Source organism: Zingiber officinale, chromosome 4A (genome assembly GCF_018446385.1).
Source record: "Zingiber officinale cultivar Zhangliang chromosome 4A, Zo_v1.1, whole genome shotgun sequence".
Lineage (NCBI taxonomy): Eukaryota > Viridiplantae > Streptophyta > Magnoliopsida > Zingiberales > Zingiberaceae > Zingiber > Zingiber officinale.
The window spans coordinates 9,027,792-9,099,880 of NC_055992.1; the positions used below are offsets into that span (position 1 = coordinate 9,027,792).

The 72,089-nt window shown below is 40.7% G+C and overlaps 2 protein-coding genes across 4 annotated transcripts; one reads left to right on the forward strand and one right to left on the reverse strand.

Moving 5' to 3' along the window:
- Positions 1–26,867: 26,867 nt before the first annotated feature.
- LOC121969495 (glutamate receptor 3.4-like) lies at positions 26,868–31,081 on the forward strand. Of its 2 annotated transcripts, none has more exons than XM_042519634.1 (7): positions 26,868–27,168; positions 27,347–27,632; positions 27,707–29,052; positions 29,161–29,438; positions 29,563–29,594; positions 29,684–30,090; positions 30,189–31,081. In XM_042519634.1, exons 1-7 carry the CDS (start codon positions 27,073–27,075, stop codon positions 30,648–30,650), a joined length of 2,907 nt encoding a protein of 968 aa, XP_042375568.1. In that variant the 5' UTR covers positions 26,868–27,072; the 3' UTR covers positions 30,651–31,081. The 2 variants fall into 2 exon arrangements, with proteins under 2 accessions (XP_042375568.1, XP_042375569.1); XM_042519635.1 differs by having other exon boundaries at positions 26,869–27,203.
- Positions 30,811–33,731, reverse strand: LOC121969496 (protein HEAT-STRESS-ASSOCIATED 32-like). 2 transcript variants are annotated; one of them, XM_042519636.1, is made up of 6 exons: positions 33,295–33,731; positions 32,444–32,500; positions 32,130–32,321; positions 31,840–32,050; positions 31,187–31,410; positions 30,811–31,102 (listed from the first exon to the last, which is right to left on the reverse strand). In XM_042519636.1, the coding sequence occupies exons 1-6, from the start codon at positions 33,637–33,639 to the stop codon at positions 30,992–30,994; spliced, it is 1,140 nt and encodes a 379-aa protein (XP_042375570.1). In that variant the 5' UTR covers positions 33,640–33,731; the 3' UTR covers positions 30,811–30,991. The 2 variants fall into 2 exon arrangements, with proteins under 2 accessions (XP_042375570.1, XP_042375571.1); XM_042519637.1 differs by lacking the exon at positions 32,444–32,500 and having other exon boundaries at positions 33,295–33,654.
- Between the last annotated feature and the right edge of the window lie 38,358 nt (positions 33,732–72,089).

The window sequence follows — 72,089 nt, forward strand, 5'->3', positions numbered from 1 at the left end:
TTATCTTTTAATAAGAATAGAAATTTGGTTTTAAGAAATTGTCTTTATGTACCTAGTTTTAGAAAGAATTTAATTTCAGTTTCTAAGCTGTTTTTGGATGGATATTGTGTTTCCTTTAGTAGCGATGTGGTTATTAAGAGAAATAAAGTGATTATCTGTTCTGGTGCATTGGTTGGCAATTTATATACTTTAAATCCAATTTCTCCCACAAAGCAAAATATGGAAATTAATAACACATCTTCTAACTCAAATAAGAGAAAAGAACCTTCGGAAATGAACCAAGTATATCTTTGGCATCTAAGGCTTGGTCATATTAACTTAAGTAGGATTCAAAAGCTTATAGCCAATGGACTCTTGGGTTCATTAGAGTTGGAAAATTTTCCAACCTGTGAATCTTGCTTGGAAGGTAAAATGACCAAGAGGCCTTTTAAGGCCAAGGGGTATAGAGCCAAAGAAGTGTTAGAATTGATTCATTCTGATTTGTGTGGTCCTATGTCTATCCAGGCGAGAGGTGGTTTTGAATATTTTGTCTCTTTTATAAATGATTATTCAATATATGGATACATTTACCTAATGCGCCATAAGTCCGAGTGCTTTGATAAGTTCAAAGAGTACAAGGCTGATGTGGAGAAACGACTAGGTAAAAGTATCAAGACACTACGGTCTGATCGTGGTGGCGAATACCTCTTAGGAGAGTTTAGGAATTACTTATCAGAGGTCGGGATTCAATCCCAACTGTCCGCACCTGGTACACCCCAACAGAATGGTGTGGCAAAACGAAGGAATAAGACTCTTATGGAGATGGTTAGATCGATGATGAGTTATTCAGAATTAACAAATTCATTTTGGGGATACGCTCTGGAAACGACAGTGTACATTCTGAACTTAGTACCTTCTAAATCAGTTTCTTCTACTCCCACAGAATTGTGGAATGGGCGAAAATCCAGTCTAAGACATATTCAGATTTGGGGTAGTCCAGCACATGTGCTGAAACCAGATGATGATAAGTTAGAATCTCGTACAGAAGTTCGCGTGTTTGTGGGTTATCCCAGAGGAACGAAAGGTGGTTTATTTTATAGTCCTAAAGATCAGAAGGTCATTGTTAGCACCAATGCCCAGTTTTTAGAAGAAGACTATATAATGGATCACAAGCCCAGTAGCAAAGTTATTCTAGAAGAACTTAGAGAGGACACGTCTACTTTAGTACCAACAGTACAAGATGAAGTACCACAAGAGACTGCAACACGTGTCACACATGATACACAACCACAGACGGTGCCTCGTCGTAGTGGGAGAGTGGTGAGGGAACCTGAAAGATTCATGTTTTTGGGAGAGTCTTCGGACTTGATCCCGGGTAAACATGAACCTGATCCCTGTACATATGACGAAGCACTCAAAGATATAGATGCAGTATCTTGGCAAAAAGCAATGAATTCTGAAATAGAGTCTATGTACTCTAATAAGGTCTGGGAGCTTGTAGAACCACCCGATGGTGTAAAAGCCGTTGGATGCAAGTGGATCTACAAAAGGAAAAGAGAGACAGACGGGAAGGTAGAAACCTTCAAAGCTAGGCTTGTTGCGAAAGGGTACACTCAGAAAGAGGGAATCGATTATGAGGAGACCTTTTCACCGGTAGCCATGCTTAAGTCTATCCGGATACTCTTATCTATTGCTGCTCATATGGATTATGAGATTTGGCAAATGAATGTCAAGACAGCTTTCCTTAATGGAAGTCTTGAAGAGAACATCCATATGAAGCAACCAGAAGGGTTCATTGAAAAAGGTAAAGAGCATCTAGTGTGCAAGCTCAATCAGTCCATTTATGGACTAAAGCAAGCTTCAAGGTCTTGGAACATCCGGTTTAATGAAGTAATCCAGTCATATGGATTTATTCAGTGTCTGGATGAGTCTTGTGTATACAAGAAGTGTAACGGAAACGTGGTGGTATTTCTTGTACTATACGTAGATGATATTTTGTTAATTGGCAACAATGTCAAGGTATTATAGGACGTAAGGGTATGGTTGTCCAAACAATTTGATATGAAGGATTTAGGAGATTGTGCACACATTCTTGGGATCAAAGTTATAAGGGATCGCAAGAAAAGAATGTTGTGTCTGTCCCAAGCTTCATATATAGATACAATCCTTGCTCGTTTTAGCATGCAGGATTCCAAGAAAGGTTTCTTACCTTTTAGGCATGGAGTAGCTCTATCTAAAGAGATGTCTCCGAAGACATCAAAGGAGATAGAGGACATGAAAGTAGTTCCTTATGCTTCGGCTGTAGGAAGCCTTATGTATGCAATGCTATGTACGAGACCTGATATATGTTTTGCCGTGGGCATGGTTAGCAGATATCAGAGTAACCCTGGACAAGGACATTGGACTGCGGTAAAGCATATATTAAAGTACCTGAGAAGGACTAGAGATTATATGCTAGTTTACCAAGCAGACGATTTGCTCCCTGTGGGTTACATGGATTCAAATTTCCAATCAGATAGGGACAACAGTAAGTCTACATCAGGCTATGTGTTTACTTTAGGAGGTGGAGTCATTGCATGGAGGAGTGTTAAGCAGAAATGCGTTTCGGACTCAACCATGGAAGCTGAGTATGTAGCAGCCTCTGAGGCAGCTAAAGAAGCAGTATGGCTCAGGAACTTTCTAATGGACTTAGATGTGATTCCTGGTTTGCCCAAAACATCACAATTTATTGTGATAATAGCGGTGCTATTGCAAACTCGAAGGAACCACGAGCCCATAAGGCAAGTAAACATATAGAGCGCAAGTACCACCTGATACTAGATATTGTGAAGCAAGGAGAAGTTGTCATCGCCAAGATTACATCAGCAGATAACCTGGTAGATCCTTTCACTAAGGCCCTTCCGGCAAAAGCTTTCGATCGGCATTTGGAGGGAATGGGAATCAGATGTATGGCAGAAGATATGGCAGCTTAGTCATTAGTATAAGTGGGAGATTGTTAGAGTGTATACTGAAAGCCTAAGTTTTTGTAAACATTTATTTTGAATAAAGAATCACATTTTGTCAAATTATCTACATTTGTTCAATTAATTTATATTGTAGATAACATAGTATGTGGTGTCACATACAGAAGATGATGTTATCAGTACCTTATAAATTATAAATAGTAGTTCACGACCAAAATGGAAAGGAACAAACCATTGGAAGGTCGTAGTGTAATTAGGAATTAGTTTATATATAATTACACTAGTACACTTAGAGTTTATTAAGTAGGACCATTAGAGGTTGTTTCTTTTATACTGACTTTATAAAGGAACAAAGACCTCAGTTATTATGGAAGTGTGTGCTCTTAATCCTAATATAATAACAAGCACATATATTTGATATTTATTTCTTTAATTTATCAATGGGTGAGATTTAGTTCGATAAATCAATAAGCCCGATAAGTTGGGAAATGATATCACTTATAGTGTGTGTTGTTGATTATAGAAGGAAACTGTGTCCTAGTAATCTAGGTTGATAATGTCCCCAAGAAGAGCTTATAAGGATTGTCATGTTAAACCTTGCAGGTGGACTCAGTCCGACATGACGATAAGGTTGAGTGGTACTATTCTTGGACTAAGATATTAATTAAATGAGTTGTCAGTAACTCACTTAATTAGTGGACATTCGATATCTTAAACACAGGGAGACTAACACACTCATAATAAGAAGGAGCCCAAAAATGTAATTTGGGATTGGTGCGGTAGTTCAATAATAGTTCTCTAGTGGAATGAATTATTATTGATAAAATTAAGTTGTGTGTTCGGGGCAAACACGGGATGCTTAATTTTATCGGGAGACCAAAACCAATTCCTCTTCTCGGTCCCTATCGTAACCTCTTATTTATAGAGTATTATACCCACCTATACCCACCTTCATACCCATGGTGTAGGGGCCGGCCAAGCTAGCTTGTGGATCAAGCTAGGGCCGGCCAAACCATTAGTTCATGGGTGGCCGGCCCTAGCTTGAACCCAAGCTTAGGTGGCCGACCCTATTTAATTAAAAAAGAATTTTAATTTTAAATTTTTCTTATGTGAAAGATATAATTTATTGGAGAGATTAAAAATTAAAATATCTCTTTTATAAGGTTCTACAAATGATTAAAGAAAGAGATTAAATCTCTTTCCTTCTTTGTATATTGGAAAAATATTTTATTTTTTCTTTATAAATTATTCTCATGTTGAAAAATTAAAATTATAGAAATTTCTTTTTATCAACCATGAAGGGATTTTAAAGGGAAATTTTATTTTTTAAAATTTCCAAAGACAGATAAGGAATTTTTAATTGTTGATTAAAAATTGTCTTGTTTGCTCTCCATGAGGTGGCCGACCATGACATGAAGGATTAGGAAATTTTGTTTAATTTTTCTTAATTAATTCATGTCAAGGAAAGTTAAGGAAATTTTATTGTAATTAAATTTCCTTATTTGCCAAAGCTAAGGATTATAAAAGAGGGGGTTTTGGGAGTCTTCAAGGTGAACAACCTCTATTATTTTCTCCCTCTTTTCTTCCTTGGTGTGGCCGGCCACTTCCCTTTCTCTTCTCTCCATCCTTTGTGGCCGAAACTTTCTTCCCTCTTGGAGATCAAGTGGTGGCCGGATTCTAGCTTGGAGAAGAAGGAGAGAAAGCTTGCATCCCTTGGAGCATTGGTGGTGTTTTCTCTTCATCCTTGGAGGTGCTCTTGTTGTGGTCGAACTTTGCAAGGAGGAGAAGAAGGTGCTTTGGTGGTTTCTCATCTCGTAAGATCGTTGCCCACACAACGTCCAAGGTTAGAAGAGGAATACGGTAGAAGACCTAGAGGTTTTTGCTTGCAAAAGAAAAGGTATACTAATATTTTATTTCCACATCATACTAGTTTTATCTTCATGTAAATAATACCAAATACAAGAGGCATGCGATTCTAGTATTTCGAATTTGTTTTCGATGTTGTGTTCTTTGTTTTTCTTTTCCTTGTGATTTGATTGTTTTTTTCGGTTGACCTAAAGTTATTTAAGGAAATTAAATATTAGCTTTCCTTAAAAGGCTTTGTCTAGGCGGTGGTGGTTGTTTCCATATCCAAGAAGGTCATGTGCCTCGTCATGCAGTCTTGGAAGGCAATTTTGGAAATTAATGTTTAATGGAATTAATAACCTAGGTGATTTGGATCGAACGTGTTAAGTTCCGCAGGAGATCCAAGTCTAAACCTAAAAGAACAAATAGATTAAACTTTGGATCAAACGTGTTAAGTTCCGTAGGCGATCCAAGTTTAATTTAAAAGAACATATGGTAGCTAGGAAAAGGTTCAGACCTTTGTACAAAATTTTTGTACAGTGGAACCATTAGGTTTTCCGAGTAGCAACCAACAATTACTACTATTTTACTGAATTGGTCTAACTTTATTTTGGAGGATATACTTATTTTTGCTGCCCAGGACTAACTCTTTTTTGTAGGGAAGAAGGTTGGAAAAAGAGGAGTCTGAGCACCCAAACCAACTTGCCCAGGTGGGTGTCGCGGACACCCATACGATTTGGACGCCCGGAGTCTGTCCAAGCACCTAGACCCGAAAACTTATCGAGAAGCTGAGGTGGAGCGAGTCGACTGGCCGAACCACGTCGACTGGCCGAACCACGTCGACTGGCATGGTCTAGGCGTCCGGAGGGGTTCCAAGCGCCTGGAATGGGCCTATATAAGGGCCTTTGACTAGTCGCTTCAGAACATCAACTATTACGTCTTTTATATTCAAGTGCTACTCCGAAAAGGCTCCGACGACATTGAAAGGCTGCTCTGAAGTTCGAGGAATGAGAGACTTCATTTTTCTTTTCTTTTTGTTAGTGACTTTGTTATTTTTAGTTCCTGTACTTAACTTTTGTAATACTTTTATGAACTAATAATGATTTCCCAATGAAAGTACTTGACGAGTGTAGGACTTAGAGTAGGAGTCGTTGAAGACTCCAAACCAAGTAAAATTACTTGTCTTAGTATGTGATTTTCATTCTTCTTCCGCTGCGTAATTCTCTCTCGATTTTTGAAAAACGCTATTCCCCCCCCCCCCCCCCCCCCCCTAACGTATTTATGGTCTTACAAGTGGTATTAAAGTAGGTACCCCTCTGAATTGGTGCAACCACCAATTAGGCAAGGGGATGACTTTTAACCTTTTTTTTACATTTCTCTTTCAATTTTTGAGTTTTCTCAATAAAATCTAAACAAACCAATTAGAATTGCAATTTCTTATTTATGGTCTCATCCATCTATAATGAAACAATGGGGTAGGTTTTGTAAAACTAATGGAATGAGACCTAAAAAATTTCCACGTGATGTACTAACATGTTGGAATTCAACATACCAATTATTACAAGATTCATTTCAATGTAAAGAATTATTATGTTCATTTTTTGCACAAAATATTAATACTAATATATATTTATTTTCACAACAATGAAATATTTGTAGTAGTATTTGTGAAATTTTAAAAGTATTTAATGATTCAACTGAACAACTTTCCGGTGTTTATTATCCCACTGCTCAATTAGTTTTAGAAATTTTTTCTAATATAGTATTAGTTTTAAATGAACATATTAATAATAAATCTTTATCTCCTTGCATCTTAGCTATGAAAATTAAATGGGAAAAATATTTTTATTTTATTCCTGAAATTTATTTAATTGCATTTGCTTTCGATCCTAAATTTAAATTAGAAGTTTTACAAGAAATGTTAACTTTATATTACGACGCTTTAATTCTAATTAAAGATTCTTCTTCTCCCTGATCCAGTTAATATTATATATAATGTTAGAATTTATTTATATGATATTTATAATCAATATTATGCAAAATATGAAACACAAATTAATATTTGTGAAATACAATAAACTACTAGTAGTAATTTAAAACTTACAAAATCATAACTTTTATTAAAATAACGGACAAAACGTCCATGAGGATCCTCAAGTTCCACACAGGAACTTGAGAATTATTTTATGACTTCTTTTGATTTTAATGAAGCAGATAGCGAAAATTTCGATATCTTAAAGTGGTGGTCACAGAAGGCTCAAAGCTTTCCCATCCTCTCCATGATCGCCAAAAAAATTTTAGTTTGTCCAGTGTCAACTGTTGTTATGGAGTATACGTCCAGTACCGGCGAAAACATATTAGATGAACGATGATCAACTTTATCTCTCGACTTATTGGAAGTCCAAATATTACTGGACGATTAGATCAGAGCGGAGAAAAGAATCCAAGGAATGCAACTTTCAGATGACAAAGTTAAAGATTTTGATACTGAAAGAACGAATACGACAGGAACGAGAAATGGAAGTGAGTGAAAATGTAAAAGAATAAAAATGTAAAAGAACTACGTAGGCTTTGATTCCCCTAAGGGGATACGTAGACAACTTAAATAAGTACAATCCCTTTTTTCCAATAAATTTTAATTTGTAATTTGTAATTTGTATTTTGTATTTTGTATTTTGTATTTTGTAATTTGTAATTTTTAATTTTTAATGTTTAATTTATAATTTATAATTTTTTAACATAATAATCTTGAACCATGGTGAACCGTGATGAACTGTGAACCGACGGTTTCGAACCGTGAATCGGCGATTCCGAACCATGAACCATAACCGTCTTGGGCAGTTAAGGTTAAGGGTCAACCTGTCTGGAACTGTCGAACCGACAATTCTGAACCATCGAACCAGTGATTCCAAACCGTGGTCAGATCTACTTTAGATGCTTATATCAGTGCATCAACATAAGTCTGAACGAAAAATACAACAATACATTAATAAAGTAAAGCAGTCCATTTTTATAGCAAAGTCCAATTGGACACTAATACTTAACTTGACTAACCAGATGAACACTGCTATCTTCTGGTAGTCAGTCAGTAACTAAAGGTTAGACATTTAAAGACCAATTTTAGATGAGTACTTTTAAACTAATTTTGTTTTTATTAAATTGTTCCTTAATTAATTTTTTCAACAATTAATTTTAACATAAATTAATTTTTAACTTAAATTAATTCTACTTATTACTTAAATTAATCTTTCAACATTTAATTTTTAAAACTACTCAATTTCTTTTAACTTAATTATTAAACAATCTAATTAATCAAATCACTTATTAAAAAATTTAATCTTTACTAAAAATTAATTCTTAACTTAAATCTATTTCTTAATTTAATCAATTTAAAATTAATTTATTTTTTTCAGTTAACCTCTTAACTAAAATTAATTTCTTAACTTACAATTAATTTCTAATTTTTAACATAAACTAATTTGTCTAACTTAATTTTTTAAAAATAACTTATTTAATTAACTTAAATTTTTTTAACTTAATATCTTTCTTAACTAAAATAAACTTGTAACTTAAATCAATCTTTCAACAATCATTTTTTTTTGTAAATTAATTTTTGAACAATTAAAATTAATTTATCTCTTAATTAAACTTAAATTAATGTTTTAACAACTTAATTAATTTTTAAATAATCTAATTTTTAACTTAATTAATATTTTACTTAAATTAATCTCTCACCAATTCAATTAAATGTTTAACTTAAAAAAACACTGCATAAACTATGGGGGTGGGCGCCCTTGGTATAAGGCACCAAGCCCCCGGAAGAGGGAATCGGGTGTCCCGCCCTGCTGCCTAGTCCAAGCACCTGGACATAGCTCCAAGTGCCCAAACTGGCCTATATAAGGGGGCTAGCGGCCACCCCCTTTCCTTGCACCTCTCCCCTTTCTCTTTTGCAAAGGCTCCTCACCAGCCTTTATAGCAAAAGCAAAAAAAAGGGAAAAAGAAAAAAAATCGGTTCTTAAGCCACCACTACGGATCAACCGAGGTCATCAATTCTTTTATAAATATTCACAATGCTTCGATAATATTTAAATCCTGAATTTTATTTTGTTTCTTTGGTTTCCTTTGTCATTTCATTTTTAGGATGTTTTTGTTAATTAAGAAACGATCACATCCTGGTGTTGGACCCTCGATTGCTAGTACGAACCCTAGGTTTTCCATTGATGAACTTAGGATTAGATTTTCATCCACTATATATGTTCCTTTACTTTATAGTTATCTAGATAGGAATTTTTTTATGCGATCATGCATTTCCGTTGTAGAGGTTATTGATTATTATACCTTACAACATTTGGTTTATTGCTCTAGTTCAGTTAACATAGGTCTGTGTGTTGAACTGTATAACAACCTAGTTAGAGTTGATGATCTTACCTACACCACTAGAGTCACCGGTGTGGATGTTACATTATCCCCTACTATCATCCGAGACATTTTAGGATTATGACCATCTTCATGCCCCTTCCAGTGCTACCCCTCTCGGGATTCACCATTTGGCGATTCCTACTCGCATATCACGCTCGATATGATCTATTCATATTTTTTTCGTGGTTAGCATGTACCGACTGAGACCCTGTTTCGATCAGTCACCTTTAGAGTCTAGGATTATGCCCTTTATAGGGTCTTAGTCACATGCATTTTGCCTCTGACCACTCGTGATGTAAAATACCGAAAAAGGACAGATATTAATAAGGGAATTTTTCGGGATTTTTGGAAATTTTTCGAGAATTTTTCGGAGCTCGTACGGATGAGTTAACTAGATAGAAATGGGGCCTGGAAAAGCCTTTTTAGACTACCCTGTTTTAATGAGGAAAAGTTTTATTTTCTTTTTCTTTTTCTTTATTTTCTCTCTTCTGTCGCCGTGCCCCAATTCCCCCTCGCGCCTGCTCTTTTCCTCCCCCGCCGAATCCATGCGCCAAGCCGAGTTTTCTTCTCCCGATCATCTGCCCTAACTGCCGCAGAATTCCTCATCTCTTCTCCCTTCTTCCTTACTCCTCTGCCCATTACCCTCGCTGTGGAGACTGCCATGGCCGACGCTCTTCTTTCCTTTGTGCTGCCACCAAAAATCAACAACCGATGCCACTTCCGCTGCCCTCTCCGGCCACTCCTTCCGTGTGCCCTAGATCCACCGCCGGCCACAGGAACCCCGGAGCCGATCGCTCCTCTTCTCGCCAACACTCAAGTTGTCGTGTGCCCTAGCCTCTCCACCGTCGCATACTTTCCTTTCCTCTCTTCCCCTCTGCCCTAGCCTCCAGGCCGTGCCCTAGTTCCTGGTGCCGCCCCTCTTCAGAGCCGCCGGCCATAGAGCTCCGACGCCAACAGCAGGTGCATCCGGCAAAGGGGTTGAAGGTGAAGGCTTAAGGTTTGGGTTTTCAAATTTGGTACTCTGATTCTTGTCTTGCCGTGAGCAGCACTTGGGTTGGGTGGAAGGTTATGCTAACTACGGATTATGGTTTCTAATTATAGATTCATTGCGACGGTGGTAGTGGCTGCCCTTATTCCGACAGGAATCACCTGTTGTGGACCAACAGAAGAGACTTTGGTGTTGAGGTAAGGAATAGGGTTTTGATTTTAGTTATAGATCATGGTGTAATCTAGATTATATGATTACGTTGTTGTGAGGGATTATAATTGTTGCAAGTTCTAATTTGTATGAATTTGTTATGAAATGATCGAGGAGTTGATGATCCAATTAAGGTTTAAAATTGAATTTGGATTTAGGTTAGTTTTTCGGGAATATGATTTATCTAATTAATTAATATGTAATTAGCTAAATCTGTATATCGTGTTGTTACAGGACTGTGATTCGAGACGGGCGTCTCGACATCGGATTGGTTCGATTCGATCTATATCGGAGGCGGGTACCTCTTGACTTATCTTTTATGATATTGTCATTGGATATGCATAGTATTTTATAACTACAAGCAATGAACATGTTTGCCTTTGGTATGTCACTGTTTGATATCCATAGCATGTTAGATTTGTCGCCTGTGAAGTATCCATACTTATATCTCGTGATTTGTTACCATGAGTATCTTGTTGCCATGAGTATTTTATTACCATGAGTATCTTAGTTTCTAGAGTGACATACCATGCTTTACCGAGGTTAGGACTAGGCCCTGGATGTTTGTTTCTGGCATGTGTATCCAAATTATCTGATACTTAGGTTTTTATGCCACGCCTGGATTGTGTATTTCTATTAGTATATCATATATGATTCGTGTACCTAGACCTTGTGGCTTTGATCTGTGCATATTGTTGGTACATATACTATGAAAGGGGGATAGGTTTAGGATCTGGGTTGTTATACCATAGAGGACCTGTATACCCTACATCCGTGGATTTGACCTACTGAATCTGTGGTACCCATATTATGTATATATGGATTTTTCTATGCTGATCAGGATATTCCATACTTATTATGTTCAGGACATAGGTTTTTGATATTCTATCTGACCTATGTACTTTAGATCTTCGTATTTGACCATCGATATTATGATACTCATTTTATGTATATGGATATGGTTATGCTGATCAGTTTATTGCTATACTTAGTGTCATGCATCATGATTGCATGCTGCGTGATTGTCGGCTCCACTATGGTTGAGCACATCGCCAGTTACATGTACTGCACACACCACCACTCATGGGTTAGTGGTATATCAGACAGGTGTGTGGCGGTTCTGCTGTTTGGCTCCGTTGGTCTGAGGACTCTGGTAGCCGGGCAGTTCCGCCTGTTTGGCTCATGATGTAGCAGTAGTAGCCAGATGGTGGACTCTTTGGCTCCATTGGTCGGTGACTCAGTGGTAGTCAGAGATTTCCTCCCGCCATCAGGAGATGAGAGCATTGAGCTCCCCATTTATGATTTGGGGTCGAGGACGAGTACTCCGACAACATCCCGTCCACTCGGTCACTCATCGGGAGCCGACAGAGTGCACTGTTGTCACAGCCCTACCCACTCGGTCTCACCATTTGTGTGTGAGATGATAGACTGGTGACCAGGACGCATCATTAGCACCATATGCATTGATGCATTTATATTCTTGTGATTGTGTTTGCTGCATTTGGTTGCTGCATTTTGGTTGGATGCATACCTTTGACCTGCATACAAGATTATTGATACTTTCGGTTTGACGACCCTTTTGTCTGGATAGGAGTTCCTGGTGAGTACAGCTTCCTCAGTTACCTTTCAGTTTGGCATATTCCCTATATATGATTAGGAAGCTGTATTCCATGTTTATTGCTGTTAGATATATCTTACTAGGCATATCTATTGGTATTCGCTGAGTTGTTGAACTCACCCCCGTGGACACTATTTTTTTCAGGTAGCAGGTTGTTTATGGAGTCGCTTGGAGTATCCTGATTGTCGGTCCCCACATCACATTAGAAGACCAGTCTTCGCATTTTGTTTATGTTTATCGTGGTATATGGTATGTGTGTATTTGACTTTGTGTTCCGATTTTGTTTCCGGAGTATTGTGTTGTTGAGTGGTGTAAGCCTAGCCGGCTAGCAGACATGTATTTTGGATTTCTATCGTTTTTCTGCTGTGTTTTATATTTTGTTCCAGCCGAGTGGGCTGATGATATATATATATATATATATATATATATATATATAACTGCATGGTTGTGTGTATATTCCAGCCGCCTGTGGCTGATGTATATTATGCCTGTAGAAATGCTTCAGATTGTCACCCGTACAGGGGAGGTGCTGCCGAAATTTCTTCGGACAGAGACTCCTCTGGAGCGTGACACGTGACATAGTGATGATGCATCCTTTTCATTTATTTCTCCTTTATGCATTATGTCATAGATTAGACATAAATATTAATTTACACATATTTCATACCATCATCTACTCATCAAGTATTACCACTAGTCAGCAGGTTCATATGCCCTATTGTCACATTTTAACCACCTACATATCCTTATTGGGCATTGATGTCACCAAGGGTGATGTCAAAGCCCTAAATGAGTTTGATATAGTAGGTGATAGGAACTTCTCCTTAGCTGGTGTACATATAGATGATAAGGGTGTCCTATCGTGGGGAGAGAGGCTCAGCACCAGACTGACCCAACAACCCAGCCTCCACCTGATCTGGCAGCCCAGCCCTAGCCTGATCCTACGGCCCAAGATCAGCTTGATCTAGTTCTAGGAGAGGAGACAGAGATAGATGAGTACATCTGTGATCTTTTTGGGTTGCTCATGCCTCCAGTCTCTTGTATGTTAGACGACAGAGTTACCAGACTTAAGGGATCCATGACAAGTCTCTGACAGGAGGTCTCTGGCCTTTGACAGGACGTCTCTGACCCCTCTTCCTTGTCTTCTCAGTAGATCAGCTTCTAGTTTATCTGACTGATGTTATTTAGTGTTCACTTTAGATATTTTTTTTTATCATATTTGGTTAACTATTTCAGTAGTTCTGCTCACTGTGGTTACTAGATGTTTCAATTATTTTATCTAATTATACTTACAATTTCACCTACTTTTCCTTTAATTGTTCAATAAAGATATCAGATTCAAGAGAAAGATCGAATTTCAAAACAATTGTCAAAAACTCTAAAATGTTTATTTGAAAAAAATTTCTTAAAATTTTTTTAGGAAATTTTCCTTAAAATTTTTCTGTATAAGTTTTTTTTTTTTTTGAAAATCTTACTTAGAAATGTTTTGAAAAACTGTACTAGAAAATCATTGGAAAACCTTTACTAAGAATAACATTCCTTTGTAAATATTTACTTATAAACTTTTTTTTTTGAAATTACTTTACAAATATTTACTTAGAAATTTACTCAGAAATTTTTTAAAAAACTTTCTTAGAATTTTTTAAAAAAACTTTCTTAGAAGTTTTTAAAAAAGTCTACCTAGGAATTTTTTTAAGTTTACTTAATTTTTTTTTTTTAAAAAAAGGTTTACTTAAAAATTCTTGAAAAACTTTACTTAAGAATTCATGAAAAAATTTACTCAAAAATATTTGACAAAAATTTTCTTAGAAATGTTTGAAAAATTTCCTTAGAAATTTTTAAAGTTTTCTCGGAACTTTACTTATAATTTTTTTACTCAAATGTTTTCAGTTCACTTAGAAATTTTTGAAAATATTAACTTAGAACGTTTTTTCAAACCTCTCCCTAAGTCTGAAATATTAAAGGTATTTACTTTTAGCTATTTTCTACAATCCTTACCCTAGTTTTTTTTTATTAATGCCAAGGAGGAAGGTAAGGGTTAATGTAGAAAAACAAATGTAGAAAAATAACAACCAAATTTGATCATGTAAAATAAATGCAAAACAAACTAAGATCATTTGTTTGTTTTTTTACATATTATCTCAATATTATTTTTTTTCTAACTTTAACCCAGGTTGTCATTGCATCAAAAAGGGGAAGATTGTTGGTACAATTTGCACGAATGATCTAAATCAGATTTTGTTGAATGACAAGTGATTTAAAGTTAGAGTGTTTTGTGGTCCAATTACTTTACCAAGTGTGTAGGAGTTGACTGGTCTGAAGGACCGACACCAGGCTGAAATTCAGCTAAGTCTGTGAGACCCGATAGCTAGTGGGAAGTCCAGATAAGTCCGCGGAACCTGATATCTAGAGAGAAGTTCATTTGGGTCTGTGGTACCTGATAATTGACCGAAGTCTAGTTGGGTATGCGAACCTGACAACTGGCGGGAAGACCTGGTGGGTAAAAGACAAGTCAAGCGACAACAGATAAGCAATTAGAGGAGAGATCCAGTGAGGATGCATTCCCGATTGAGGGAATTATAGGTGTCGATCCAACTTAGTTCCATTTGGAAAATCTAAGTTGAGACCTTGACTAGACCCCGGTCTTGAGGAGACAAGATCTAATTACTACTATTTTATTGAATTGGGCTAACTTTATTTTATAGGATACACTTATTTTTGCTGCCCAGAACTAACTCTTTTTTGCTGGGAAGAAGACTGGAAAAAGAGGAGTTCGGGCACCCAGAGCTGGTCCGGGCACTAGGACCAGCTCACTCGGGCGGGTGTCGTAGGCACCCTGGCGGTCGGGGCGCCCGAGTTGATCTAGACACCTGGACCTAAAAACTCATCCAGAAGCTGAGGTGGAGCACGTCGACGAGCCGAGCCATGTCGACTAGCGTGGTCCAGGTGCTCGGAAGAGTTCCAAGTGCCTAAAATGGGCCTATATAAGAGCCTTCAACCAGCAACTTCAGAACATCAACTATTACATCTTTCATATTCAAGTGTTGCTCCGAAAAGGCTCCAAAGACACCGAAAGGCTACTCCGAAGTTCGAGGAATGAGAGACTTCATTTTTCCTTTTTGTTTATCGATAACTTTGTTATTTTCAATTCTTGTACTCAACTTTTTTAATACTTTTATGAACCGATAGTGATTGCCCAACGAAAGTACTCGACGAGTGCAGGCCTTGGAATAGGAGTCGTCAAAGGCTCTGAACCAAGTAAAACTACTTGTGTTAGCGTGTGATTTTCTTTCTTCTTCCCCTGCGTAATTTGCTCTCAATTTTTGAAAAAATATTATTCACCCCCCCTAGCGTATTTATGGTCCTACATTTTGTACTCCTTTTTCCCTACAAAAAATGTTAGTTCAATAACCTACAAGACAATGTTAGCACAGTAATAATAAGGAGTAGTAATTAGACCCTGTCTCCCTTAGACCAGGATCTAGTCAGGGTCTCAACCGAAATGGGCCTAAATTGAACCGACGCCTATTGTCCATTTGAACGGGGACACGTCTTCACTTAGTAACTCTCCTCCAGTAACTTACCTCTACTTATCAGGTGTATAGATACCTTCCAAAAGCACACATCCGGACTTCGAGAATCAAACATCCCAACCTACCGAAATCACACATTTGATCTTCTCCAATCGAGAATCGCACATCCCGACCTACTAAAATCACACATTCAGTCTTCTCCAATTGGGAATTGCACATCCCGACCCTTGCTAGAATCCCACATCTTGACTTCAACTTATCGGGAATCCAACATCCTGACTTACCGCAATCACATATCCGGTCTTCAACCAATTAGGAATCGAACATCCTAACTGAGGTTAGTCAACCCTACACACTCGGTAACAAGATTAGATCACAGCACGTCTAACTTTAATATATTTATCATTCATCAAAACTCATGTTTGACCATTGGTGCCAACTGCACTAATAATTAGTGTGTTTTCAATTGTCTTAGATTAACAACCACCTAAGTTATTGCTAGATTAGGTGCCCTGCAAAGCCAACTGTTGGCTAGGGCTTTATTGACTCTTGTAAATAAACAACCTTTATTTTAATATAATTTAATTCAGTTTGGCATTACTTTATCTTTATACCCATGTTATATGTATAGATAAAGTCCTTGAATACACTATAGTGAGATGTAGTGGTACATATGATGGTCATCATGAAATACATCAATATTCACTGTATATTCTAAATTTGTTCCTAGTCAATTGGGTCACCTAATAAATAAGGATAAAAAGCTGCTTGAGCTAAAGACTAGCATCTGTGATGTAGTGTACCATGTTTCATTGGTAAGGACATAAAGATGTTCAAATATACAGATGGGTGATCATATGATGAATTCATCAAACATTCCTCACATAGACTTTCCAAGTGGTTATCATTTATCGAGTGGATAAGTCTTTGGTTGTGGTTGTACACTAGTAGTCCTTATGACCCAGGATAACACTGAGACTCTATATGCTGGGGCTGCACTTTAATTCATTTACCGACTCTAATAGGGTCATCAGGTGGTGAGATTGGGTGTAGTAACGAAACATATAGGAGTCAGTGTACTGTAGTCGAGGGTTCATCGCACACCTATAGGTGTGGATATCCTATGTAATATATTGTTTTATAGTGAATGAAGTCTCTGATCAGAACTGTAAGATGTACTTTAGGAAAGGAGTTTCCTAATTACACATGCGATATCACTATAAGATATATCACATGGTTGTAGAATCAATATACAATCTTCGATGTACCAATGGTTGTAGATTCAACCAGGATATATGAGAAGAAGGGACCAGACTATACGTTAACCATGATCAACTGGTTCTTGCAAGCACTATTCAATGATACCTAGGGAATCATGGGGCGGTGCTGCTAGACGCTCTTACCATGATTCGTTGGGTGTTAATCAGAATTAGTTATGGCGTTCTATAATTAAGAAGTTAATCATAGGATGTGGCTATTAAGGGTATGTCGGAATAAAGGACAAGTATAGTCCTAAATCATTGGCTAGCTATATCCCTGAACCATTGAGGGTCACACAAGTATTGGTTTCCCTATTTCCTGTTGAGAAAGTCAAATTCAAGGAGTTGAATTTAGCGAATAAAGTTTGATGTGATCAAACAATGTATTGACAAATAAAGTTTGATATGATCAAATTTTAGATTGATTTCCAATCAATGAAAACAAGGAAAGTGGAAGAGCTCCACGTAAACTCTATAAATTATATTTATATTATTATAATAGTGAGCAAATGTATTTGTTGTGTTAATGATATTGGATCATTGATATGATTATAATGGACTTATATTATTGAGTTTTAGAAATATTCTAAAAACTCAATAGGTAAAGATGAAAGAGAGATTGGACTTTGAAAGCTAAAGCATAAGAGGAAATACAATCACATTAATTTTGTGACATGAAAACATAAAATTAAAATGAAAAAAAAATGGAAAAAGGGGATGTTGGTTCAACGTGCGTGTAATGCAAAAACAAAAGAGAAAAATTTTTATTTTCCTTTTTCCTTCACGGCTACACCTCTCCACGTTCTCCATTTTTTCCACTCTCTCCACTCCTCCACTAAGCCATGTATTTTATTCCTTTAAGACGTGAAGTTCTTAATTCCTTCTTGAGTCTTGCCAAAATTCGGATAGCAAGTGATTCTTCTTCTCTTCCTTGAAAAATTTTCGGTGGCTTCTTTCATGGTGTGAGGTGCTTGTGTACGGCTTCAATTTTTGGAGAGGAATTCAGAAGCCACAAAATTTCTTGAGTTTTGAAGAATTTGGACAGCAAGTTCTTCATCTTCTCCTTGGAGAAATTCGGCAAACCTTTCAAAGAAAGAAGATAGAGATCTTCTCCCCCTCTTCCATTGAAAAGTTCCATCTCCTTGTTATTGCTTCTCCTCTTTGAGAAGTATCGTAGCCACCCACCTTCTTGCAAAATTTTAAAAGGTGTAGCCCCTTGTTGAGGGCTATTAGACAATCTCTTGTAAAGGAATAATTGGGTTGTTCCTTCCTCATCTTCGAGGAAGTCATTTTGATTGTCTCGACGAAAAACGACACTTGATCTCTAGTGCAATCAAGTGTTGGAAAGAGGACTCCGATCGTGAACCGGATTAGACGAAGGAAGTACAAGCTCGTGACAACAACGAGGAGTTATTTCGCTACAACCGGAATTGTTGGAGTCTTCCCAAACACAGGCTATTTGGAAAGTATGTTTTTGCTTATACTATGATTCATATGTATGTTAATGCATGTTAATAGTTTTATTTATGTTATGTTTAAATAATCTAATATGTTTATTTTAGATGGTTTAGCATGTATAAATAAAATGATTAACTTAGCATTAAATGAATCAATCATATGATAGTATATCTTTGTTATGCTTTTAAAATCTTATACGGTTAGATTGTAATGCATGCTTAGATAAAGATCATACTTATGTTTGTTTTTAAAATTATACGAACACTCCTTTGATTTATTTGTCAAATCACAAATAAAATTTTAAATTTCCGTTGTGCATGCATAGGAGTGTAGAAACACGATCACCGAATTTCGAATTCGGTTCCAACAATTGTAACCAAGTAAAATCTCTGGCTTCTTACTATTTTTTATGTTAATTGTTTTTAATTAATCAGTGTGTCCTTGCTAGCAAGTTAGCAAGAGAAATTCTAATTTTAATTGCAGGTCATCTATTCAACCCTCTAATCGGTCCACCTAATTCAACAAGTACAATAGCCAAATTGAGTTCTAAACTAACAAAAGTGAGAAATTTATCTTTCTTTACACGTCAGTTGGCATACGTGGGTTAGTTTTTCTTCTTGCAGAGGAACATAATGTAGGTACAACAAGAAAAAGTCCAAGTGTGATCTTTGCAATAGTGAAAGTCCCAGAGTGAGGAGCTCTTGGAAAAGGATGAAGTCTAGCAGGTGAGGAGTCTCTTGGCAATGGAAGATCCGATAACAAAGAACAAGATCGAAGGAAGCTCTTAAAGGCAAGGCGTGAAGGATGGGGAAGCATCTGAGGTATGCAAGACTGATGGAGGAGGCTAGAAGGCAAGGTCAAGGTTGTACGGGCTAGGACAAGTGCATGAGAGATTGCACTCAGGATAAAATCCTAAGTTTAGGGTTTAACTAGTATACTAGCAACTGGACCAGTCAACTAGGGCAGGACACAAAATATTTCTGTGTCTGACAGCTGTGACAACCAGTCTACTAGTAATGTAGCTAGCTGAATGACATTGTAGCCAGCAGACTGACACTGTAGCTAGCAGACTGACACTGTAACTAGCTGACTAACACTGTAGCCAGTCGACTAGTATTGTAATCAGTCAACTGGTACACTGTAGCAGTCGACTGATAAAGAGTCATTGCTAGAATCATGAATTCTGTAGAGTGTCGTTGGCCAGCACCAGTCGACTGGTGCAAGAACCAGCCGACTGGTAATGGTAAAATCAGCTTGCTAATTTCTCTAAACTCTATATAATGGAGCTTGGGGTGGCTGACCTTGGTGACGAAAATTAGACTTGGTTAAAGCATAATTAGAGTCTCCAATCCTTCATAGCAAATTCAAGGTCTTGATCAAGTTTGTGGCAATGTTTCTCCACCGACAAGGAGGATTATGCTAACTAGAGTTTTCGGGGTTAAATCCACCGACGGATAGGGATCATTCACCATATGGACAGCCGTGGAGTAGAAGCTTTATCTCCGAACTACATAAATCGGCATGTATTGTGGTTTGTTCTTCTTGTTGTTATAGTCTTTAGGATTAAGCTTTTGTTATACTTGTTGTTTTGTATTTCTACTGCGCTAACAAGTGTAGGAAGCGATCGAAATGGGTGATAAACTATTCACCCCGTCTAGCTGGGCATTAAGGTCCCAACAATTGGTAACAGAGCAAAGAGCACTCTTGAAGGACTAATCGTCGAAAGGAGCAAGCACTAGAAGAAGAAGATGGAGTCAGAAGGACCACTAGGATGGGATACCCGAATCCCACCTCTATACGATCAAGATGATTTTGAGTATTGAAGGAAGCGGTTGGTTACGTGGTTCCAAATGGATTGGAACCACTGGACCACGTTGGAAGTTCCTTTTGAAGTTCCAATGGACAAGAAGGGGAAGCATCTCCGACATCGGTATTGGATCAAAGAGCAAAGAGAGCAATCGAAGATGGATAAGGAGGTAATTAGAAATATGTTGAATTTATTACCTCCTAATATTGTGTTACGGATAGGTGAGTACAAGTGTGCTCATGAGCAATGGAGCAAAGTGATTGCTCTTCATGAAAACCTTACACAAGAACGAGAGGTGGAGGAGCCCAAGGAGAAGGGTTCATTGGTCCAAGAGGAGGAGAAGGATCAATCGGATGTGGAGATGAGCTCAACATCCAAAGAGGAGGAAGAAGTGGAATCATGCACATCTTCAAGTGAGGAAGAAGAGTCCAAGACAAGTGGGGAAGAAGTCTTGGAAGTCCAACCCTCAACCTCAACTACTGAGAAGAGTGGGAAATCACACATCAAGTGCTTTGAATATGGTGAAATGGGACACTACAAGAGTAGGTGTCAATTGCTCAAGAAAGTAAATGAGGTAAACCTTAAACCTGGTAAAGTTCTTTTGAAGATTAACATGGTTGTAGGGATAGTGCCAAGGAGAAGAGGCACATTCAATGTTTCACATGTGGTGAATAGGAACACTATCACACAAAGTGCCCAAGGAAAGGCGAGCTCAAGGAGATGGAGCGATTGAAGCAATGGAGGAGGATGAAGTCATGTGGATGCTCATGTCAAGGGGGAGCTCCAATGGTAGGTAGAAAGGTACACCCTAACTTGAACTTTAATTTGGATATTAATTCAAATTCTAAGGATATGCATGCCAGAAATAATGTAGATTATTTACCAATGCATAACTATGAATTTAGATATAACGATAGAAATATGGTTAACATAGTTGATAACCCTAGGAAATCAAATATTAAGGTCAGACCGAACCTAAAACAATCTACTTTACCTAAGGAGAGAAAGTAGTTGAAAATCAAGGCATTAATCGCAAGAAAGGGAGATATATACTTAGAAAGATGGGTAGGTCTAGGAATATCTATGGTGTACAAGTAGACTCTAGGGTTAGAAACCTAGAATTGGAAAATCAAGCTTTGAGGGAGAAGCTTGATAGGGTAGAAAAAGTTCTAGATAAATTCATTAATGGATCTAAAGGACTTGATAGGTTGTTGGGTAGTCAAAGACTCAATGGTGATAGATCCGGTTAGGATGCCAATTTTCATCAAACAAGGATAAGGGGAAGTTACCCATGGAGTACTTTGGCAGGTATGTCATAGTAGAGTTCCCTTAGGCCAAAAGAATGTCACATGTAATGATTGCAAGTGCAAATGGCAAGGGAGAATCCTCCAAGGCTAGAGAAAAGTTATATGCTAGGGTGACATATGATTATAGAAAGGAGAGGTTAAGAAATGGCAGGGGAAAGTCATTTAAGGATAAGAAAAAATTAACCAAGAACAAGGTGTCTAAAGTTAAGAAGGTCGGATTTGTAGGCCAAGTGTCACCCGAGGTACACCGATGTGGCCTAACCATAATAGATGAGTCATCTAGGGAGGTGGCCAAGGTTAAGAGCTCTAGGGGAGTTTAAAGAATCAATTTTGGACTCATAGCTAATGAATCTTGGACTCTAGATGAGTCATAAAATGTGCTAAAGTGGTTTGGAGATGGACTTGAGTCTCAAACCTAGGGAATTAGCACATGTAAGATGTGTTTCATGCATAAAAATATGGCATTGGGTTCATATTGCATGAAAATTTATTTTGAATGTATTGATATCATATAAAATAATACTAAGAATGTATTATGGTTTAGTATAGGCAAATACATTAAGAGGAAGCTAAAACTAGGACATTAGGCCAAGGTTCAATTGAATTATTTAGATAGTTTTATATTTTATATCAATTTTAGGATCTGTGATAAATATATATTTTTTAATATTTTTTTTCCAAGTAGACAAGGGTAAAACATACCTCTTCACAAAATTTGGAAATTTTTGGAGGTCTGTGAAATTTCTAGTGTATTTCTGAAGTTGGGTCGGAAATACTATTTTTGGCTGAAAACATGTGTCAGTCGATTGGCTCAGTTACTAGTCGGCTGGTAACAATATTCATTGAGCACAGAATGATTTTGTGAGATTATTTTGACGAGGGCAATCGACTGGTGTCTAGGGCAGTCGGCTAGTACAAGTCTGAAATTATTTTTTAGCATTGGGTTTGATCGGGGCAACTTGTATAGGTATATGAGATCCTTGGGGGATAAATACACGAGTTTAGAGTTAGTTTAGATGATCAAATTTCAATATTCCCCAGGTCAAGGTTAACCGAGTTGATTGAGCTTGAATTGAGTCAAGCTCGAGTCTTAATGTTGTGGTTTCGATGTTTGACAATATATGAAGATTGCAGGTGCAATTGTTCATGTGTGAAGGAGAGTCAAGTAGGTCAAGATTCACTGGATACTTGACTGGAAATCCTGGTGAGTGAAGTCAGGTGAAAGTCCTAGTGAGTGAAGCTAGGCAGAAGAGAAATCCTGGTGAGTGAAGGCAGGTGAAAGACCTAGTGAGTGAAGCTAGGCAGAAGAGAAATCTTGGTGAGTGAAGCCAGGTGAAATACCTAGTGAATGAAGCTAGGCAGAAGAGAAATCCTGGTAAGTGAAGCCAGGTGAAAGACCTAGTGAGTGAAGCTAGGCAGAAGGGAAGTCCTGGTGAGTGAAGCCAGGCAGACATGAAGACTTAGTGAGTGAAGCTAGGCAGAACGGAAGTCCTGGTGAGTGAAGTCAGGCAGACATAAAATCCTAGTGAGTGAAGCTAGGCAGAAGGGAAGCCCAAGTATGTCAAAGGGATTGACCGGATACTTGGCACAAGGAAAATCCAGATGGATCAAGAATGATCAGACATCTGGTGTTGGGAAGTCCAAGTAGGTCAAGGGGATTGACCGGATACTTGGCACAAGGAAAATCCAGATGGATCAAGGATGATCGGACATCTGGTGTTGGGAAGCCCAAGTAGGTCAAAGGGATTGACCGGATACTTGGTACGGGAAATTCAGGTGGATCAAGGTTGATCGGACACCTGGTGAGCGACACTTGGTGAGCGAGTTCTAACAGGTCAAGGGTGACCGGATGTTAGGCATAATGTACCAACAGGTCATAGGTGACCGGATGTTGGTTTAAGGGGTTATGAACTTGATTTTGGGCAAAATCAAGGAGCTGGATCGATCAGCCGATCGATTGGCTCATGCCCAATCGATCGGCCGATCATTTGGGTGAGTCCCAGCGACAAGCTTCCTCCCAATCAATCAGTGGATCGATTGGGGAGAAGTGTCGCGCGAACATAACAGCTCTGGATCGATCGGTCGATCGATCCAGAGCCCCCAATCGATCAGTGGATCGATTGGGAGGTGCGATTTCGCACGATAAGCCCTGGATCGATTAGCCGATCGATCCAGGCAATTCTTGAGAGCACAGAGGCGCTCTGGATCGATCGGTGGATCGATCGAAAGCCTCCCCGATCGACTGGGAGTAATCCAATCGATCGGGATCCGACCGTTGACATCGTATTTAGCTGTTGGCGAGCTGTTCTCTCGGTAGCACTTACGCCATTTATCTCAGATCTTCACCAGCGACTCCACAACATCTCTCCGAAGTTTAGATCGCCAGTTCTTGAAGGTTCTTGGAAGTTTTCCAAGTCAAGAGGTGGATCAAAAGCAAGAAAGAGAAGCTAGGGTTAGGGTTTTCAGTTGTCAAACCTGTAAGAATTCTTGTATTTGTTTTCCCCTTGTCTTCTTCTTGTACTGAGAGTATTGTAGGGCTTTTCCGCCTTCGGTAGTTACCGAAAAGGAGTGTTTTATTAGTGGAGGGTGCGTGAGTGTGTGGATCCTTGGATTAGTCACCTCTTGTGAGGTGGATACCAAGTAAATCCTTGAGTTAGTATTGTTGTGTGTGTGTTTCTTTGTATTCCGCTGCATATCCGTGAAGAAACAAGCAATGCCGAGCAAACGATTGTGAAGAACTATTCACCCCCCCCCTCCTCTAGCTACATAATCAGTCCCAACAATTGTTACAGCTCTTTTTGATATGTGGCAAAAGGAAAAAAGTTTTGATTTAAGTAGGAAACCTAATACCTTTGTGGGAAATCCTAGCTCGAGGGGGAGCTTAAGTGAAGAGAGAGCCTAGGTTTGGGTTTCATTGCTTATGCATGAGTGATTGCATTTTTTTTGCATGTTTATTTCATTATATATTTCCCTAACTTAAACAGGTTGTCAAACATCAAAAAGGGAGATATTTTTAGAGTAATCTGTGTAACCCTAGGTTTTGATATTTAGGCAAAGGTTTAAGTTAGGTTATTGTTGTATTTGATATGCGCTTGTGAGTGTGCATGATGCATGTACAACAAGGAAAAGTCCAAGTGTGATCTTGGCAATGGTGGAAGTCTGGGAGTGAGGAGCTCTTGGCAAAGGATGAAGTCTCGGAGGTGAGGAGTCTCTTGATAATGGAAGACCTGACAACAAAGGGCAAGGCCGAAGGAAACTCTGATGGACAAAAAGAATTCGGATATCTCTATAATGGTATGATATTATCCACTTTGGGAATAAACCCTCATGGTTTTGCTCTTGGACTCTCCCCAAAAGGTCTCATTCCAATGAAGATATTTTTTTTCTAATAAACTCATGATCTTTCCCATATATTTTTAATGTGGGAATATATTTGTAACTTTGCAACCCCAACAATCCTTCCCCCCCCCCCCCCCCCCCAAACAAAGGATCACAGGGTCCCTCTCAATCATTAGGTCACTCTTAACCTGCTTAGGACCTCCTCTCGAGCATCGGGTCACCTTTACTTGCTCAGGGTCTCCCCTACTTTGTTCAAGATTTTGCCCACATGGTTCAATCTTGGATCATGGCTATGGCTCATGCTTCTTCCGACAGTTAGTCCGATGAAGAGTGACCTTGCTCTGGTACCAATTGAATGACCAAAAGAATTCAGATATCTCCATAATGGTATGATATTATCTACTTTGGAATAAGCCCTCATAGTTTTGCTCTTAGCCTCTACCCAAAAGGCCTCATGCCAATTGAGATTTTTGTTCTAATAAACTTATGATCTTTCCCATGTATTTTCAATATGGGAATATTTTTACAACCTTACAATTGAAGGCAAGGTGTGAAAGATGAGGAAACATCAGAGGGATGCAAGGCTGATGAAAGAGGCTAGAAGGCAAGGTCGAGGTTGTGCGAGTGAGGACGAGTGTATGAGAGATTGTACTCAAGGTAAAATCTTAGGTTTAAGGTTTTACCAATCGACTGACAACTAGACCAATCGACTGGGGCAGGGCACAAAATGTTTTTGTGCCCGACGATTGTGAAAACTAGTCTACTGGTACTATAGCCAATTGACTGGCACTGTAGCCAGCTAACTGACACTATAGCCAGCTGACTGGTACTGTAGTCAGCCAACTGGTACACTGTAGCAGTCGATTCATAAAGAGTCATTAGCAGAATCGCGAATTCTATAGAGTGTTGTCGTTGGCCAGCACCAGTCGACTGGTAATGGTAAAATCAGCTTGATGATTTCTTTAAGCTCTATATAATATAGCTTGGAGTGGCTGGCCTTGGCGATGAAAATTAGACTTGGTTAAAGCCTAATTAGAGTCTCCAAGGTCTTGATCAAGTTTGTGGCGAGGTTTCTCTACCGATAAGGAGGATTGTACTAGCCGGAGTTTTGGGAACTAATCCACCGACGGATGGAGATCGTCCACCTTACGAACAACCGTAAAGTAGGAGCTTTATTTTTTAACCACGTAAATCGACGTATATTATAGTTTTTTCTTCTTGTTGTTATAGTCTTTAGAGTTAAGTTTTCGTTATACTTGTTGTTTTGTATTTTCACTATGCTAACAAGTGTAGGAAGCGATCGAAGTGGGTGATCGACTATTCACTCTCTTCTAGTCGGGCTTCAAGGTCCCAACATGTATCAATCGATTAGGCTAATCGATTCTAATCAATTTGTCATGATTTTAAGCTATTAATTGATTGACAAAAATTGTTAATCGATTGATTGTATCAAATTGATTGACCTAATCGATTAAAAATCGATCCCATATTCGATCCAATTGTACTAATCGATTGACAAAATTCATCAATGAATTGATGTTAACTTAATCGATTAGATAGTCAATTCAGCTTGATTCTATTAAGATGATCTAAATCCTTAGCTTCCAATCATTTATATAGAGCTTCTGATCTATTATCAATTTATAAATAATAATAGATCATGCTAATTCAACCGTGTAATAATTCAAAATCTAATAAATTTAAATTAGATCATTTAAATGTTCAATTGATATCCACAAATATAAATTACCGATAGGCCCACCCTATATAGATTAAATCCAACATCGTCATGACGTGAACATTTGTGGATGACCCTGGTTTGCAAGTAACTTCAATTAGTTGAAGCTATATTTTTTTTTCGTTCCTAATTTATGCAAACAGGAGCAAGGAAACATATATGAGCTGGCTTGTCCTCATCCTAGATATTTGTGAATTAATTTGCAAAACTAAAAGCTCAATCAAGCACGAGGTGATAAAACTCCATGCTCCTTCGAGGCTGCTGGTCATGGATTAATTCTCCCAATTATTCGAAAGTGATCGAAGTAGAAGAGGACAAATTCTTACAGCTTTGGAGAATCTACAAATGCAATTGATCAGCTGGCTTCATCTCTGGCAGTGGAATGAAATTGAAGAATAAGCAATTGCAGAGCTTGGGGTTTGTTTATTTGGGCGGATGAAAAGAAGAAGGAAAACAAAACAAAACAAAAAAAGTTAAGATATGCCTTTTTTTCACTCCCCATCCCACCTTAGCTTCCCCCCCATCTCTTAGGTTCCCACCAGGTAAACACATTATAAAGGAATAATAGGAATAGTCAAGCTGCCATCAGCTTCATGACACTCCATAGAGATGAAGAAAGAGATAGGTGGAATCGTTTTTCTACACAAAAATAAAGTAACAAGCAAGGTTCTTTCCCCACTGCAATCTTCTACGCTTATAATGGAGGTATTGTTCATCTAAACAGCCAAAGGAGGTTTCAGGTTATCTTTCTACTTTCTGTCTCAGTTTCAATCTCTTTTTTCATACCATATTTTTTCTTTTTCTTTCCCTTCTTCCGAACAAAAAATTCATTTCGAGCACAGAAATTGATAAATAGTGCTGGTTTTCACCTGAATTGCTGCAGTCGACGGCCATGGTTTCCCTGTGGGTCTTGTGGTTGTTGACTGCACTCGTAACGACTGGGGCAGCAGAAGAGGCGGCGGCGGCGGCGGCTAACGGAAGCAGCAGGCCTTCTGTGGTGAATGTCGGCGCTCTTTTCACCTACAACTCTGTTATTGGAAGGGCAGCCATGCTCGGGATCCAACAAGCCGTCAAGGATGTCAACGCCAATCCGGCCGTCCTCTCAGGGACTACGTTGAATGTCATCCCACAAGATACGAACTGCAGTGGCTTTCTTGGCACAATCGAAGGTGAATCATCGATTTACTTGCCGATGTCGGTTTCTGTTACTCTACATATGATTGAGATCGCACATGTTATGCAGCCTTACAGCTGATGGAGAAAAACGTGGTGACTGTCGTTGGTCCTCAATCGTCCGTCATAGCCCATGTCATCTCTCACGTCGTCAATGAACTTCACGTGCCACTGTTAGCTTTCGGTGCTACAGATCCAGGCCTTTCTCCCCTGGAATATCCCTACTTCATTCGAACAACTCATAGTGATTACTTCCAAATGAATGCCGTAGCTGATCTAGTTGAGTTCTACGGATGGAGAGAGGTGACTGCCATCTACGTCGATGATGATTATGGAAGGGGAGGAGTAATAGCTCTGGGCGATGCACTAGCAACGAAGAGATCTAAGGTCTCCTACAAAGCAGGTTTCCCTCCCAAATCCGACTTGAACGCGATCAAAGACCTGTTGATGAGAGTCAACTTGATGGAGTCTCGAGTATACGTTGTCCATGCCAATCCTGACTCCGGCTTGAACATCTTTTCCCTTGCGAAAGATCTGGGGATGATGGGCACTGGATATGTGTGGATAACCACTGATTGGCTCGCTTCCAGTTTGGATTCATTCATAACAGCTGATCCAAACACCATGAGTCTGATACAAGGAACCATCGCGCTTCGCCATCATACCCCAGATTCTGCCTCGAAGAAGAGATTTATATCTAGATGGAATGACATGATCCGTCAAGGAGAAGCTAGTTCAGGATTGAACAGTTACGGTCTGTATGCTTATGATTCAATTTGGTTGGTTGCGCATGCAGTCGACCAATTTCTAAACGAAGGACAGACGATCAACTTCTCTAGTGATCCTCGACTGCACGACGCTAAGGGCAGCAGGCTTCGCCTGTCATCCCTGCAAATTTTCGATGCAGGCGAGAGCTTACTCCACAAACTGTTGCAGACAAACTTTACAGGGCTTTCGGGTCGAATGCAATTTGATTCGGATAGGAATCTCATCCGGCCATCGTATGACATTCTGAACGTCGGTGGAACTGGATCTCGGTTGATAGGCTACTGGACAAATTACTCTGGTCTGTCAGTTGTAGCTCCTGAGATTTTATATCAGAAGCCGCCAAACACGTCCCCTCAAAATCAGAAGCTACGCAGGGTCATATGGCCTGGAGATACAGCAGCGATTCCACGCGGTTGGGTGTTTCCAAACAATGGGAAGCCCCTGAGAATTGGAGTCCCCAACCGAGCGAGTTTCAAACAGTTTGTGACAGAGTCTTCCAACTCGGACAATCTCGGTGGCTTTTGCATCGATGTATTCAATGCTGCAATTAAGCTGTTGCCCTATCCAGTTCCATGTTCATTTAAGCTAATCGGAGATGGTTCTAAGAATCCAAACTATGATGAAATTATGAACATGATAGCTCGGAATGTGCGTGCTCCATCTTGTCATAAACTTCCACAGTTCGTCTCCCCGATCATTCTGTTGTTATCACTGCTACCGTTTGTAATTCCTCTCTTTCTCTCTCTCTCTCTTCAGGAACTTGATGCGGCGGTAGGGGACTTTGCTATCGTGAGAAATAGAACCAAAATCGCTGATTTTACGCAGCCGTACACGGAATCAGGGCTTGTCATTGTTACTCGTGTCCGAGAGAGTAGCACGAACGCTTTGGCCTTCCTGAAACCATTTTCAGTAGAGATGTGGTGTGTCACTGGAGCTTTCTTTATCCTTGTGGGAACGGTTGTTTGGATCCTTGAACATCGGATGAACCCAGAGTTTCGTGGTAAACCTAGACAACAAATAGCAACCATGTTTTGGTGAGTTTTCTTTCTGCTAAACAATTTCCTATGAAGAAAGCATGATAAACTTCAACCATTTATCATCTTAGTTTATTAGTTATGAAATACTTAATTGACTTGAGTCATTGTGTCCATCTTGCAGGTTTAGTTTCTCAACCATGTTTTTTTCCCATAGTAAGTAAGAATTGATGTGGATCAGATAGATTTGGTTTTCTTTTCTTTGCTATGATTTTTTTTTTCTTATTCATCTGGCATATGTGCAGGAGAGAACACAGTGAGCACCCTCGGACGACTTGTACTGATTGTGTGGCTCTTTGTAGTCCTAATTATCAACTCGAGCTACACAGCTAGCTTAACATCGATTCTCACAGTTCAACAGCTCTCCTCCGGGATTACAGGGCTCGACAGTTTGATCTCCTCTACCGAGCCTATCGGCTACCAAGAGGGGAAGTTTGCGAGGAATTATATGATAGAAGAGCTCAACATTCACGAGTCCAGGCTTGTGCCATTGAACTCACCTGAACAGTATGCTACGGCTCTTGAGCTTGGACCTGAAGGTGGGGGTGTAGCAGCCATAGTAGATGAGGTTCCATTTGTCGAGATCTTCCTCCCCACTTACTGTCAGTTCAGGATCATCGGCCAAGAGTTCACCAAAAATGGATGGGGATTTGTAAGTATCTTGATCAAACAACTAACAATGTAGTCTGCATATCTGTTACATTGTTCTGACAAATTCTTAGATAGACTTTGAATCTCAATGTCAAACAGGCATTCCAGAGGGACTCTCCTCTTGCCGTCGACTTATCTACTGCGATTCTGACATTGTCCGAGAGCGGGGAACTACAGAGAATCCACGACAAATGGTTAACACGCACTGGCTGTTCTTCCTCCAACAGTGACATAGGGGCAAACCAGCTAAGTCTCAAGAGTTTCCAGGGTCTCTTCCTACTCTGTGGCGCCGTCTGTGTTCTTGCTCTCACCATTTTCTTCATAAAGATATGCCATCAATATACCAGGTACAGCAGCACAGAAGTCGGCGAGTCTAAAGACATTGAGATTATGCGTGAAACCAATGCTCGCCTTGGTAGGTTAAAAAGTTTCAAGGGCCTAATTCAATTTGTTGATACAAAGGAAGAAGATATTGATAAAGCGATTCAGAGGAAACTAAGTGACAAACAGCAACAAAGTTCTCGTACTTCACTTGATGGGTGTTCGGCGTCACATATGTAGAAGTTGGCAGTCAGATGTAGCAAAATATTTCCATCTAGATCAAAATGATTGTATAGAAAATTAGACAAAAGCAAAAGGTTTGATTCCTATGTAACAAAGAACAGCAAGCTCTTGGTTTTCTTGGCACTTTTCAATATATAACAGTGCACATTGTAGAGAGTATTGGAAATGCTTAAGGCCAAACAAATTTCACTTCCATAAGCGTTGTCCAAAACAAGCGTTGAATAGGAAAAAACATACAAGATGTCATGATCGACACAGTTTTATTAACATGCCGACCTATCACACTTAAAAACATACAACACGAGTAACAATACGTGCATAGGTATAATAGAGCATTATTAAACCAGGAAAAAAGATGGTCTAAGCACAGATGAATGGTTTCTTCCCAAGTTGCGACCTCGGAGACATTCTAAATTCATCACTTCAGAGTGGTCCACAAAAAGATTCACCTGCAACAAAAAAAGAGTTTCCATTAGGACACGATGCTAAGGATCCATTAACCTCTCAGGATGAGCAATTGTAGTTAGTAGTACCCTTGGTCCATAGCGTTTGACAAACCACTCAGAGGTCTTGTCATTGGATGCCTCAAACATAGTCTTTTGCAGTCCCAAACGCCCTATAATCTTTGCAACAATGTCTGATCTAAGAGATTCAGCATGCTTGCAAACATCATCAGCATCGATCATAATCATGTCAGCTCCCGCTTCCAAGCAACGCTCAGCCCTTCTGATTAGCAAATCAACGTCTTCAACTAGTTCTGTAAACAAGGATTTCAGTGTAAGAAAAGTCAAAATTTAACATGCACGAGTTGAAGAAGAAACAGGACAATTGCTTTGGCTATGTAGTGATGATACACAGATATACTCTGATCCAAACACTAGGTACTAATCAAAAGTTTTGAATTCAATACTCTTCACAATGTGCACCGTTGCCGTTTACCCTTTCGATTGGATGAAATGCGGATAGCATCAAGGGCAGATTTTCTATATATCCCAACAATTACCAGTAAGAATAATTAGTATTTGAAAGCTGATCAAGAAGATGACAGGAAACGAAAGGTTGTTGCACTAAGTAGACCTTCTTTGGTTATATTTGCAAAATAACTATAGTTCTATGAAGCAAGTTACAAAGCCTTTATTTTCTTTGTTTTCCTCTTCGTTTTTTTTTATGCAGGTATTTCTGCTACCTGAACTTTCAGGAACAGGAGATATGTAGGCTCCAAAAGCTCGATGACCAGGTACAGGAATATCAGACTTTTCAAAATTTATTGAAAACTGTGGCTTTGCCTTAAGACCGTTGCTCTTGATGAGACGAATAAATCTCAATAGTACATCTTCAGGAAGTTTAAGAGATCCAGCATTCAATTCAATAGTGTCAAATCCTAGTCGTTTGCATTCCTGTAAAAGGAAATTAGTGGAAGCCTCCTAGTTGAATAGCAATGGAGAGCATCATACTAAATATCTGAATTCTACAAACCTCGACATAATGCTTGAATGAAGATGAGCCTTTACGGAGCAGATGCTCCGCCCAATCACCTGTGCTGACGTATATATTGTGTTTATGTGCTAAATCTGTTATTTCTTTAATGAAATCGTTTGGCATCAAACTATGTGAACCTCCTGAAAATTTCAAACCATCAACAAACTCTCCCATGGATTCCAAGATCTCCTGCAACCATCATCATAAACTTCTGTTAAAGTGCTATATTGGCTTAAGACAATGACATGTTCAAAGAAAAGGACCGAGAAGGGTGAAAAGAAATTGCTAGCTACTGAACATTTATTGTATACCTTATGTAACATTGCTACTGTACTTCTTTTTTCAGTCATAACGGTATTGATTAAGTTCTGCAGGCATGAGACGTCTAACATGCATTAAGATATAGAAGCTACACAAAGCTGGGCTTCATAGACATAATCTAACAAAACATGCACCCTGATCAAAAATAGACAAAGAACTAGCTATATCATGACAAAACAATACATTCTTTCAATACAATTAATTGGTTGAACACTCATTTCATGATGGCCATAAAACAATTAGAGATACTTAAGTAGTCAGCAACAAGAAGAATCCTATTAATAATATAAATACATAGATTGAATCAAGATTTCGGTATATGTGAACAGTCAATCAAGTTGAACATGGTGTTGGAGCAAGAGGTATTGTGTTCAAATCTTTAGTCTGTGTTGGTAATATTTTCTCATCACTTGTCGGGTTTGTCAATCCACCTACACACGAAAGGTCATATCAAGCTAGAGCCAGGGAATAAGTAGCCTTAACAGCTTCGCCAATCTCATCATTGATCAAGCAAGCAGCAACTTGCCTATATTCCCTCTAGCAGTGGTGCATTTCTCGGACTCTGGTAGCCCATCACCAGAATCTTGTCTTTCCACATCAAACTAAGAGAAACTGTATAAAGAATGAACCCTAAATAGATGAATTAGTGGTAAATAAGAGGAAGGCATCAAAGGAGAACCTAATGTTGGGAATCTACATACAAAGAGTAATTCTCAAGGGGAAAATGAAAAGGGAAACCAAGAAATTACGAGCGACAGGCACAGCGATCGCCTCGTCGCCGTAGATGCACACGAACAAATTAATCGGTCTGAAAACAACTTAAATAAGAAGGGATTTTCACCTCGAAAGCCTGGCGACCGACGAGGCAGTGGTCGGGGCCCCTGATCTCCGTGACGCCGAACTGCCGAGGCTTCTCCGGCCGATCCTCATCCTCGCTGAAGCTCTTCCACCTGTAATACGACAACTCCATTACTGCCTCTCTCTCCCTCCTCTCCTCTCTCGAAGCTAGGATTAGCTGGGGCGCTGGGACGAGCGCAGTGGCCTTTTGCCAAGTCGAAGCTGCATTCATATGCGAGGGAGAAAAAGAGGCCTTTGGGCGATTCTGGAAGCCTCTCGCAGTCTCGCTACACGAAGAATGCGGACCTCCGCATAAACAACCCATCACGCGGAGCATGCGCCAGCCCATTTATAAGCCCAAGTATATACGCCATTTGAACGGAACAGAGTTCCTTGTCTCCTACCCGACCGGCGATAGCTGCCTCTTCTTCGATCCATCTTCTATTTTGGTAAGTTTCTGTTTGATCTGTCCAGTTTTGCATTCGTATCGCTTCCTCCCGAAGATCTATTGACTATTCCTCATTTCCTCTGGGTTTTGCCCGGAAACTAGGGCTTGCTTTTGTTCCTCTTTCTGTTTCTGGTTTACTTCTAATTAGATTACTAGAAATGTGTCGATTACGTATTGATTACTGCTCCGAAAGTTATATACAAGCGATCGGAGGATGATTTATGGTTCAATGGTTTTGAATCAGTTACATTTTGTTTTTCTCGGATAGGAGAAATTTGTCCGCAGAGCGTCGAGAGGAACAAACAAAAGACTACAGCTGCGGCGACAAAAGGAGAACCTGTGTTCAGTAATTTTGTTGTGTAGTAATAGGAGAAACATTTATAGCTCATGCGTAATCATCTGCGTTCCTTTTAGAAACATTTTGTAGACGATTATTTGGTTATTTGCGACTACAATTTGGGTCCCCAGGCGTCCCAGTAGATGATTCTGGACATGGTCTCCTCCGTGCGCTTGGATCCGTCTCTCTCCGCCGCCCCCTCGGCCTGCCCTCGCGACGGCCTCTTGGTCTGCTGCGCGGACACTTCCGTGATGCTGCGCTTGGCGCGGTGGTGCAGCGACCTGAGCGCGTAGTTCCACCGGCAAAGCCCGGCCTGGTCCTTGAGCGCTTCCACCGCCGCCATGCTCGCTGCGACCACCAATGACGCCTTGCTCCCTGAAGCCATGAGCGAGAGCACTCGATGATGATGATGAAGAAGAAAGAAAGAAAGAAGTGGCTGGTGGGGATCAAAATCAAGGAAATAATGTAGAAGCGGTTCCTTTTAAAGGACTCCTGACCTCAAGGGAAGGAGGAAAGAGGACCGAACTGGGGGAGGGGAATACAAGGTGCGTTTGGATGAAAACAAGCGATGCTGCTGGTTTTTCCAGGAAACCTGGGGCTCGATCTTGCTTTTTTGTTTATTCCATATCGCCCACGGCTTAACTCGGCTCGATAAATGCTGGTTTGCACTTGAACAGACCAGGTCGCCCACAGCCAGCATAAATTGGGATGCCCACTTGACTGGAGGTGGCGTGAACATTGATGAGCATGACCCACGAGGACTGAATGCAGTGTAGTTAGCCGATTGGTCATTGTCAGCAGACTTGGATCTCTCCAGTCTACCAGTCAACCGCCTTAATTTTTACAAATTTGTGTACGAGAATCCTGGTCCAGATTGCGTATGAGTACTATTTTATACGTCAATGTAAAATTTGTCTAAACAATCAACTAATATTATATCAACCGAATAATTCTTCCGGCTAATCGTGGATGATGTTTGCGGATAAAGAAAAAGGTAAATGATTTTTACTCGGCTATTTGGTATTCACTAGTATGAAAGGTCGGATCACTCTATCGGTCCCCCATGATTGTCCTCACTAGTAGGAGATAATAAATTAGGTACGCCTTCTATGCATGTAGGACATTTTTTCAATGTTGCAACCCACTCATAAAAGAGGTTAAGATCTTCGATAGAGGAATAGAGCAAAAGAAATTCTTCCATCTTCCGTCTCTAAAATTTCTTTTGCTCTGATGCATTTCGTTTAGTAGAAGCTATTGGAAGAACAATCTATAAAAGATATTTGAGAATTAATTAAATTTAAATACATCGAATTAAATTCATTTATTTATTGAAATGACTTGAGTTGATAATCTCAGATTGTCAGTAGCGGTTGGTTTCTACTAATTGTTTAGTGCATATCGAGCTCCAAGTTCGAGTAACAAAGTTTGAGCTGACTAAAGAGTCGCGTGGGTAAGCAGTAGATTGGTTGACCGGGCAGACAGATCGAGCGGGCAGTTAGACCAAGCGGACAGTTAGCTTTACAATGGACGACAGGGCGACCTAAAGGCAGAGAGGTCGAGCGGTCCAAGCGAGTGGCCAAGCAAGTAGACTGAGCAAGCTGCGACCAGATGAGCTGAGCAGCCGAGTGAACGGAGGGTTGAGCGATCGAATGGTCGAGCGAGTGTGGCCAGGCGGAAAGGCCGACTGAGTTGGAGGCCGAGCAGTTGAACAACCGAGCGAACTGGGTGAGCTAGCAGCCCGAGCGGATGAAGTAGTCGACCGGGCGATGCGGCCAAGCAGGCGAAGTGAACGTCCGGGCATGAGACTTTCTGGGCAAGCGAGTATTTAACCGAGCGGACTAAACGAGCGACCGAGCAAGAGGACTTACGATCGAGCGAACTGAGGCCTACAATGAATGCAGTTTCCTTTAAAATATATTCGCCCCGCCTCCGTTTGTACTTCGAGGTTTTCTCGGGTCGCATGTTTCACATGATACAACGGCTAACTGTGATTCTCACTAAGCACTGGTGGTCACGATGAACTGAGCAGTACCTGACTGTTATCACGGGCACTTCGCCAAGCAAGAGTTGCACGGTAGAGGAGGAGGGGAACGAAGGTGGAGAGCTTTTGCTTGTGTGTGTTTGTTGCCTGTGATTGTAGCAAAAAGATTATGTGGTAAAATGTTGGTTGTTCTACTTGGGCAAATTTTGCCCTGACCTGTTCGGCATTCGGGGCACGCAGGTCGTGCCCACACACGAGCCAACATGGTTCAGTGCAATTCGAACCCTAAATTTGCACCCCCACCCCTACGCACCCACATGTGAGAGAAAGTCTCTCCCCGTGCATTTGTTCACATCATCAATGCATGTAAATCAATATAAACCAACCAATATACCTTGAAACTTCTAATGTGGAATTAAAGTCTCATTCACAATGAAGCCTCATTCTTCTTCCACCTCTTCTCCATTCACATCACTTATATCCAACAATCCCCCACATGAATGAAGATAGGGTATGTGATAGCATTCAAGAGTTGAGTCCAATATAGAACAGGTAGGTTTTACCCTTTAAACCTTCCCTTGTGTTGATCTATTTTCTTACTGACTGATAGTAGACATGATATCCTTGAACTATTCTACCGTTTGTGTAAGCATTGACATATCTCACCTAAGACTCTCCTGATACAACTCAATTCTCATAAGTGTGTTCATTCTTGGCCATGAACACGCCTGGTTCTGTGAGAAGTTCTAAGAATTGTACCTCTAATTTTCTTCGAAGCGACCTCACTTCTTTCTCACATAAGTGATCCCTTGAGAGTAGTCATCTACTATTCTTGATCATTAAAAGTCCATCGGCTTACCCTGATCCAATCACTATTTTATTGGCCTACCCCCCCCCCCCCAATGTGTCTAATCAGTGCAAATTAGTTGTTCCTTTGAACTTAGTTCTTGGGATCTCTAGTTAGCATAAGTTGGGTATCCTCTACACTGATCGCTGACAATGACATCAAGCTCATTCCATGTGATGAGCTTGTAACTAACTCTGTTTAATCCTTTGGTTAGCGGATCTGCTAGATTATCCTTTGACTTCACATAGTCAATAGTGATAACTCCTGTTGAGAGACATATATATCTAAACTTACCATTATACAGATGGTTCTATGTCCGACCAATTTCTGATTGACTATCGTAATGTATGTAAATTACTGGCACAAGTTTCGACCATCTCAGAATATCTTCTAAGAATTGTCGTAGCTATTCAGCATCTTCGTCATATTTGTCAAAAGCTTTAAACTCAGATTCTATAGTGGATCTGGTTATTACTGTTTGCTTAGAACAATTCCAGGATATGACTGTACCTCCAAGAGTAAATACATATTCACTCGTAGACTTAAAAGTCTTTTATGTCAGATATCCAACTCGCATCACTGTATCCTTCGATTACAGTAGGATATCTCGTAGAGTATAGTCCATATTCACGAGTATACCTTAAGTACCTCAGTATTCTTGTTATCCGTTTCTAGTGCTCAACAGTGAGATTACTCGTGTATCTACTTAGTTTACTTACTGCGTAGGCCAAGTCTGGTCGTGTACAACTCATCAAGTACATCAGACTTCTAATCACTCGAGGGTACTTTATCTGAGAGATACTTTCGCCTCAATTTTTCGATAGATGTTGGCTCATATCTATCGGCATTTGTACCAATGCAGTATCACCCTTGATGAATTTCTCATGAATTTTATCCACGTAATAAGATTGACTAAGAACAAGTCTTTATGTTGTTCTAAGAATTTTGATTCCTAGAATCACATTAGCTTGGCTCATATCTTTCATGTTAAATTTTGAGTTCAACATATCTTTAGTGGATTTGATTATCTTATCATTACTGACGTAGTCATTCTCTGTGGTTTTCATGTAGACGCATTTACCACATTCATTGATCTTGAATCCACATTCCTTCATGACATTATCAAATTTTTCATGCCGCTGCTTTGGTGCTTATTTCAAGCGATATAATGACTTCACCAATCTACAAACTTTATTTTTCCGTCCTAACACAAAAAACTCCTCAGGTTGCTTCATGTAGATTTCCTCTTCTAAATCCTCGTTTAGAAATGCAGTATTTACATTCATTTGATGTATTTTGAGATTCCATAGAGCGGTAATAGCCAACAATACTCTACTGGAAGTTATTCTCGACACCAAAGAATACGTATCAAAGTAATCGACACATTCTCATTGTTGATATCCTTTGATTACCAATTTGGCCTTATACTTATCAATTGTGCCATCTGACTTTATTTTATTCTTAAAGATCTACTTGCAACCTAGTGGTTTATCTCCCGGAGGAAGATCTACAAGTTTTCAAGTGTAATTTTACAAAATAGAGTGTATCTCAGATGTAATTGTATCTCTCCAGTGAGGTCCATTAGAAGAGTCTGCGGCTTCTGAGTAACTTCGGGTCTCACTTTCCAATATGAAAGTGATAAAATCTTATCCGTATGATTTTTCTACCTGAGCTCTTTTGCTCCATCTAAGCTTAACCTCCACTGGTTCCTCATCATCATCTTCACCTTGTGTTTCATATGCCTGTTTTGAGGAGTTAGCATCCTCTCAGGTCTGATACGAAAACACATGTTCGAAGAACGAGACATTTCTCGATTCTATTATCGAGTTCTTGTGTATCTCCGGTATGTGTGACTCATACACAAAAAATCGATACACACTACTATTTTGTGCATATCCAATAAATACGTAATCAACTGTCTTTGGTCCTATCTTAATCATTTTCGGATCAAGCACCAATACTTTAGCAAGATACCCCCATATTTGTAAATATTTGTAGGATAGTTATCTTTCATTACACAACTCATAAGTGTTAGGACCAAAAGTAGCTAGAGGGGGGGGTGAATAGCTCGTCGCGCTTCGCTCGGTGCTCGGCGTTGCTTGTTCCTTCAAAGATGTGCAGCGGAAAATACAGAAACAAACACACAACGCTAACACGATTGGTTTTACTTGGTATCCACCTCACAAGAGGTGACTAATCCAAGGATCCACACCAACACACACACCCTCCACTAAATAAAACTCTCCTTTATGGTAACTACCAAAGGCGGAGAAGCCCTACAAGACTCAATACAAGAAGAGAGGGAAAGGATACAAGAAATACAAGCTTACAAGCTTACAATGAGTACAAAACCCTAACCCTAGCTTCTCTTCTTGGCTTTGATCCGCCTCTTGACTTGGAGAGCTTCCAAGATCCTTCAAGAACTGGCGATCTGAGCTTTGTGAGTGCTGAGGAGTTGGCGAGAGCTCGAGTGAATCGGTGAAGAGATGCCGCAGCTATAAACGACGCCAACGGCCGGATCCCAATCGATTCGAATGTTCCCAATCGATCGAGGCTTTGGATCGATCCACGGATCGATCCAGCGCCTATCGCGAACTCCGATCGATCCACGGATCGATCCACGCTTATCGCGCGAAGCAGCCGCCAATCGATCCATCGATCGATTGGGACCTCTGGATCGATCCACGGATCGATCCGTGGCTCGATCGGATCGATGACTGATCGATCCAAGACTTGATTTTTGTCCAAAACCAAGTCCCAAACCTCCCAAACCAACATCCGGTCAACCTTGACTGGTATGTCATGCCTAGCATCTAGTCACCCTTGACCGCTAGGACTCCTTACCAAGTGTCCGGTCAACCTTTGACCCATTGGACTTTTCTCTGTGCCAAGTATCCCGTAACCTTTGACCTACTTGGACTTTTCTTTCATGCCAAGTATCCATCAATCCTTTGACCTACTTGACTTCCCAAGACCAGATGTCCGATCATCCTGATCCATCTGGATTTTCCCTGCCCGGCTTCACTCACGTGGCTTTCACCTAGCTTCTCTCACTAGGGTTTTCCATCCGCCAGCTTCACTCACTAGGACTTCCTCTTACCTGGATTCACTCACTTTTCTTCCCGGCTTCACTCACCAGACTTTTCTTCCGCCTGGCTTCACTCACCAGACTTTCATTTAGCCTAACATCCCAGTTAGGACTTCCCGATCAAGTATCCAACAACCTTGACCTACTTGACTCTTCTTCAATCAATATCTTATTGTCAAACATCTAAACCCAAACCAAGACTCACCTTGGTTACCTGTGTCAACCTTGACCGAGGGATATTGCACCAACAATCTCCCCTTTTGATGTTTGACAATACCACAATAACACTTACAATCCCATATGTAAGTTAGGCTAATCCCATAGCCTCCTTCTTCATGCCACTAGGTAATGAAAGCATAAATTAAGCTCTTCATTCTCCCCTAAGAGAGCAAACTCCTCTAATGAAGGCCTAACTTACTCCCTTTCATGAGTCCTTTCATTCTCCCCATGACCTTCCCATAGGTAATGAAGGACTAAGCTTAATCATACATTCTCCCCTATTGGCACACATCAACCCATCGTTTGACACACATCAACCTATGCTCCAATTCTGGGCACACTTCAACAAATCCATTTGTTGAAGACCTCCCTCAAGAGTTGCTCATCGTTGTTCACAACATCACCCAGATCAACACGATAATGAAGGTCTCATACCCTTCATTTATCCTTAACTTCTCCCTCAATGTAGACAACTACCCAACCTTGAGCATTATCTACCACTTGAGTGTCCACTTGAAATAATGAGGATATCCACTCCCCATTTCTCCCCATTTCAAGTTTAAATGTTCAACCTTGAGCAAGTTCACAACAGAAGGTTAACCACCTTCCAAGATTTATGAAAAATAATTTTCATGTCTGTAAAGAGTCCCTCCCCCTAAAGACATGGTGGTGACTTCTGTCATTGCACCAACAATGACTTGGAATCCCTAACACATTAGGAAACCCAAATTTAGAAGTTTTGAGGTTCAAATATTCAAAATTTGAAACAACCTCAACCTAAACTTCTACTTAGTCTTCGTTAACCAATCCATCCTTGTTTTCAACATGAAAACACCCTTTGTATGTATACAAATGTATTTAAGGGGTTTGGAATGGTTACCTAGACTCAAAGAGGTTCAAAGATGCTGAAATCAGGCCTTCCCAGCCAAAATCAGCAACTTGGATCGATTGGAGTTGGGTTCCAATCGATTGAACCTTTCTGAATCGACCGATCGATTCAGACTCCTGGATCGATCGGCTGATCGATCCAGCGAGCTTCTGCTCGCGGGAATTGCCGTTTGAATCGATCCATGGATCGATTCATGGAACTCCAATCGATCCATGGATCGATCGGAGCTCTGATAGTTGCTGAAATTCCATTTCAGTCAACTTCAGAAACCCCTAGAAAATTCTACAAAAATCCAAAAATTATGAAATTTCGTGTAGACATTATTTAGGGCATACTTAATCATGGAAAAATAGCTTTCTATGAAAATACATCATATTTTCAAATATTGACACAAACTTGAAAACTTGCAAAAACTTTAGTGTTTTTCTTCAAGTTTGTGTCTAACTATTCAATGGTGATTACTATCAAAAGATAGCCTTCACCAAGGTTTTCCAAAACATTTTAAAAACATTTTCAAAACCAATATCCCATCATGTTCCTTGGGCATAATGCACATGACTTGTACATTAGCTTTCCCAATGATGGGAAAACACATAACTATGTGTTTTGATGAATTTAAAACTCAAAGGAATGCACTAAATCAACATCTTGAGCTTTGTTCATCATCCTAACATCTCACTTGTATATAATATGCACTAAAACACATACAAGTCACCTTAGAGGTCTTTGTGAGATGTAGATTTTGGTTTTTGCCCTAATCTAGGGATCATGCATATTTATCTAGGCATTTTAGAAATATTAGACATCCACCTAGGATGTCACTTGTCAATAAGTGTCGTTAAATGCCATTTGTCCTTAATTACAAGGAATTAAACTTAATGCATGATTATGTTATGGCATACATCAAAAGAAAATAATTTTCAAAAGAAAATATCCTATTGCTACATGATGTATGAATGTTATGACATGGTATTTTTGGATTTTTCTTAATAAAACATGAATGTAAAAATAGACATGATGTCATGACATATGATGGGCAAACAATCATGGCAAGATTTAGCATAAATAAAATATACCTAGATTAACTATCTAAGTATCCTTAAAGTCTTAGCTAAACTTACACCTTAAACCTAGATTGCCCTAAAGTGCTACAAGAGAATGCCAAAACCTAAATTGGCATTTCTAATTTCCTTGATTTAATGTATGCCAATTGAAAGTAAACATGTCCTCAAATGTTGGCATATTCCATTTTTCCTCAAGAGTAGCACTTTTAAATTAAGGCTTAGTTTGCCTTTAATTTCCTAAGAACATACCAAAATCCCAACTTGGTAGTTCTTGTGTTTTCTCAAATTTGTGTCACTTTAAAATAAAATCAATACTTCTCCAATTTGGCACATTTACTCTTTCAAGGAGTAATCAATAATTCCATTTCATTTTCAAAGGTTAACTAAAACCTTGAAAATGCTCCTTGAGTGTCAATTTCCTCAAAGTTGGGTTAACTACCCTTCTAATCGGAGTTGACACTCTCTAACCCATCTATGGGGTAGAGAAGATGCTCCTAGGAACCCAACACCTATTGGTGCTCCTTGGATGCTCTAGGTACTCACTAGGGATAACTTCCCTAGATACCTTCCTAGTGACCTTGTTGGGCTTCTTAGAAGCCTTGGTCACATTTTCTAGGTCAACTCTAGGGATAACCTCCCTTGTGACCTTGTTTGTGACTTTCTTAGACTTCTTAGAAGTCTTAGTCACATTTATTGCAAAAATACTCTTAGGGATGACTTCCCTAGTATTTTTGGCTTGACCACTAGACCTAGGGTTTGTTCCATAACTATATGGAACTCTATGGTAAGAGGACACATCCTTCTTAGCCTTTGGTTTGTATCCCAAACCTCTATGGCCATTAGATGACCTTTGTGCTCCTAGACCTAGATTATGCTCATTTTGCCCTAATAGGATATTTTCCATCCTTTTTAGGGTCTTTTCCATTTTATCAAGTCTTGACCTCAAGACTTGATTTTCTCTCACTAAGTCCTTAGTATTTGACCCATGAGCATTTTTGTTTCTAGGCTTGTATCTAAAATCCTTAGAGTTCTTGCCTAGGCTTTTACCTACATTCCTAGCCTTAGGGATAGTAGTTTTGGCATGTAGGGCCACATGCTTTTCCTTAAAGCCCTCATGCTTCCTATTCTTATGGTAAATCGCATTAAAATGATAAAAATTTGACCTAGCATGCTTTTTACCATTTTGCAAGGGAATAGGCTCAATGAAAGTTACCTTCCTTTTTACCTTGGAGGCTCCCCCTTGACTAGTGCCTCCTTGAGCCTTGACCATCTTCTTCCCCTTGGGGCATTGACTTCGGTAATGCCCTTTTTGTTGACACAAGAAGCACACAATGTGCTCCTTGCTCTTCTTTGTCCCGGGGGTGGTCTCCTTGGGCTTCTCCTTGCCCTTTTGTGCCACTTGGCCCTTCTTCTTGGCCAATTTAGGGCATTTGCTCTTGTAGTGCCCACTTTCCCTACACTCAAAACATATTATATGATTTTTATTTTTAATTGAAACATTTATACCTTCTTGTATAGGGATGGCACTTGCTCCTCCATTTGATATTTCTTGAATTTCGGAGGTGGCACAATCTTCTTCTTCTTCACTTGACCCGGATGTAGAAGCTTCTCCTTCTTCTTGATCCGGCGTCACCAAATTGCTCCCCCTCAATCCTAGAGGTGGAGGCTTCATCATTTTGAATGTGAAACAAGGAGTATGCTCCCTCCTTGTTCCCTTCGGTGCATTCCCTTGATGATGAAGCTTCTTGGATTTCCTCTTCTTCGGAGGTTGAGCATCTCTCAACCTCGGAGTCCTCCTCTTGGTCTTGATCCAATGAGTCGCCCTCTTTGGATTCTCCTTGATTTGATACAGTGGAGGGGATCTCATGAATTCTTGCCAATTTGCTCCAGAGCTCCTTGGCATCTTCAAACTCTCCAATTTGTTCCAAGATGTTGCTTGGCAATAAATTGACCAAAAGCTTGGTCACTTTGTCATTGGCCTCACATCTTTGGATTTGGTCTTTGCTCCACTTGCTCCTTTTGAGTACTTTGCCCTTGGAATTTGTGGGAGCTTCAAAACCTTCCATGAGAGCAAACCATTGCTCTATCGCCATCATAAGAAAATTTTCGATTCTTGATTTCCAAGAATCGAAGCTTGTAGATGAATATGGTGGAGCCACCCTTGTGTCAAATCCAAGTCCATCTTGGAATTGCATCTTGAAGTTGAGCTTGATAAAATCTTGAACTTGAAGAATTTGCTCCAACTTCTTCACCCTCTAGCTTTTCTTGTTATGCTTGACCCTTCCGGCGATGATTCCGGTGAAGAGCGGCCTCGCTCTGATACCAAAAGTAGCTAGAGGGGGGGGGGTGAATAGCTCGTCGCGTTCGCTCGGTGCTCGGCGTTGCTTGTTCCTTCAAAGATGTGCAGCGGAAAATACAGAAACAAACACACAACGCTAACACGGTTGGTTTTACTTGGTATCCACCTCACAAGAGGTGACTAATCCAAGGATCCACACCAACACACACACCCTCCACTAAATAAAACTCTCCTTTATGGTAACTACCAAGGGCGGAGAAGCCCTACAAGACTCAATACAAGAAGAGAGGGAAAGGATACAAGAAATACAAGCTTACAAGCTTACAATGAGTACAAAACCCTAACCCTAGCTTCTCTTCTTGGCTTTGATCCGCCTCTTGACTTGGAGAGCTTCCAAGATCCTTCAAGAACTGGCGATCTGAGCTTTGTGAGCGTTGTGGAGGAGTTGGCGAGAGCTCTGAATCGAAGCGATTGCAGCCCATCGAACGCTAGCTATAAACGACGCCAACGGCCGGATCCCAATCGATTCAATGTTCCCAATTCGACGAGGCTTTGGATCGATCCACGGATCGATCCGAGCGTCTGCCAAACGCGCTGGATTGATCCACGGATCGATCCAACGCTTATCGCGCGTGAGGGCCCCCAATCGATCCATCGATCGATTGGGATTCTCGATCGATCCACGGATCGATCCGAGTTTATTGGGACGTCTCGATCGATCCACCGATCGATTCAGAGCCTGGATCGATCCACCGATCGATCAGAGCCGGATCGATCCATCGATCGATCCAAGACTTGATTTTGTCCAAAACCAAGTCCCAACCTCCCAAACCAACATCCGTTAACTTGAACTGTTGGTATGTCATGCCTAGCATCTAGTCACCCTTGACCGCTAGGACTCCCTTACCAAGTGTCCGGTCAATCCCTTGACCCACTTGGACTTTTCTCTCATGCAAGTGTCCCTTTGACCTACTTGGACTTTTCTTTCATGCCAAGTATCCAGTCAATCCTTTGACCTACTTGGACTTCCCAGCACCAGATGTCCGATCATCCTTGATCCATCTGGATTTTCCCTTGCCTGGCTTCACTCACCAGGGCTTTCACCTAGCTTCTCTCACTAGGGTTTTCCATCTGCCTAGCTTCACTCACTAGGACTTCCTTCTGCCTGGATTCACTCACCAGGACTTTTCTTCTGCCTGGCTTCACTCACCAGGACTTTTCTTCTGCCTGGCTTCACTCACCAGGACTTTCATTTAGCCTAACATCCCAGTTAGGACTTCCCAGTCAAGTATCCAGTCAACCTTGACCTACTTGACTCTTCTTCAATCAATATCTTATTGTCAAACATCTAAATCCAAACCAAGACTCAGCTTGGTTACCCAGGTCAACCTTGACCTGAGGGATATTGCACCAACAATAAGAGCTCTTATCTATCTATCTTCTTCCGGGACATCTTATTTAAAAGGTAATTAGTTGTTAACATAGTTTCCCTCCACATGAACTCTAGCAATCCAGAGCTCAATAGAAGAGTATTCATCATATCCTTTAGAGTTCGATTCTTTCGCTCAACAACTTCATTTTGTTGAGGAGTATAAGGAGTTGTAATTTCGTGTCTGATCCCATGTTCAGTACACAACTCAGCAAACGGTGATACATATTCACCACCTCGATCATTTCGTACCACCTTAATTATTTTATTAAGCTGATTTTCAACCTTATTCTTATAGAGTTCAAATTTCTTTATAGTTTCATTCTTACTTTTGAGAAGATACACATAACAGTATTTTGTGTTATCATCTACAAAAGTGATGAAATATTTATTCTCACCACGTGTTGGTGTACCTTTAAGGTCGCACATGTCGATGTGAATTAGTCTGAGTGGTTCGTTGCTTCTTTCAATATATTGAAAGGATAACCTTATCATTTTTGCTTCAACACAAATCTCATACTTATATTCAAGATCAAGGTGGAATGCAAGTATGCTTTGCATATTTATTAATTTACGTAACACATCGCAGTTAACATGTCCTAGTCTACCATGCCACAAATATGAAGACTCAAACATATAAATGGAAGAGCTTTCATTTTTATTTATCTTAGGCCTAATGATGATTACATTGAGCTTGAATAGCTCATTAGATACATAGCTCTTTCCTATAAACATTCCATTCTTGGACAATACAACTCTGTTTGACTCAAAAATAATCTGAAAGTCATGCTTGCTTAATAGTGATCCGGACACTAGATTCTTCCGAATATCCGGAATAAATAACACATTGTTCAGAGTAAGGTCCTTGCTCGAAGTCATCTTCAGTGCCACTTTTCCTTAGCCCATGATATCTGAGGTTGTTTAGTTCTCCATGAACAGTCTATCTCCATTGACTTCTTCGAAGTTGTGGAGCAGCTCCTTGTTGCAGCATGTTAGGACCTTCGAATGTGGCTAGAGAGGGGGGTGTGAATAGCCGACCCCAAATTTACGTTTCTTCATACAATTTAGGTTAGCGCAGCGGAAATACAATGTAGAAACGAAAGTGGAGAAGATCAAACCTCAAACACGATGATGTAACGAGGTTCGGAGATGATACTCCTACTCCTCGGCGTGTCCGTAAGGTGGACGAAGCCTATCAATCCGTCGGTGGATGAGACCCCGGATAACCGGCTAATATGTACTCCTTCTGGGTGGAGAAACCTCGCCACAATCTCTCTTGCAACAGCAAGAATGGAGTACAACCAATAGAGAAAGAAAACAAGAACAATATAAATGTAAAAACACTTTGCTTGCCTTCTCGTCGACTGGAGTTCGATGAAGCAGCAACTTCACGATGTCAACAGCAGCTGATCACCCAGTCGAGGGAAGCTCACACGAAGCTTCAGGAATAGGGAGCTCAGCAAAGCTCAGATCGCAAGAGTGAGGAACAAGAACTGTTGTCAACCGTAAGTATTCTACTGCCTTCTTCTACTGTAGCGGCCTTATACCCTTCACCTGCGAAGAAGACAAAGAAGAATCCAGAAATCTAGCCGTTGAGTCACAACGGCTAAGCCTGGACCGATCAGGCTCCATCCTGATCGATCTGGGAGCCATCTAATCGGTCTGTGGACCGATCAGGCCCTAGGCTAATCGGTCCCCAGACCGATCCCCATACTTGTTCTCGTTTCTGATCGCTTCCTGATCGGTCTGTGGACTGATCAGTAGGCTTCCTGATCGGTCTACAGACCGATCAGATAACTCACAGTGACCTCTGTTTGGTTACTGATCGGTCACCAGACCGATCAGATAAACCTGAGTATCACTGGATCGGTCTGCTGACCGATCCAATGCCCATGTGGATTTAGAGTTTCTCATCCCTAAATCCTAAGACCTTCCTGGTCTTGAGAACGAGCTACCGATGTTAGAGTGTATACTAAAAGCCTAGCTTTTGGTATAAACATTTATCTAGAAATAAGAATCACATTGGTCAAATGTCTACATTTATGATAAATGAAGTTGTTCAATTAATTTATATTGTAGATAACATGGTGTGTGGTGTCACACACAGAGGATCATGATTCAGTACCTTATAAATTATAAACAGTAACTCACGACCATAATGGAAAGGAACAAACCATTGGAAGGTCATAGTGTAATTAGGTATTAGTTTATCTTAACTATATAATTACACTAGTACACTTAGAGTGTATTGAGTAGGACCATTAGAGGTCGTTTCTTTTATACTGACTTTATAAAGAAACAAAGACCTCAGTTATTATGGAAGTGTGTGCTCTTAATCCTAATATAATAACAAGCACATATATTTGATATTTATTTCTTTAATTTATCAATGGGTGAGATTTAGTTCGATGAATCAATAAGCCCGATAAGTTGGGAAATGATATCACTTATAGTGTGTGTTGTTGATTATAGAAGGAAACTGTGTCCTAGTGATCTAGGTTGAGAATGTCCCCAAGAGGAGCTCATAAGGATTGTCATGTTAAACCTGCAGTGGACATAGTCCGACATGACGATGAAGTTGAGTGGTACTACCCTTGAGCTAGATATTAATTAAGTGAGTTGTCAGAACTTACTTAATTAGTGGACATTGTTATCTTAAACAGTGAGACTAACACACTCATAATAAGAAGGAGCCCAAATGTAATTTGGGATTGTGCGTAGTTCAATAATAGTTCTTTAGTGGAATGATTATTATTGATGAAATTAAGTTGTGTGTTGGGCGAACACGGGATGCTTAATTTCATCGGAGACCAAAACCAATTCCTCCTCTCGGTCCCTATCGTAGCCTCTAGTATATAGAGATTTATACCCACCGTGTACCCACCTTCTTACCCATCCAATGGGGCCGGCCAAGCTAGCTTGGAACCCAAGCTAGGGCCGCCAAGACCAAGTGGATGAGTCAAGTTGGTGGCCGGCCAAAGCTTGGGTCCCAAGCTTAGGTGGCCGCCACTAGAATATTAAAAGGATTTTTATTAAAATTATTTCTTATGTGGATATCATGATTTTAAAGAGAGTTTAAAATTAAAATTTCCTTTTATAACTTTCTACAAAAGATTAAGAGAAGAGATTAATCTCTTTCCTTATTTGTAGATTAAAAGGATGGTTTTAATTTTGGCAAAACTTTCCTTATTTGTAAATCATCTACATGTTTAAAGAGAGTTTAAAATTTGAAATCTTTCCTTATTTGTTGATTAAAGGAGGATTTTAAATTTTAAGAAAACTTTCCTTTTAACCATGTTCATGATTTAAAAGAAAGTTTAAAATTAATAATTCTCTTTTATTAGTTTCTACAAAAGATTGAGAAAAGATTTGATATCTTTCCTTATTTGTAGATTAAAAGAGATTTTAATTTTAGAGATAACTTTCTTTTATCCACATGTTTAAAAGAAAGATTTTAATTTATTAAATTTCCTTTTTATAAACCAATCATGAAGGGATTAAATTATTGGAGAAATTTTATAAATTTCTGGAGACAAATTAGGAAGTTTTAATTAATTAAAACTCTCCTTGTTTATAGCTTGATGGTGGCCGGCCATGTAAATTGAGAAAAGGAAAATTATTTTTAATTAAATAAATTTTTCCTTTTCATGGCAAAAGAATTAAGGAAGTTTTTAATTAAATTTCCTTATTTGCCAAGACCAAGGATTATAAAAGAGGGGGTAGAGAAGGCTTCATGGTGAACAACCTCTATTATTTTTATCCGTCTTTTCCTTGGTGTTGTGGCCGGCCAACCTCTCTTCCTCTCTTCCTCTTGGTGGTGGCCGAACCTTTCTCTATTGGCTTGGAGCTCTTGTGGTGGCCGGATACTACTTGGAGAAGAAGAAGAAGAAGGAGAGAAAGCTTGTATCCCTTGGAGCTTGATTGGTGTTTTGTTCTTCGTCCTTGGTGAAGCTTCTTTGTGTTGGCCGAACCTAGCTAGGAGGAGAAGAAGGTGCTTGGTGGTTTCTCATCTCGGAAGATCGTTCCTCACACAACGTCCGAGGTTAGAAGAGGAATACGGTAGAAGATCAAGAGGTCTTTCTAAAAGGTATAACTAGTAATTTTTCTTTCCGCATCATGCTAGTTATTTATGGAAATAATACCAAATACAAGAGGCTTACGATTCTAGTATTTCAAATATGTTTTTCGAAGTTGTGTTCTTTTGTTTTATTTTTCCTTGTGATTTGATTGTTCTTTTCGGTTAACCTAAAGTTATTTTAGGAAATTAAATATTAGATTTCTATAAAAGGTTTTGTCTAGTCGGTGGTGGTTGCTCCCATATCCAAGAAGGCCATGTGCCTCGCCACGTTAGTACTGGGAACCAATTATGGAAATTAATATTTAATGGAATTAATAACTTAAGGTGATTTGGGTCGAACGTGTTAAGTTCCGCAAGAGATCCAAGTCAAAACCTAAAAGAACAAATAGATTAAGTTTTGGATCAAACGTGTTAAGTTCCGCAGGCGATCCAAAATTTAATTTAAAAGAACACATGGTAGCTAGGAAAAGGTTCAGACCTTTGTACAAAATTTTTGTACAGTGGAACCTCTAGGTTTTCCGAGTAGCAACCAACAATTGGTATCAGAGCTAGGGTTTTGCCTCTGTGTATTTGGTATTAGTTTAATTATGCACATGTCATACATAATTTAGGCAGGATAATAGTAGGATGTGCTAACTTTGTGGATGTAGGATCCAACTATTATGGCTTATAGTTATTATGTGTGTGATTGGACCCTTGGACATGTCAAGGGCATTTTATTGTGTGTGCATGATTGTATTATAAAATACAGCAGGAGTTGTATTTAGTTTTATTAGGATTTTATTTTTGATCTAGTTACATGTACATTCCTTTTATGGAATATAGGATCGATGGATGTAAATTTTATTTTATGTTCGATCTAGTTTACATGTACATTCCTTCGAGGAATATAGGATCAAAATGTAAAATTCTATTTATGTCGCGGATCGAATCTTGCAAAGCGTGGAACCTTCTAAGGACCAGAGGCGCAGCGGAACTAGGAGCAAGATGGATGTGACAGCTAGACCCGGTGGCAGTGGCCAAATATGGCAGCAGCTTGGGATGACAACACACGGAGGGCAACAAGAGATAAAAGCCATAATAGTTGAAAATTAGATTTTCTATTTATTGCTTTTATATTGTGCTGTGTGTGCATGTTAGTTTACATATTTAGTAGGCTAGCATAGTTAAAATTCCTCATTTATAAATAACTAAGTGGGAGAGGGATTTTTAAGTAAATCTCATGGTCTCCATTACTGGTTTGTAAGTGATGCAAACAAGCTTGCGCGTTGACTCTGAGTGCCTTCCTCCATAACGGAGGAGCTTGTTTGTGGATCACTAGAACAGACTTCCATTTTTGGATGACTATAGGAAGTTAATTAAGAGCGTGTGATCTTCCCCAACGGAAGGGGCATAATCTTATTAATGGACTTAGTGTCAAGTAATGGTATACACTTAGACACATCTAACAGTATCCTCCCCATCGGAGTCACTGCTATTATTTGTGTGACCAAATGATACCAACTATTAATTTTATCTGTCAAAAAGTTAGGTTGACAAGATAATAAAATTAATGGGTTAAAACCCTCCTTTTACAAATGTTGAATTTGTATACGTCCACACTAACGTGGCATGTAAAATTCACGGTGTTTGAGGTGTTGGTGAATTTAAATAATATTGTTTGAGGAATCAATGTTATTTTAAATTCAAAAAGTTTTGATCAAATATTTGATCAAAGACAGATCAACTATTAATTTTATTCGTCATAAAGTAAAGTTGACGAGATAATAAAATTAATGGATAAAATCTCCTCTTTGATTTTGTATACGTCCACACTATCGTGGCATACAAAATTCATGGGGATTTTAAAGAATTGATCTTGACCAAATATTTTTGTGATTCTTAGGATTTAAAATGTTTGTCAATCCCCTAGTTGTTATACTATAGAAAAGACTTAGTAGTCCCAATTGTAATGATTGGAAATAGGACTTGGACATTAAGGTTGACTGTCTTCTTAGAACTAAGAACAATATAGGTGTATTTAATTCATTAGTTGAAACATGTTTAGTGGTGTTATCTACCAGAACCTGGAGTGTAGATACAGATGCCATTAATCATGTCCGCAATTCATTGCAGGGTTCCAGGAAACCCGACAACTAAATGAAAATAAAAACACCATCCACATGGGCACTACTGTAAAAGTGACAGCTGTTGCAGTGGGAGATGTTTATCCTTTGATAAGAATAAAACATGGATTTTTGAGTAATTGTCTTTACGCACCAAGTTTAGAAAGAACTAGTTTTCAGTTTCTAAACTATTCAAAGAACTTGATATTCTGCCTCTTTTAATAACAAAGTTGTTATTAAGAAAAAGAGGGAAGTTATCTGTTCTGGTACGTTGGTTGGCAATTTATAAATCCAATAACTCCCACAATGCAACAAATGGAAATTAGTAACACATCTTCTAATTTTAAGAGAAAGCAACCTTCGGAAATGAACCATTAATATCTTTGGCATCTAAGGCTAGGTTATATTAACTTGAGTAGGATTCATTGGTAGCTGATGAACTTTTGGGTTCATTGGTAGTGGAAATCTTTCCAACCTACGAGTCTTACTTGGAAGGAAAATAACCAAGAAGCTTTTAAGTCCAAGGGGTATGGAGTCAAAGATATGTTGAAAACGGTTCATTCTGATTTGTGTGATCCTATGACTATCGAGACAAGAGGTAGTATTGAATATTTTGTCTATTTTATAGACAACTATTCAAGATACAAATAAATTTACTTAATGTACCGCAAGACTAAGTACTTTGATTAGTTCAAAGAGTACAAGGCTGATGCGGAGAAATGTTAAAGTAAAAAATCACTATGGAAGATCGTAGTGGCAAGTACCTCTTGAGAGATTTTAGGAGTCACTTATCAGAAGTTGGATTTCAATCCCAACTAACTGCATCTGGTACACCCCAACAGAATGGTGTAGTAGAAAGAAGGTAAAGGACTCTTATGGAATAATTAGATAGATCATGAGTTATTCAGAAAATTACCAAATCTGTTTTAAGGATAAACTCTAAAAACGAAAGTGAACATAGTACCTTCCAAGTTAGAACTCTCTACTCATATAGAATTGCTGAATAGGTGAAAACCTATTTTGAAGCATATTCGGATTCGGGTAATCCAGCACATATGTTAAAGAGAGACAATGATAAGTTGGATAGGAGTTCACTTGTTTGTAAGTTATCATAGATAAACAAAAGTAGGTTTATAGTCTTAAAAATCAGAAGGTCATTGTTAGCATCAATGATTGATTTTTAGAAAAGGACTATATAATGAACCACGTGCTCATAAGTAAATTTGTTCTTAAGGAAATAATAAAGGACATGTCTAACCTAGTATCAACTATACAAGATGAGATACCACAAGAAAACTGCAACACGTATCACAAATGATACACAATTGCATAAAGTGTCTTATCGTAGTGGGAGGGTTGTTAGGCAACCTAAATAGGTTCATGTTTTGGGAGAGTTTTTGGACTCGATCCCTGAAGGACATAAACCTGATCTCCGGACATATGACGAAGCACTCCAAGATAAATATGCAGCATCTTGGCAAGGAGTAATGAATAATAGAATTAGAATATATGTATTCTAATAAAATCTGGAAGCTTGTAGAACCACCAAGTGGTGTAAAAGCCTTTGGGTGTAAAAGGTCTATAATAGGAAAAGAGGGATAGACAGGAAGGTTGAAATCTTCAAAGCAAGGCTTGATGAAAAAGGAAACTTTTTTCACTGGTAGTCATGCTTAAGTCTATCCGGATTCTTTTATCTATTTGGCAAGTGGATGTCAAGACAGCATTCCTTAATGGAAGTCTTGAAGAAAGCATCCATATAAAGCAACCAGAAGGGTTCATTGCAAAGGGCTAAGAGCATCTTGTGTAAAGCTCAATCAGTCTATGGACTGAGGCAAAGCTTCAAGGTCTTGGAACATCCGGTTTATCAAAGTAATTTAGACCTATGGATTTATTTAGTAACCGAATAAGTCTTGTGTATACAAAAGGTGTGATGGAAGCGTGGTGGTATTTCTTGTACTATACGTAGATAACATTTTTGGTAGTTGGAAACAATATCAAAATGTTGTCAGAAGTAAGGGTATGGTTGTCCAAACAATTCGATATAAATGACTTGGGAGAATGTATATATTCTTGAGATCAAAGTAATAAGTGATCGCAAGAAAAGAATATTTTACTTATCCCAAGCTTCATATATCAGAAAAATTCTTGCTCGTTTTAAGCATGCAAAACTCCAAGAAAGGTTTCTTACCTTTTCAGGATGGAGTAACTTTATCTAAAGATATGTCTCTGTAGACATCAAAGGAGATAAAGGAAATAAAGACAGTTCTTTATGCTTCGGCTGTTGGAAGCCTAATGTATGCTATGCACGAGATCAGAAATCTGTTTTGCCAAGGGCATAGTTAGCAGATATCAAAGTAACCCTGGACAAGGACAGTGGATTGCAGTAAAGCATATATTGTAGTACCTTAGAGGCACTAGAGATTATATGCTAGCTTACAAGGCAGTTAATTTGGTCCTTGTGGGTTGCATGGATTTTGACTTCCAATCGGATAGGGACAATAATAAGTCAACCTCGGGGTTTTGTGTTTACTTTAGGAGGTAAAGTCATAACTATGGAAGAGTGATAAGCATAGGTGTTTTTCTGGACTCCACCATAGAAGTTTAGTATATGGGAAGCCTCTGAGGTAGCCATAAAAGCTGAATGACTCAATAACCTCAAGATAGACTTAGATATGATTTCTGGTTTGTCCAAAGATTATTACAATTTATTGTAATAATATTGGTGCAGTAGCAAACTCGAAGAAACCATAAGTCTATAAAGGCAAGTAAACACAATAGAGCGCAAGTACCACCCAATACGAGAAATCGTATAAACGAGGAGAAGTTGTTGCTGCCTAGAATGCATCAGATGATGACCTATAGATTTTTTCACTAAGGTCCTTAAGGCGAGAGCTTTTGATGGACATGTTGAAGGGTTGGGAATCAGATGTATGGCAGCAGATATGGCAGCTTAGTCTTTTAGTATAAGTGGGAGATTGTTAGAGTGTATACTAAAAGCCTAGTTTTTGGTATAAACATTTATCTAGAAATAAGAATCACATTGGTCAAATGTCTACATTTATGATAAATGTAGTTGTTCAATTAATTTATATTGTAGATAACATGGTGTGTGGTGTCACACACAGAGGATCATGTTATCAGTACCTTATAAATTATAAACAGTAGCTCACGACCATAATGGAAAGGAACAAACCATTGGAAGGTCGTAGTGTAATTAGGTATTAGTTTATCTTAACTATATAATTACACTAGTACACTTAGAGTGTATTGAGTAGGACCATTAGAGGTCGTTTCTTTTATACTGACTTTATAAAGAAACAAAGACCTCAGTTATTATGGAAGTGTGTGCTCTTAATCCTAATATAATAATAAGCACATATATTTGATATTTATTTCTTTAATTTATCAATGGGTGAGATTTAGTTCGATGAATCAATAAGCCCGATAAGTTGGGAAATGATATCACTTATAGTGTGTTGTTGATTATAGAAGGAAACGTGTCCTAGTGATCTAGGTTGAGAATGTCCCCAAGAGGAGCTCATAAGGATTGTCATGTTAAACCTGCGGTGGACATAGTCCGACATGACGATGAAGTTGAGTGGTACTACCTTGGAGCTAGATATTAATTAAGTGAGTTGTCAGTAACTTACTTAATTAGTGGACATTTGTTATCTTAAACACAGGGAGACTAACACACTCATAATAAGAAGGAGCCAAAAATGTAATTTGGGATTGGTGCGGTAGTTCAATAATAGTTCTTTAGTGGAATGAATTATTATTGATGAAATTAAGTTGTGTGTTCAGGCGAACACGGATGCTTAATTTCATCGGGAGACCAAAACCAATTCCTCCTCTCGGTCCCTATCGTAGCCTCTAGTATATAGAGATTTATACCCACCGATACCACCTTCTTACCCATCCAATGGGGCGCCAAGCTAGCTTGGAACCCAAGCTAGGGCGCCAAGACCAAGTGGATGAGTTATAGTGGTGGCCAAAGCTTGGGTCCCAAGCTTAGGTGGCCGCCACTAGAATATTAAAAGGATTTTATTAAAATTATTTCTTATGTTGATATCATGATTTTAAAGAGAGTTTAAAATTAAAATTTCCTTTTATAACTTTCTACAAAAGATTAAGAGAAGAGATTAATCTCTTTCCTTATTTGTAGATTAAAAGGATGGTTTTAATTTTTGGTAAAACTTTCCTTATTTGTAAATCATCTACATGTTTAAAAGAGAGTTTAAAATTTGAAATCTTTCCTTATTTGTTGATTAAAGGAGGATTTTAAATTTTAAGAAAACTTTCCTTTTTAACTATGTTCATGATTTAAAAGAAAGTTTAAAAATTAATAATTCTCTTTTATTAGTTTCTACAAAAGATTGAGAAAAGATTTGATATCTTTCCTTATTTGTAGATTAAAAGAGATTTTAATTTTTAGAGATAACTTTCTTTTTATCCACATGTTTAAAAGAAAGATTTTAATTTATTAAATTTCCTTTTTATAAACCAATCATGAAGGGATTAAATTATTGGAGAAATTTTATAAATTTCTGGAGACAAATTAGGAAGTTTTAATTAATTAAAACTCTCCTTGTTTATAGCTTGATGGTGGCCGGCCATGTAAATTGAGAAAAGGAAAATTGTTTTTAATTAAATAAATTTTTCCTTTTCATGGCAAAAGAATTAAGGAAGTTTTTAATTAAATTTCCTTATTTGCCAAGACCAAGGATTATAAAAGAGGGGGTAGAGAAGGCTTCATGGTTAACAACCTCTATTATTTTCTCTCCCTCTTTTCCTTGGTGTTGTGGCCGGCCAACCTCTCTTCCTCTCTTCCTCTTGGTGGTGGCCGAACCTTTCTCTATTGGCTTGGAGCTCTTGTGGTGGCCGGATACTACTTGGAGAAGAAGAAGAAGAAGGAGAGAAATCTTGTATCCCTTGGAGCTTGATTGGTGTTTTGTTCTTCGTCCTTGGTGAAGCTTCTTTGTGTTGGCCGAACCTAGCTAGGAGGAGAAGAAGGTGCTTGGTGGTTTCTCATCTCGGAAGATCGTTGCCCACACAACGTCCGAGGTTAGAAGAGGAATACGGTAGAAGATCAAGAGGTCTTTCTAAAAGGTATAACTAGTAATTTTTCTTTCCGTATCATGCTAGTTAATTATGGAAATAATACCAAATACAAGAGGCTTACCATTCTAGTATTTCGAATATGTTTTTCGAAGTTGTGTTCTTTTGTTTTATTTTTCCTTGTGATTTGATTGTTCTTTTCGGTTAACCTAAAGTTATTTTAGGAAATTAAATATTAGATTTCTATAAAAGGTTTTGTCTAGTCGGTGGTGGTTGCTCCCATATCCAAGAAGGCCATGTGCCTCGCCACGTCAGTACTGGGAACCAATTATGGAAATTAATATTTAATGGAATTAATAACTTAAGGTGATTTGGGTCGAACGTGTTAAGTTCCGCAAGAGATCCAAGTCAAAACCTAAAAGAACAAATAGATTAAGTTTTGGATCAAACGTGTTAAGTTCCGCAGGCGATCCAAAATTTAATTTAAAAGAACACATGGTAGCTAGGAAAAGGTTCAGACATTTGTACAAAATTTTTGTACAGTGGAACCTCTAGGCTTTCGGAGTAGCAACCAACAACCGAGCCCTCTCTAACCTTGTCTGGAGAACGAGCTACTGAGCCCTCTCCGACTTCTATGTCCGGTCCAGAGAACGAGCTACCGAGCCCTCTCTGACCTAGTCCGGAGAACGAGCTACCGAGCCCTCTCCGACTCCCATGTCCGGTCCAGAGAACGAGCTACCGAGCCCTCTTTGACCTAGTCCGGAGAACGAGCTACCGAGCCCTCTCTGACTTCCACGTCCGGTCCAGAGAACGAGCTACCGAGCCCTCTCTGACCTAGTTCGGAGAACGAGCTACCGAGCCCTCTTCGACTTCATCCAGTCCAGAGAACGAGCTACCGAGCCCTCTCTGACCTAGTCCGGAGAACGAGCTACCGAGCCCTCTCCAACTCTGTCTGGTCCAGAGAACGAGCTCCTGAGCCCTCTCTGACCTAGTCCGGAGAACGAGCTGCCGAGCCCTCTCCGACTTCCCATGCCAAGCTTCCATACTTGGACTTCTCCCGTGCTAAGCTCCCTGCTTGGACTTTTCCGTGCCAAGTCTCCATACTTGGACTTTTCCCGTGCCAAGCTCCCTGCTTGGACTTTTCCGTGCCAAGTCTCCATACTTGGACTTTTCCCGTGCCAAGTCCCCTGCTTGGACTTTTCCATGCAAGTCTCCATACTTGGACTTTTCCCGTGCCAAGCTCCCTGCTTGGACTTTTCCGTGCCAAATCTCCATACTTGGACTTTACCCGAATCAGGTCAACTCAAGTCGGGTCAACCAGGTCAACCTTGACCAAAGGTTGCACCCACAATCTCCCAAGTTTGTATTCTTGTCAAACATCAAGATACAACTTTTCTATTCTCGTCAAACATCAAAATACAACTCGAGTCAGGTCAACTCGAGTCGGGTCAACCAGGTCAACCTTGACCTAAGGTTGCACCAACACAGCACACATGTAGGTTCAACTCATAGATCATAGCGCAGAGGTCGTCCATTTTTGGTCTCTCATTCAGGTTGGCCTCCTGCTTCTTCTTTGGCTTCCTGCACTCTGAAGATTTGTGACTCATTCGGTCACAGTTGAAGCACTTCCCAGAGAACTTCTTCTTGCTGATGCCTCCTTTGATCCCATCTTGGAAGATTTGGGGTTCTTCCATTTCTGCTTTGACCGTGCTCGATCATGTTGGCTTTCACAGTAGCTTGAGAAAACAGCTTTCTTTCTGAACTCTTGTTATCTTCTTCGATGCGACGTGTAACAATAAGTTCATCCACATTCATCTCCTTCTGCTTATGCTTCAGGTAGTTCTTGAAGTCATTTATGTTGGAACTTCATGGTAGTTTTGATATGATCAACCAAGTCAGGTTAGATCCTGTTAGTATTTGATCTCTGTGTCTAAGTGTGCAGGAGCTTAGGAGTATAGGAAGTAGAGCGGAAGACGCAGCTAGCGAGAAGGATGACACGGGAAGAGAGACGACAAGTTCGGTACATCCGAGGGACGAGGTGCTACAGAATACAATGACGGACGAGAATGATGCACGCGGCAGTCCGAGGGACAAGAAGCCGAGGAGGAAGTCTGCTCGAGGAGAATGCCAGAAAATGGGTTCGGATGAGATCTATTTCGGTTGGCCAAAATCACCCAAGCGACCGGAGCAGCAAGAGAGCCAAAAGGGAGCTGCAGAGCTGTTGGAGGCGCCCTCAAATGAGTTAAAGGCGCCTCCGCGCCTTTCAGTGGGAATGCGCCTTCAACCCACCATGGAAGGCGCCTTCAACCACTTGAAGGCGCTTTCGGCCAGGTAAATATTGTCGTTGCCAAAGGATAAAGCTTTATCCTTTGGCGCCTCGCTGGAGGCACCTTTCAGCCCTGGATAAGATTTTCCAAGGGCTATAAAAAGCCTCCTGGACCTAAGAAATAAACATCAACTCCAGTATTCCTTTCTTAGCAACTGGATGAGCAATTAATAAGTGTAAGAGGCTTCTCCACCTTCACCGAAGGAGATCTTTTAAACCTTTTTCATTGTCCTTAATTAACAACCACCTAAGTTGTAACCAAGTAAATCTTGTGCCTCATCTTTTTAGTTGTTAATTTAATTTACTATTATTGTTGCTTTTAATTAGAGTTGAAAGAACGGGAAGGGTGTTGTTTTTGTTGATAGGCAATTCACCCCTCTCTTGCCCGCCACCAGCGAACCAACAATTGATATCAGAGCTCAACCACCTCAAAAGGACTAATCGTCGACTGAAGCATCGAAACGATGGTTAGACCGACAATCTTCCCACCGAAGTTCGAGGGAGAAATTACGTCATGGAAGAAATGCATGGAGGTATTTTCAAAACTGATTTTGAAATTTTATTAATAATTAAATATGATTTTGTAACTCCCAAAGACCTCCAAGGAAATTAAAAAGAAGTGTATCAATGGACCAAGAAGAAGCAAACAGATTTCGTAGCAAACAGATGAACCGAGATCCATCTACTCAGCATACTTCCACCCCAAGAGGTAAATCAGATCGGAGATTACGAATCAGCAAAGGAACTTTGGGAGAAGTTTATGGAGCTGCACGAAGGAACTTCCGAAGCAAAGCTCGTGAGACGAAACCTGCTCTGGAACCAACTGACGAACCTTAGAATAGAAGAAAGAAAATCAGTTGCACATCTGCACTCGAGGATCAAAGAACTCATCACCAGACTCACGAATCTCAGAGAAAAGGTAATAAACCGAGATTCATTAAGGTATGCTTTAAACGCATTTCCTATGACACCCGAATAGATATCTATAGTCGATTCATTTTACATATCTAAAGACCTCGAAGTTAGTTCATTAGAAAGTTTTTTTTTCACTTTTGAACTTCACGAATCAAGATATGCAGACTTGCGAAACAAAGAAGAAAAGACAGCCCACAACATAGCACTAAAGCCAACCAAAAGGGTGAACCAAATTCAGACTCTGAAACATAATTTAAGTCTCAAATGAAAAGGGACTATTGGAATAAAAGGAAGGTCCAATGCTATAACTGTAATGAAGAAGGACACATCAAAGATGACTGCCCCAAAATAAAGAAGAAGGAGAATGACAAGAGCAATAGACCAAAACACAAGAATTTGAAGGTCACATGGGATGAATTGTCGTCTTCCGAGTCCGAGATCAAAGCTTATGCCAGACTGGTTCTACTGGCTGCCCACCAAGAAGAAAACAAAAGTAGCTCAGAAATGAGCATCGATGAAGGGGAAGGATCATCAGAGGAAAGCTCCGATGAAGGGGGGCATCAGTTCATGAGATAAGTGAGGTAGGTGTTCTTTCACCCGAACAATCTTTCCAATTTATCAAAATACTTTCTAAAAATTTGTGCAAATTAGAAAATGAAAATATTGATTTGAAAAGATAATTAGCAAGGCATGCCCATTAGAATTATTTAATAGTTTAAAGTTAGAAAATGAAAAATTAAAAGAAAAAATAGAATTATTCAAATAAAATTCTGCATGCACAAATACCTATAATCATTCAAATGTTAGATCTATCAGTAGGCTAAACTGGTATTTACGATTTCACAGGGATCTGAAGGATCGAAAAGAATTTAAATATCTCCACAATAGTATGATATTTGTCCACTTTTGGCCTAAGCCCTCATGGTTTTGCTCTTGGATTTTTCCCAAAAGACCTCATGTCAATGGAAATATCTTTTCCTTATAAACTCATAATCCTTCCCATGTGTTTTCAATGCGGGACTATATTTGCAACATTGCAACCCTAACAATCTCCCCTCCTAAAAAAAAAGGACCACAGGGCCCCCCCTCAAGTATTGGGTCACTCTTGACCTGCTCAAGGTCTCCCCTCGAGCATCGGGTCACCTTGAGCTGCTCAACGCCTCCCCTACTTTGTGTAAGGTTTCACCCACATGGCTTAAGTTAGGTTATTGTTGTATTTGATATGCGCTTGTGAGTGTGCAAGATGCATGTACAACAAGGAAAAGTCCAAGTGTGATCTTGACAATGATGGAAGTCCTAGAGTGAGGAGCTCTTGGCAAAGGATGGAGTCTCAGAGGTGAGGAGTTTTTTGATAATAGAAGACCCGACAACAAAGGACAAGGCCGAAGGAAACTCTGAAGGACCAAAAGAATTCAAATATCTCCATAATGGTATGATATTATCCACTTTGGGTCAAACCTTCATGGTTTTACTCTTGGGCTTTATCCAAAAGGTTTCATGCCAATAGAGATATTTTTTTCTAATAAACTCATGATCTTTCCCATGTGTTTTTAATGTGGGACTATATTTGCAACCTTAGAACCCCAACAATGCTCCCAAAACAAAGGACCACAGGGTCCCCCTCAAGAATCAAGTCACTCTTGACATACTCAGGGCCTCCCCTCAAGCATCAGGTCACCTTGACTTGCTTAGGGTCTCCCCTACTTTGTTCAAGATTTCACACACATGGTTTAATCTTGGATCATGGTTATAGCTCGTGCTTCTTCCGGCAGTTAGTCCGATGAAGAGCAACCTTGCTCTGATATCAATTGAAGGATCAAAAAGAATTTAGATATCTCCACAATGATATGATATTGTCCACTTTGGGCCTAAACCCTCATGGTTTTGCTCTTGGGCTCTCTCTAAAAGGCTTCATTCACTGGAGATATATTTTCCTTATAAATCTATAATCTTTCCCATGTGTTTTCAATGTGAGATTATATTTACAACCTTGCAACCCTAACAGGGTCAACTTAGAAAAATCCCCAGAAGTTATATACCCCCCAAATTTTTAATTAACCCAGTAGGAAATATCCCCTCCCCCTAATTTTTAATTAACATAGTAGGAAGGAACCTATATTGGATTTCAAAATTGTATTTGGATTGAATTTTCTTTTGAGTTTTCAGAGAGAAAATTAAATGTTTAATTTTTTTAAAAAGCTTTGTCTAGAAAGTGGTTGTTGCTTCAATAACCAAAAAGGCCTAGTACCTCATCACAGCCTGGAGCTAATTAATAAAATGAATATTTAATTGACTAACTGTTAAGTATTTAAATTAACTAACGCTTTCAATATTTGTCAAAAATTCTATAAGAAAATTATTTAGAAATTTGTTATTATTTCATCACTTATATTTTTTTAACAATTAGAAAATTTTTCAAAATATTTTCTTTTGACTCAAATTTTTAGGGGGAGAAGTGAAGAACAAGTCTACGGGGAGGGTACTTACAAAGTTTTTGCTTAGAAAAAACTTTTTTTACTTACAAATGTTTACTTCAAATTTTTTTTTTATGGTTTACCCTAACTTAACTTAGGTTTGATCACATCAAAAAGGGGGAGATTGTTGGAACCTCATGGAAGCTTTAATGTGATCAACCAAGTCAGGTTATGTCATGTTAGTATTTGATCTATGTGTCTAAGTGTGTAGAAGCTTAGGAGCACAGGAAGTCGAGCAGAAGACGTAGCTAGTGAGAATGATGGCATGAGAAGAGAGTCGATGGGCTCGGTGCATCCGAGGGACGAGGTGTTGTGGAAGAGTACACTAGCAGATGAGAAGGACGCGCGCGGCGGTCCGAGAGATGAGAAGCCAGGGAGGAAGTCTGCTTGAGGAGAAGGCCGAAAAATGGGTTCGGGTGAGCCCTATTTCGGTTGGCTAAAATCACCTAAGTGAACGGAAAGCAAGAGGGCTAAAAGGGAGCTGCGGAGCTACTGGAGGCGCCCTCAAAGCAGTTAAAGGCGCCTCTGTGCCTTTCAGTGGGAAGGCGCCTTCAACAAGGTTGAAAGCGCCTTTAACCCACCATGGAAGGCGCCTTCAACCACTTGAAGGCGCCTTCGACCAGGCAAATATTGTTGTTGTCGAAGGATAAAACTTTATCCTTTGGCGCCTCGCTGGAGGCGCCTTCTAGCCTATTGGAGGTGTCTTCTAGCCTATTGGAGGTGTCTTCCAGCCCCGGATAAAATTTTTCAGGGACTATAAAAAGACTTCTGGGCCTAGGAAATAAACATCAACTCCAATATTCATTTCCTAGCAACTATCTAAGCAATTAACGAATGTAAGAGGCTTCTCCGCCTTCACCGAAGGAAATCTTTTAGAGCTTTTTCATTGTTCTTGGATTAACAGCTACCAAAGTTGTAACCACGTAAATCTTGTGCCTCGTCTTTTTAGTTTTTAATTTAATTTATTATTATTGTTGCTTTTAATTAGAGTTGAAAGAACGGGAAGGGTGTTGTTTTTGTTGATAGGCAATTCACCCCTCTCTTGTTGGCCACCAGCGGACCAACACTTCTAGCCGGGAGGCAGCTTCTCAATGATAGCAGTCATCTGAAAGGTTTCACGCAGAACCATCCCTTCTGAGTGGATCTCGTGTAGGATCACTTGAATCTCCTGGACTTGGTTGATTATCGTCTTGGAGTCAACCATCTTGTAATCCAGGAATCGACCCATGATGAACTTCTTGGCCCCTGCATCCTCCATCTTATACTTCTTGTTCAGAGACTCCCACAGCTCCGTGGTTGTTGTTTTCATGCTATACACAGCGTACAGCGAGTCAGCAAGGCAGTTGAGAATGTAGTTTCGACAAAATAACTCAGAATGAGTTCATGCCTCCACTGCATTGATGGTCTGCGCATCAGCATCCTCAGCATGCTTGGAAGATCCTCAGTCAAGAACCGAGCCAAATTGAGCGTGGTCAAGTAGAAGAGTATCTTCTGCTACCACCTCTTGAAGTTCAGTCCACTGAACTTCTATGGTTTTTTCCCGTGATTGATTGACATAGTTCCAATCGAAGTGGAGGGGGGTGTTCATGTGTTGAGTTTGTTGCACCTCAATATTATGTTCTGTGGTCATCTCAACAGAATTGAATGTGTTTTAAGATTATTAGAAGAACAATCTACCGGAGATATTGGGGAATCAGCTAAATTTAAATACATTAAATTAAATTCATTTATATGTTGAAATGACCTGAGCTGATAATCTCAGGTTGCCACCAGGGGCTGGTTTTTGTTAATTATTGAGTGCAGATCGAGCTTCAAGTCCAAGCAGCAAAGTCTGAGAGAGCTGAAGGGTGGGGCGGGCAAGTAGTAGATTGACTGATCGGGTAGACAGGTCGAGCGGACAATTAGACCGAGTGGACAGTTAGCCTTACAGTGGACGGCAGGGCGGCCTAAAGGCAGAGAGGTCGAGCGATCCAAACGAGCGGTCGGGTGAGTAGACTGAGCGAGTTACGGTCGGATGGGCGGAGCAGCCGAGTGAACAAAGGGCCGAGCAGTCAAACGGCCGAGAGAGTGAACGGCCGGACTGAAAGGCCGACCAAGTTGGAGGTTGAGCGATCAAACGGCCGAGTAAACTGGGCAAGCTAGCAGCCCGAGCGGATGAAGTGATCGGTTGGGCGATGCGACACGGTGGGCGAAGTGAACATCCGGGCACGAGACCTTCCGGGCGAGTGAGTGTTCAGCCAAGCGCATTGATCGAGCAGCCGAGCAAGAGGACTTACGGCTGAGCGAACCGAGGCCTGCGATGAACACAGTTTTCCTGAAACAGATTCACCCCACTTCCAGCTGTTCTTCGAGGTTTTCTCGGATCGTATGTTTCCCAGGATTCAACGGCTAAGCATGATTCCCACCAAGCTTTGGTGGTTTCGGTGAACTTAGTGATACCCGACTGCTATCACAGGCACTCCGCCGAGCAAGAGTTACACGACAGAGGAGGAGGGGAACGAAAGTGGAGAGCTTCTGCTTGTGTGTGTATGTTGTCTGTGATCGTAGCAAAAAGATATATGTGGCAAAATATTGGTTGCTCCACTTGGGCAAATTTTGCACCATTCAATCCGGCATTCGGCGCACGCAAGTCGTACTCGCACATGAGTCAACATGGTTCAGTGCAATCCGAACCCTGAATTTACATCCCTACGCATCCACACATGAGAGAGAGTCTCTCCCCATGCATTTATTCACAATATCAATACATGTAAATCAATATAAATCAACCAATATACCTTGAAACTTTCAATGTAAGATTAAAATCTCATTCACAATAGAGACTCATTTTTCTTCCACCTCTTCTCCATTCACAAATGGAGGAAATGAAATGAATTTATTTTAAAAAAATTATGTGAAACGCAACTCTCAGTATCTCCCTTTCTTAACTCAATGCTTCAACAACAACGACCCATTCAGATTCGATAGTCAGGTGACTCTTCCGACTCGACACTCGTCTTCTTGATTCTACGATTTTACTACTCAGTCGATTCGGACTCAGTAGCCGGGATACCCATTCAGACATGACGACTCAGTGAGCTCGGCATGGTTGACTCGGCAACTCAGCAGCTTGCAGCTTGTCAATTTAAAACTCGATATTTAAATGTTTAAAATAAGCATCCTGCACGCTGAATCATTGCTCCAGCAGAAACAATTTGGGGCTTAACGTGGGTATAATAGATGGAGAAGGCAGTTGTCAGGTTCGTATGCTACTCAGAGATGAAGAATGGGATTGATTGTGAAAAAATTTAACTTTGACTTTCCTAATTACATTTTGACTCTCCTAATCCATCAAACCCAAAACCCTCTCGCTAAACTCAAAAAACAATTAGCTGCCAGCGGATTCAACACCATCCGGTGGATGACACACTGAAACCAAATATAAAACAGCGACAAGTACAATTACTACATCCAACGCACGAATCCTATTCCCGGATCTCGAATCCATCGTCGACCGTCTAAATAAATCGCCTACGAGAACGGAGACTGATCATTAAGCTCACCGTTGCGATTAATCAAACTGCTTTCGGCTCTGCTCTGCTGAAGAACATGTGCAACCACAGGGACAGGGGGCTGGGAGCCACCTTCCGGTTCGCCCTTCTGCAGCAGAAGAAGACCAAAGAGGAGCGGCGGCGGCACTCCGATGTCGTGCAAGCGGAGGTGGAGGAGAAGGAGCCGGCGGCGATGAGGACGGAAAAGAAGAGGGAAGAGGAGAAGGTGGAAACGATGCTGCAGTTGCTCCTCTGGGGTCCCCATTGAATTGAGTTTTTTTTTTTTCTGGTTTATGAAATAGATTGTTTTGATTGAATTTGTTGTCAGATTTTGTGGCATTTTGTTGATCTTAGGTTTTATGTTGCTCTTTTTTGTTTTGCCCTTTTTTCCCAATCTAGCTTTACTCCAAGATTTCGTGTGTTTGTTATTTTCATTTTAAATATATTTGAAAACAAAATCATTTCAAGCTTAACTAGGGGAAATTGTCTGTTTTTTTTTATATGTGATCCTGTCCGAACGCTGAATCAACGGACGTTGGGCACGTGACGCTCTCCGAGTTGATGGCGTAGATATCTGACCAGCCGTATGGAGCTCCGGCGAACCAGCAAAGAAGTCGGGCCGGGAAAGGGTTCCCGGCAGCGACCCTCCGATGCTCAAGTCAAGCAAGTGGACAGCAAAGAAGTGGCTCCGAATATGTAAGAATGCGTACCTCCGGCGAAGTGTGAGGCTCCTTATATAGAGCTGGGAAGGAGCTCACGCACACATCCCGAGACGACTACGTGCCCTCAGCCCATACCCCAGTATGGGCTTATCAGAAAAGCTTACCTGACACCATACTGCTACAGTCCGAGCACATCTCTGATGGGACAGCGGAACTCTCTGTCACAAGATCCTGTGTATGGCCTACTCATCGGGCATACCCGCTGTCAGAGGATGTTTCTATGCCCTTTTGTCTCTTCTTACTCCATGCTGAGTGCCCGGTCGGTCGGAAGTCCCCTCACGTCCGGCCGGTCACAGGTGCCGGTCCACTTGGAAGATTCCCGGTAGTGTGCTCTGTGTAGACTTAGCAATATTGCTACTTTATGCCTTCGGCCGAGCGTGCCATCAGCTCGGCCATACGATCCTGTTCAACATGAGCGCCGGAACCCCGACTCCCGCCGGGGCGCCTTTTGCTTTCAGTTAGACACCGGTCGGCCGGCCGGGCGGCCGGTCCACCCTTCTCCGGTCGGCCGGTCGACACAACCTTTTCTCGGTCGTCCGGTCGGTCCACCCTTGTCCGATCGACCACCTGGCCCTTTGACTTCCACGTGGCGTTGACTCCCCGGAACAGGGGTCCCTTATTCTTACCGCCGGATCACTTGCCTCCTCTTCAAGTCTAGTCGAAGGAGGCGATTAGTCCGACTGACTGGACGATTGTTTCGCCGAGCGGATCTTCCAAGAAACCATCCTTCGCTCGGCAGATATGGCGGTAACTATGGCCTCAGTCAACGCCACTATCCCCCGGATCTCCTCGGAAGCTGCACCAATCTCCATCATTAAGGCCAAGCACGCGCTCTGCGCCTCGATAAGACGCTTATTAAATGCTCTCCCGTGGCGGAATGCCACGTGTCCTTGCTGCCGTCAGCGTACGGCGGCGGCGCTGCGGGTGATGAGATCGAGGCGGTTCGAAATGAACGGCGCGATGAGTGCTCCGATTCTTGCGACCTGGATCCAACGGTGGAGGCCGCTCGGGCTCCTCCCTATAAAATCTTCGCCTTCTCCCTTCATCGCCGCATTTGCGCCTGCGCGAGTTCAACTGCTGTCTCTGGTATTTCGGTGCTCCGGTGATCCTGTTGCTGCTTCTTCCGGCGACTCCTTGTTCTTCTTCAACCTCTATTCTTCTCTATAAGGCCCTCTTTCTTTTCTATCTCTGGTTTTCTTTGTATTCCTTTCCCAAGTTTTCGTCCTCGAGATACTGTTTCGTTGCCATCTTCTCACTTTTATCTTCTGCCTTTCGTCTTTTTTGGTTTTGTCCGCTCGGCCAATGGCCCAGTCTTCTCAATCCCAAGACCAAATCCTCAGCCCATGGTACACTACCATGGAGTCGCGCTTCGATCGGCGTGACGCCGACCTTCTGATTAATACTTTTGAGATCCCCTCCAACCTTGAAATCATCCTATCCACAGATTCCGCTCGGCCACACAAATCACCGCGCGGAGCGTTTTGTGTTTTCCTGACCAGTTCACGACCGGTCTGCGACTCCCCATTCATCCCTTCTTTGTAGAAGTTTACAACTTTTTCGGCATTTCGCTCGGAAGCCTAGTCCCCAATACTTTCCGTCTCCTATGCGGTGTAGTCGTCCTCTTTAAAATCCATAACATTCCCCTCCGACCGGAGGTCTTCTATTACTTCTATTACCCTAAACAGTCTGAGCCGGGCACTTACATGTTCCAGGCTCGGCCTGGCTTGGTTTTCTTCAATAAACTTCCTTCTTCCAATAAGCATTGGAAAGAATTTTACTTTTATATTCGCCTTCCCGAGCGGGCTCCCTTCCGAACCCAATGGCAGGTCGGAAATCCTCTCTCCCCAGAACTCAAAAAATTCAAGACCCGGCTGGATTATCTTCACGCCGCCAACATGCTTGCCGGTCTGCGGATTGACATCAACAAATTCCTTCCAGAGGGGGTTATGTACATATTCGGGCTGAGTCCCATCAGAACACCCCTGTCGAGCATCTTCGGTAAGAATTTTACTTGTACATTCGCCTTGCTTGCTAACTGATTTTTTCCCTTTTCCTTTGCAGCGAATATTGTCATGGAGTTGGTGATGGCTGGCATCTTGAAGAAGAAGAAGGCGGCGCTCGAGGCCGCGGCTGCCAGAGAAATGGAGACGCTCGGCATCCAGCCGATCGGCTCTAATGAAGAAGAGAGCGGGACAAATGCTGGGGAGTCGGCCGCTCAGGCTTCTCTCCCAGAGCCAGCGGCTGGAGCAATTGTTAGCCAAGAGCCTTCCGCTCGGGATGAAGGCTCCGCTCCGGAAGAAGAGCGGCCTCTCTAACAAAAGAGGCGCCGAGTGGAGACTCCCCTTCGATCAGCCACGTCCGCGATTCAGCCGTCCGCCCGGGCCACGGCAAGCGCTCGTGGCAAGGCTCCAGAGGTCGAGGCTATTTCGTCCGACCGGACCCCTCTCAATTGGACGCGCCGGCGGACCCTATTGAGGTTGTTCCTGTCAGCGTCCTTCCGCTCGCTTCACGTCGAATCCAACGCTCAGCAATTTTATCCCAATTTTCGGCACCGGCCTCCGATCCTCTTCCATCCTCCGCTCAGACGACCTCCCGCCATGGCCGCACTGTTAGGGTCACCTTGCATCTCCCCACCGAGGAGCTTCTACCCGAGTCCGGGCAGCCAACTGCGCCTGAGCACACCATCACCTTGAAGGGGCCCTTAGCTGAGATGTGGGCCGACGCTCGGGCGCGCGTCGCGTTGATCCCCCTCCACAATTTGGCCAACAGCCACATGCAAGAGGCCACGGGGGTAAGTTCGTTTTCTCCCAAGTTTTTTCTGCATTCTTTCCGATCGGCCTATTAATGATTTTGTTAATTGCAGAGATGGGTAGAGGAGATAGCTGTCTCCAACCGCCTGGCGATGGTGGACGAAAAATTAAGACGACTGAAGGCGGCAGGCAGTCCGTCCGGCTCCCAAGGTCCCTCATATGCCGAACTGCAGAAGGAGCTGAAGAAGGCCCAAGACTTGTTGGCGGCCGAGCAGAAAAAGACGGCCGATCAGGCCCATACCTTGGGCGAGCTCGAGCGGCAAGTCAAGACGCTCGACCAAAAGATAAACCTGGCCACCACTCGGAAAAACACTGCTATCTCCGATCTGGAGAAAAAGAATGTGGAGGCTCGGGGCCTAGAGCAAAAAGTAAGAGCTGATGGAGCAGCTCGATGGAGAGAAGGCGGGCCGCTCAGCCGATGCAAACAAGCATAAGGACGAACTGCAAACTCTGCAGGAGTCCCTCGCCGCCTCCCAGGCGGCCTTCAAAGAATATCAAGAGGCGGAGCCGAGCCGGGTCGCTGCCCTGAGACAGAATTATATCCGCTCGCCCGAATTTTCGGAGAAAGTTTGCGAGCGGATGTACACTGCGTTTGACCTTGCTATGACCGCCACCACAACATATTTGAAGTCAAAGGGGCATCTCCCCGAGTCCGCCGTTATCCCAGCCGCAAATCAAGTGGCGCTGCTCGACAATATCCCGAAGGATCTTTATGATTATTTAGAATAGAAGCTTGAATGTAATTCTGCCGCTCGGCTAAAAACTGCCACCTTTTGTAATTTGGCCGCTCGACCTTAGTTTCCTTAATATGATATCTTTTCGCTTGCTTTGTCTTTTTGCTAGTCGATATGTGTGTTGTCCGCTCGCCTCTTATCACACCTCTCTTATGTTCGAAAGGAATTTTTACGAAGTATTTTGCGTAGCTTTTCCACTCGGCTTAATATATCATGTTTTGACAAAAGAGGTTGTTCGCTGGATGTTGATAAGTACCTTTGGGTACTGGGCCGAGCGGAACGTAGAGGCGGTCGAATGATATTGACGGCGAATACCTTTGGGTACTCGTTCCCGAGTCCCCTTTATTGCCTTCGTCCAACCGGAGTATTTATAGTCGCCGGCAAGACTCGATATTTAACGTCGGAGCTCGACGGTCTTCAGCTCGGAGGATTTATAGTCGCCGGCTCGACTCGATATTTAACATTGGAGCTCGACGATCTTCCGGCCGGCGGGTTTATAGACGCCAGTTCGTCTCTCGATTTTTAACGTCGGAGCTCAACGGTCTTCCGGCCGGGGGGTTTATAGACGCCGGTTCGTCTCTCGATTTTTAACGTCGGAGCTCGACGGTCTTCCGGTCGACGGGTTTATAGATGCCGGTTCGTCTCTCGATTTTTAACGTCGGAGCTCGACGGTCTTCCGGCCGGGGGGTTTATAGACGCCGGTTCGTCTCTCGATTTTTAACGTCGGAGCTCGACGGTCTTCCGGTTGGCGGGTTTATAGACGCCGGTTCATCTCTCGATTTTTAACGTCGGAGTTCGACGGTCTTCCGGCCGGGGGGTTTATAGACGTCAGTTCGTCTCTCGATTTTTAACGTCGGAGCTCGACGATCTTCCGGCTGGGGGGTTTATAGACGCCGGTTCGTCTCTCGATTTTTAACGTCGGAGCTCGACGGTCTTCCGGCCGGCGGGTTTATAGACGTCGGTTCGTCTCTCGATTTTTAACGTCGGAGCTCGACGGTCTTCCGGCCGGCGGGTTTATAGACGTCGGTTCGTCTCTCGATTTTTAACGTCGGAGCTCGACGGTCTTCCGGTCGGCGGGTTTATAGACGCCGGTTCGTCTCTCGATTTTTAACGTCGGAGCTCGATGGTCTTCCGACTGGGGGGTTTATAGACGCCGGTTCGTCTCTCAATTTTTAACGTCGGAGCTCGACGGTCTTCCGGTCAGCGGGTTTATAGACGCCGGTTCGTCTCTCGATTTTTAACGTCGGAGCTCGACGGTCTTCCGGCCGGCAGGTTTATAGACGCCGGTTCGTCTCTCGATTTTTAACGTCGGAGCTCGACGGCCTTTAAGGCTAATTTGAAGACTGCCGTTCGGCGAAGCCATTTGTCATCCTTTAATCATTTTTGCATCCTGCATTGCAAGTACATAGGCGACCAAAGCGTATGTAAAATTACATCAGCGCACCT

Coding starts and splice junctions, on each gene's coding strand:
- LOC121969496 (XM_042519636.1), bottom strand. CDS start 33,639: ATGGGCTGGCGCATGCTCCGCGTGATGGGTTGTTTATGCGGAGGTCCG. Junction 32,501..33,294: donor TCGGTCGCCAGGCTTTCGAG/GTGAAAATCCCT, acceptor TCATGCCTGCAG/AACTTAATCAATACCGTTAT. Junction 32,051..32,129: donor CATTCAAGCATTATGTCGAG/GTTTGTAGAATT, acceptor TTCCTTTTACAG/GAATGCAAACGACTAGGATT.
- LOC121969495 (XM_042519634.1), top strand. CDS start 27,073: ATGAAGAAAGAGATAGGTGGAATCGTTTTTCTACACAAAAATAAAGTA. Junction 27,169..27,346: donor CTTCTACGCTTATAATGGAG/GTATTGTTCATC, acceptor GAATTGCTGCAG/TCGACGGCCATGGTTTCCCT. Junction 29,595..29,683: donor AACCATGTTTTTTTCCCATA/GTAAGTAAGAAT, acceptor GCATATGTGCAG/GAGAGAACACAGTGAGCACC.